The sequence below is a fragment of the Anopheles arabiensis genome, chromosome 3 (genome assembly GCF_016920715.1).
Source record: "Anopheles arabiensis isolate DONGOLA chromosome 3, AaraD3, whole genome shotgun sequence".
Lineage (NCBI taxonomy): Eukaryota > Metazoa > Arthropoda > Insecta > Diptera > Culicidae > Anopheles > Anopheles arabiensis.
Window position 1 is genome coordinate 67,526,079 of NC_053518.1, and position 72,089 is coordinate 67,598,167.

General features: G+C 42.4%; 1 protein-coding gene across 1 annotated transcript; it reads left to right on the forward strand.

Annotated features, from left to right (window-relative positions):
• Nucleotides 1-9,074: 9,074 nt before the first annotated feature.
• On the forward strand, nucleotides 9,075-24,577 carry LOC120904323 (zinc finger protein sens-like). Its single transcript, XM_040314237.1, has 6 exons — nucleotides 9,075-9,589; nucleotides 12,912-13,079; nucleotides 13,157-13,315; nucleotides 13,406-14,202; nucleotides 16,244-16,394; nucleotides 22,257-24,577. Exons 2-6 carry the CDS (start codon nucleotides 12,926-12,928, stop codon nucleotides 22,622-22,624), a joined length of 1,629 nt encoding a protein of 542 aa, XP_040170171.1. The 5' UTR covers nucleotides 9,075-9,589; nucleotides 12,912-12,925; the 3' UTR covers nucleotides 22,625-24,577.
• The last annotated feature ends 47,512 nt before the right edge of the window (nucleotides 24,578-72,089 follow it).

Sequence of the window (72,089 nt, forward strand, 5' to 3'; positions counted from 1 at the left end):
TCAGAAGTTGATGTAGAAGATGAGTACTCTACCAACGCTTTCATCGAAAAAAATAAGCATAGGTTATTTCAAGAAATAGTATGGTTTTCCTGGTATAGTTCATGAGGGTTAGAATCATTAGCCCTTTCTTTTATCTCTCTGATGATGTGTAAAAGACATCAAGCAAGCCAATTGTCTAGAATTTTGTAATACCGTACGGCATTAGAAGAAGAAATTAAGCGCAATTGACATTTCCTGCAGGATGACCATAGGATGATTGATGATTTGATCACTTTAGGATAGATAATACTAACTATTCGCAGAATTGAAATCCGGATTTCAGAAAAATCGTGTCTAGTACGGTCTTCATTATCTGAAATAATGCTGATTTTCTAATTTCTTATTTCGTCTACTAAAATTGTCCTCTTAGTATCTTTCACAATCTTTATTAGCTATTTATCTTCAACTTGTTAGATTTCTTTTGTAACTTTTTTGTTAATAAACCGTTTTTATGAATGAAATACTCAAACACTCAATTTTTGTGTCGAACACGACAAATTAAACCTTAAAGTGTGGTAAGTGATATTTCATAGTCATATTCATCGTTCTTATTTGCCATCTAATCGTCATCCTGAAACTCGTTCTGGATATTCCAAGGAAACATGTCTGGATTTTCCCTTTTTCTTTCACATTATCAATTCAAAACTTAAAATGTTGGAACCATCACAAGCAGCAGCAACGTTTGGTCACTTGTTTGGTGCATCTTTTCAGCATTTTTTCATGATTTTTGTTGCTTCTCCACACTTATAACAAAACAAGCTCCTGCTAACGACGAGCGCTTCATCATCAGTGCACGATTTATGATCCACCATCGTCACGATTTACAACAGCTCTTTGATGGGTTAAAAATCTTGCGCCGTACGCGTGCCTTGCTCGTTGTAATTGAATCCTTTCATTCCATTTCTGCATTACAGCAAACATGCTGTAATTGGATGGAAGAGAAAAATAAAAACAGGTACAAGGCAACTCCCTCCAGCACTGATAATATGTTGCTTGTTCTAATTAATTTCCGATCACGGTGGAATGCTGCAGGGCTGACTTTTTGGTAGTCAAAAAGTATAGGGGAACCTTCCAGCTGGATCCTCTTTTGTGATGATGAATCTGCGATCGGGATTCTGCTGCCGCCTTTGGTGCTTCGTGCACATCGGAAGCTTCCTTCACATAGCTTTATAGTTTAATTGTTTGACGCCTCGCAACAAACGCACTGCAGAAACACTCGACGCATGCTGTTGCACCGTGGGTCGTTCAACTGTTCGAACTGTTGTGCCAACAACTGTTGCCCTGATGATCAAGAAAGTGAACGAAGTCAAGGGGGAAAGCACAAAAACGTCAAAAGATTTCCTAATTGTGCCCCTGACAATGGATTGAGAGTGTGCCGGCAGAAGTTCGGCGCGAACCTTTTGTACCGGGTGTTGATCTTTTGCGAAAGATTCGAAGGCTTCGAAGGGTCGTCCATTCCGGTGCCATCCCAAAAAACGGTGTCACATGGAGGGCAAAACTACCGCGCGGCTCTGCTGGTGCTGCTACCGTAAACCAACTGGCATTGGTCTCGAGCGGCAGACAAACTAATCTTAAATTCGCCGACCTGTTACGGTGGGCTTGCCCCGCTTAAAATCCCAAAAACAGTGCAGGCACGAGACAGCAAGGAGAAGGGCTCCGAAACGCATTTCGATCATCCGGATGCATGCGTTGATCGCGTCGCGCACGATCGCAAAAGGTCGTAGAACGGAAAGGAAGCCATCCCGAATTGGGAAAAAAAGAACGAAAACAAAACACAACCGATCATAAATTTCCCAACTGCTGCCCCCAGAGTTGATTCCTCAGCGTGCAGATACGTATCAGTGGAAGGAAGGAAACTATCCGACAATGAGGAGCAAAGCTAAAGTTTGAACAGGCGGGACGACGGGAAAATGCCAAATCGACGCCGAAAGCAGCGCAGACGGAAGGGAGGATCGAGAAGAACAGAGCCCACGGGTCTGATCGCTCGCAGGGAAGGTGCATTGGCATGCGTGCTTCGGCCTGCCAATAAAGACGGGACCGATCATCTTTTCCCGATCCTCAATCGCGCAATTTGAAAAATGTGTTTACCAAAGTGCAGCGATCCTGTCGGGTGTGTTTTTATTTAGCTTTTTTTGTTTTTGCGCCGGAATTACTTCACCCAAATGGTTCTCGTACGAAATGAGGTTAAAATGATTACCGATGGTGGCAAAGGTGAGCGCGGTTATTCACATTTTTGACTTTATTTTACTGCCCATTTTTTTGCGGTTCGTTTATTATTATTTCGCGTACACGCCGAATGCGTTTGCGTATCGCACGCTGCGGCCCATTTCCTTTTGGCACGCGCGCACCCTTGTTGCACTCGGTACGGTGGATGCACGAGGTGGAACGTGGAAAATAGGTAGTTCGCTTCCTGTGTTGAGCAATTTGTTCTACCTCGATTGGTTAAATGTCCTATTACTTAAAAAATTTAAAAAACAGTTAATTGTAGATAAATTCTACAAGAATTGAAAGTAAGCATATAAATGAAGAATAATGTTCCAAATTGATAAAATATAAATCGAATTGCCAAAAATTATTTAAATACAACAAAAACAATCGTTGAAAACCCCACGCGTAGTTCAACAAGTACAATTGAAAGTAACACAAAGCGAATATTAAAAGGAATAATAAAAAGCTGTCATGCGCGTATCATCAATACACAAATAAAACATTTTAAGTTATTTGACAAAATGCGAATTATATTCCGAAATGTTCAAGAGCTTTAAATGCGTCCTACAAAATTTATTAATTATCCAATTGGTCATATCATTTTATGTTGGTTTTGCAAGTATTCCTATATTATTTATTCCTCTTCTTTACATAACGCATCAGATAATATTTGTTTATGTTTTTCACTTCAAAAATGTTTACATTTTATATAAAGCTCTTCATTATTTTTTATCTGTTACAGGATTGCTGGTTACAGGACACGAATACATGGTTTTTATTTAATTTTTCCATCATTCACTTTTCAGCATTTGCTGTAAACCTCGTCCATTGTGCAAGCGTTGCCTTACTTCAAGTGTTTCTGGAAAAGGGGAGGAGCTAATGCACACGAAGCGAAGAAGACAGTACCGCCAAGTAAGTATAAAAACAAGAAAAAGCACGAACACGCTTCAACCGTTGGGGAAGCTTTTGTTTGCTGCAACAATTTCCGAAATTATTGTTTAAATAAATAAGTAGTAAGTTACTACAATTATGAACCATTCCATTGTTTTCTAAACAAAATCAGGTTAAATGTTTGAAATAACTGATTTTACAGTGAAAATAAACACACTTCTTTGCTCCCATTCCCCATGTACTTAACTCGGCTTCGTTGGTGTCAATGGTGCCGTTTGCTTTTGAATAGCTAATTAGATAAGCGGTAAACATACGTAGAGCTGTAAAAAAAGCACAGCTTGGATAAGATTTCTACACAGCTAAAACTATGCTGGCTTCGTCCGGTCACGCGGTTAGGGAGTGCGTTTGTACCTCGTACCTGTACCTGGTAAGAGGTGTGGCATGATGATCTAGTAGTTGTTAGGTCAACAATCTTCAGACGATAGCTAAGCTGAGTCAAAGCTGAGAGTCAAAGGTCAAAGGAACAGATTGCGAAATCGTGAAAAAGAATGCATAGGTGTAAATGTAACAATAATATTGTCGTTTAGTAAGAACATGATGTTAAATCCTTTACCTTGTCACTTTTTAAGCAATAAGTTTAATAATTACTTTAAAAATCATGGAAAGCTAAGGAAAATATTTTTTTATTACTACCAGACTTCACGAATGAAACTCTTGATAGTAGTAATAAGCTTGTAACGTTTTGATGGCAGATGTCGCCACTTGTTTTGTAAAGTTTGTTTCATCAGGCAACAACTCTTATTTTTATGTTCAGGATTTCTTTCCTGACACTTTGCTATCTACCAAATGTCATTTGAATCCAGTGGATTCAACATTGTATATAATTCAACATTGTAAATACAAAATTACCAGCTTTGCAACAAAAAATGTGTCTTTATAAGGATTTCTATTTCATTATTGACATTATGTAGATTACTTCTGCCGAAAGTCATCGTATTATATGGGTATCATTTTTATTCCACATTATCGTCATTTTTAGTTTATGATACCATGCTCTAGCTACAATAACGCATCTGAAGTAGTTTTAAGGGTTTGAAAGAGGTAATTTTGAACTAGACGACCATGATCATTTTCAATCACGCCGCGAAAATTTGAGAATGGATAACTATGGGCAATGCTCGACATAAATCCTGTACAAACTCGCCAAGAACTTGGACATACGCTTGCAATATATCATTTCCATTTGTACGGTAAATTGTTGGTTTGCTCCGAGCTTTCATATGTCAATGTTATGTTCGATTTCTATTTAAATGTATAATTGTACAATTGTATTTGTTATGTTGGCAGGAACTTGCCAGATAACCTAAACCTAAATGAATAAATAAATAAAGACAGTTGCCATAGTTTCAAATAAATGGAAAAAGTGAAAATATGAATATATGAACTAAAGCCGGTAGACGACGAACCTCGTTTATTCACTTATGAGCAATTTCTGACAAGGAACCTGTAAAAACGTCCTTAGAAATTCTGCGAAATAAGAAGCTCTACCCCATCTGATGTATATTTTAGTCACATCCAAAGTACAAACTTTTTGAAATACAATACAAACAAACATGTTGTTACTCTTACTATTTAAAAGTATATACAATTTTTGGGATAGGGAAAAACGAGAAAACTAATCTGAAGAGCCCTTGAAATCAGCACCACGAAATCGTCGATCATAAAGGAAAGATTCAAATCAAACTAGTTTAATTGGACCGAATGACTCGTCCTATTTACGATGGACCCTAGGAAACGAAACAAAAACCACACATTTTCATCCCTTAAATCTTTCACTCGGATGAATCCGATGAAAATCATCCCTCACTATATCCTGGCAGCCAAACCAAATGGCAGAGGCATGACGGGAGAGCGCCTCGAAACGGAAAAGGGGGCTCCCTTTTTTGTGCCTGCCACACGCACACACTTAAGTGCTTCACACAGTTGGTTTAGTGTGCCCTCGCGCTGCATCACTCGCCCTCTTCTGACCTTTCCCCAACAAGACCTTTCCCCAGCTTTTGCGTGTGCACCCAGCGCCACAGCAATTGGGCGCACGCGTCCTGTAAAATAACGTTGCAGCACCAGCAGCAGCAGCATTATGCAGCCATGCCGCAGCATGAAGGGCAGGAAAGGGAAGAAGATGTAATAACAGTTTTCCTTCCCATTCGGAGCCAGCTGGCAGCAACGCGTGTGTGTCTCGTAAAGCTCGTATTTTACGATCGAGAAAGGGGCGTCCATGTGTGTGTAGGTAAGTGTACTGTACAAAGAAGCACCAAGGAAGGATGAGCGATCCTTTTTGGCTCGTCCAGCCACGTTTTGCCCACCAAAAAGGGTCCGCCCGATCGCGCCCTTACGCGAGGGGTGGTCAAGCCGAGCGTCAAGCCGAGGTCCCACAAATAGGTTGGTTTTGCGCTGCCAACAACCCGAGCACAGCGGTTAGATCGGCTAGCGAAGCGTAAAACACGGGGCACGTGACTTTCCGTTACTAATTCTCGTGCCCGCAACGAAACAACAGCGCCTTTTTGCGCCAAATCGCGGGGAGAACCCGGAAACGCACTCGAACGGAACCGGGCGTTTTGGTTCAAGCTCTCTTTCTCTCTCTCTCTCTCTCTCTCTCTCTCTCTCTCTCTCTCTCTCTCTCTTTCGCTCGCTGCTGGCGTGCTCTCACACATGCGGCATAGGGCGCCTTCTCATGGCAATTCCTCACGGTCAGGGGTCGAGGTTTCACAAGGAAGCTCCGGCGAGAGAAGCGGCCCGCGTCGTTTCAATCGTTATCACTGTACTGAGGTGACGGTCTTCTTCCCATCCAATCGGAAGGGCAACGCGTGGATCATGGGGTACCGGAAGCTATTTTTGATTTCAAAATGTCTTTGTTTTCCCGGTTTACTACCACAACACATGCCTGTTGCACGTAGTGCCCCTGGGAAACTTCAGGGCAAATAGAGAGGGGACAGGGGGGACACACAGAACAGTGGGGGGAATAACAAATTCCTACCTTTTTGCTACAATTCGTCGATTATGTGGGCACCGCCATTTAGATGATGGCGGTAATCTGAACGCATCTGTGCGTTTGCGTTTGCTGGGGAACGATGCCGGGCCGTAACGGATTTCCAGCATGGCGCGCATGGCGTGTGACAGTTGATTGCACACTCGGTTGCGATTAGACGCAAGGAGGGACGGTACGATGAGAAGGAATGCAAGGTAATGTGTGTGTGCCGACTGTCAAGATGGTAGGTGGTAATTATATTTTATTGTTTTGGATTGCAAATGAGCTGCGCTCGGGTGTGATGACACTCGCGAGTGAGTTGTGCTAAAAGGTGCACGAAAGCGGACTTGAAACGATTCTTTTTCTGTTGCTCTAGAGGCGGTTGATCTTTATGGTTTTTTTTATTTGCTGCTTAAAATGAAACATCTGTTTTTAATATGAAGAAGCGGGAAAATTAATAAAAAATGTGTTTTAAGTTAACCGGTACATTCTATTTGAGACTTTAATATTATTTTATGAAAGAATACCAGTTATCATCTTATTGACATATACTGTCTGATTTATGTGTTAAGTAGGTATAAATACAGTAGGTATCATAGTAAAACTCGTACGACTTGACAACATGACCGTCATGGGTTCAAACCCCAAATGGAGCGTTCTGCCATACGTAGGACTGACTAACCTGCTATGGGGGAGGAGGGGGTAATCCAAAAGCCCCTAAAAGCCAAGCCCACAAGTGGTACAGGCAGGACTTCATCGACAACGGTTGTTGGCCAAAAGAAGAAGATGCTATAAATATAGTTGAAATCCTAATAAACACAAAACAATTCTGAAGAAAAGTGCAGAAATGGAGGTTTCAATCAATGAACTTAAGATATTAATCAATGGGAAGCTCATCGTCTCAGAGTTTACAACTATTACGTGAATTGCTTTTACCTTAAAGGTTACATAAGTTCAAACGAACCACAACTCTCTGTTTCAAAATAAGTAACAAGAAATACAATAATTCAATTGAAATTTAATACATTACAACATTAATTTTTAAGTTTTTCTCCTAAAACGCTCTCAATTTGAAGAGCATTTTTTTTACTTTTCTTGATTTAACGACTAATTTAAAATAACAAGTTATTCATGTCCAAAAACCAGACAATGCATGTTATAATGTAACCATCGAATGTAACTTTAAATCAAATCCAAAAGATAAATCTTGAAATCGAAAAAAAACTAATAGTAAGACAATTATATCACTATATAAAACAAAAATTCTATTCTAAATCAGCAACCATATATATTACATTAATCTCAATGACCTGTAACAGAGATTTTGTGGAATTGTAAAAAAATGTCTTATTAGAAATTAGAAATTATTATTAGAAATTTTTTAAAGAAATGTTAGATCTATGCAACTATTTGTGTGTCTATAACTATTTTGTACAAAATTCCTTCCTTTGTACAAAAAATCTTAGCTAAAGGTACAAATAAATACAAATTGAGAAGGAAATTATTGTTTTCTACCATTTATAAAACAAAACGAACATGCTTCCGTCACTTGTAAGTACAAACCCTCACCCACTTTTTGTAAGGCTTCTCAGATGCTTCCTTTCCTAGCTTACCATTTTAAAAATGTACCGGTTATTCTGACATTAATCCGTACCCCGTCTGTCTCGTTCTTCATACAAGCAGCAGCGCTTCCATGAATACTAAACATCAAACCTCAAACGCCCAAAATCCAACCATTTTGTCGCCCGTTTGTTTTCCCAAATGACCCTCAAACCGAACGTTGATCGGGCATGGCGGACGCAATCTGGTGTGTGCGCTCATCACACATCGCACGTTACGACCGTTGACTTATCCAAACACACACACACATACACACACACACACACACACACAGCCACACACAAACATAGTAGTAAATGAGCGCGGGCTTTTCTGCGTGCGTGATACCTCCCGGGCAAAAGGTGACACTGAAAGGCACTGAAGAGTTTGACGCCGCTTTGCTTCCAATTCTGATGGCACCCTCATGAATTGCAACCGACACCTATCTCTCGGTTTGAAAAAGTAAACTCTAACCCTCCCCACACCGCGATACACAAACGCGCAAACAAAGCTCACCAACTGCCCACCGATTGGAGGAAAATGTAGAGTGCAGGAGGAGCTGTCCTCGCTTCCCTTCTGGTACGTGCATTAAAAATTCAATCCATCCAACCAACGAACCCATCCCCAGTCCATGGGGTTGATGTGCTCGGTGCGCGGTACGATTTGAAGGCATTATCCTCGAGCAAAACAGAGACACCGATGACCCTTAGATCAAACTCCATTGCCTCACAAAATTGGTGGAAAAATAAAATCCATCCCCTATCTCTGCAAACGGGCCCTCTCTATTGCTCTTGCTCTGTTATGTGTAGGGAAAGGTTTCATTTATCTAAAGTCCCCCCAAAAACAAGGACACCTTGATAAACTTGTGCAACGATCGAAAATGTGTGAATTGTGTCCACTTTCTCTCTCTTTCTCCCTCGCACTCACCAAAGAGGTCCTTCATTTCCCGCCTGAGCGCATCCTTTGCGAGTGGAAAGTCAAACAGAGGTGGGGGGAGCGCAATTATGTTCTTCCACTAACTACCACCGGGACATCAAACCGCGCCAAACCCCATTCAGCTGCAGTCCGTGTGTGTTTACCTTTTGCTCACCTGAAGCTCGCGAGCTCGCATTCACTCGTACACACGCTCTCGCGACCGGAGAATCGCTCTCTGTCGCACTGTCTCTCTGTCTGCGCTGCTCTGCCAGGGGCGCTGCCGCACATATGGGGTCTCCTTTCGGACCAGATGATGATGATGAGGGTTTCGCGTCGGGTCTTTGATTGCGCTGCGGTTCCTTCGCAAGATCGTGCGCAGCGTCGAGATCAGTCAGGTGCCGGGCACCAAGCCGAACGGACGTGCTTGTTTTCGTTTCCGAAGTCGCTCAGCGCAACAGGAGAAGCAGCAGCAGCAGCAGGAGAGAAACCAACGTGTCCTCCAGTTGCAAGCGAAGCGAAGTGTTTGTTTGACCGTTGTGCCGGCAAGATCGTGCAAAAGGGATGCACCGGATTTAGTGATAGATGTAAGGATTGTTTCAAGTTTTGGCAGAGCAAAGCAGTGTCCAACAACGGAACAGTGAAAAGAAAAGGCGATTTTACCGGTCTACAAAGTGTGTTCTGGTGTGCTGATTACATTGTGGCCTATTTTGATAAGGCATTGTGAGTGTTTTACGGTAGCAATTTTGAGACCCCATTTTACCCGGCAACTCGAAGGAGAAAACATTGGAACGATCGTGTGCATAGTGATCAGAGGGTGAAAAATTGCACATTAAAAGCAGCAGTGTGAAAGCAGCCGTACGCCGGGTCGCATCTTTAAAAGCGAGTTTTCATCCAATCGCCAGAAAACGGAAGGTGAGCGACGAACCCCGTTTCGTAACTGATAATTTTCCCGCACTGGGTTTTTGTTGTTGTGGGGATTGCTTTCGCACCAGAGTTGGTGCAAAAGCGATCATTTCGATCATTAAATCGATGCAAGCTGTTGAAGCTAAGAGCCCAATCGGCAAGGATCAACTCTCTCTCTCTCTCTCGCTCTATGTGATTATTTTGTTGCTGTTCGGATTTTGGTCTGTACCAAAAGCTAAATAAAAAGTATCGAAGCCGATCGATTTGGCTCTTGATTTAGACCCAGACCCAACCTTCCACTACCTGTTTGATGCTCGTGAAGCAAATCCAGCTGAAACAGAAGGCAACCAGATATCCAAACAGAGCACCAAAAAAACAGGCAAAAAACAAAAGAAAAATTGATGATGATCAGTGAGGATCGGTCGCTTCTTTTTTTGGGACTGCTGCAACATATCAAGACGAAGAGGCATACAGAAAAAAACCGGGTGAAACACCTGCCGCCGCGTGCCATCGTGCAGCATAAGTGTGTGCTTGGTGTGTAGTTTTTTTTACCGTGGAGTAAAAAATCCCTGATTCATGTACATATATCTGTGTAGAGAGAAGGTTGTGCGTAAAATTTGGACCGGGTGGCGGCTTTGTATTGAGTTTGATTTTGAGCGCGTCTCTGCTTTTCTTGTAGAACTTAGTTTTTTGTCCTTTTTAAAGCCTGTTTTTACATTCGAATCAATATGTACACACTGCGACGCCTTAATCCTTGACAAACAGACTGATGGGTCAATAAATAATTTGCCCGCAATTGGCTGATGTTGATGTCAGTTCCAGCGATCCAAACGTTGCGTTGTCTTTCTCTCTCTATGTAATCAAAACCACATTGGAACAAGGGTATCATTTGCTATCTAAATAAATCCTGCTAAAATCAATATCCCTTGGCACACCTCTCGCTGGCCACCTTGATGGAAACGAGTGTCACCTGCGCTGCACAAAGAAACACTCCAAGCACTGTAATGGAAAATAGAAATAATCACAGTATCAATTAAAAAACAATTTGCTCATCGTTCCTTTTACCACCCCGGCGGTAGGGCGCGCGTGTGTTGGCGCATGTCACCTTTCTGCCCCACGATTTTCCTCCATCCTCCTCCTCCTCCAGGTGGTTTGCATTTCCGGTTGCACCCTCGTACGCTTGCAGGACGGCAATCGATCATCATTCACGAGGAGGCAGGGAGAGATTTCTGATGCCGCCCAGGGTTGGATTTTTATCGGCCCGCTCGTACTCTCCTGTTCTCCTCCAGAGCTTCTTCTGCTACTACTACTGCTGCTGCTGCTGCTGCTGCTGATGGTTGGTAGAATGGCAGGATAATTGTAGGCTTTTAGTAAATCCAGACCGAAAGCAAACATAAACTACCTCCCGGGGGGTGACTTCTGGAAGAGCACTTGGGCTGAAAACATGAAGCTTCCGATGTGCTTTTACATTTAACCTTGAGAGTGTGTGTGTGTGCTTTTTTATTTGTACAGTGGTATGACAATTTTACTACACAAACAGCGTAATGGATCATCTTGAGTTGTTTGCATTGGAGCCCCGAAGGACGAAATTGATCGGTACGAAATCAATGAAAATGATGAAAATAATGAAATCTCTATTTACATTGTAACTGACAGCACTGCGGTTTGCAAGCTTTTGGAATAGGAAATGGGACTTTCTGGATAATTTATACATTTTAGTAACGCTGTTCACTTTGTGATACAATTTAGCGATGTCGTATTGATTTATATTGGGGTTAGTTGCATCGTCTAGGGGAGGCGTCAAATGGCGCTGTTGGTAAGCGTTGTGCTTTTGAGACAAGGTAGTAATAATATCAATTCTAAACAGAATCCAGTTGCAAAAATAAAAACATTACTTCTTTATATTTAACATTGAACATCTCTTGAGAATTACGAAAAGGTTCTCTAGAAGATGTAATTCAATGGTGTTTTCGTGTATCTCCTTCTAGCAAGACCTAAAAGAAGGGTATTGTTCATTATATGCTTCTTAGCGGAAAAGTACTTTAAATTACAAAGCGGTTGGTGGTCGTTTGTTTAGTTTTTTAGATTTAAATTGAATGATTCAATGCTTAATTTGAAGAAATCGTTAATGCATTTTGTCTTAAAAGCATTCCATGATCTCCAAGGTGTGGCTTGGTCTAAATACAGAAACAAAATTCAACAGCAATTTTAGCAATAAAAATGAATGTGAAATTAAAAATGAAATTGTTTTAACTCATTTTTAATTCTTTTCATGGAAAAAGATAAGTATAATTATGATAATATATGCTCCTTGAAACACTTTAATATCAAAGAAAATCAAATAAATTACACGCCACCATCATGAGCTCCGTACTCCACCAATAAGTTCCTCTCCATTTTATGCAAACAAGCGCCGTACACTGTATCCATTCCATTGATTTGCTTTGGTCAATAATATTGCTTCACAATTCAACGAGCTGCCACGGCATTGGTCGAGCCCGTGGTGTACATTCCGATCGCATTTATCACACCCAGTGTACCCCCATCCGATCGTATTAATCGGTTAAGCGGGCGCTCCTAGAGTCTACTAACCTTCTCTCTAGCGGGCAAATACACTACCACCAGCACCAGCAACCCAAGCCCATTGCTCTCGAGCACACTGATTGGACCGGGTACCTACGGAGCACTGTGACTTTATTTATCTATCAATCAAGTCCCCCTGATCTGCTATCAGTGTTATTTATTCACAAACATTTGCTCAACCACACGATAGCCACATTTGCCTCATTTGAACCGAGAGCTAGAGAGTATTCCCACTGGAGGGGTTGTTGAGTGTGGCAACACACGGCTACAGACCATACAGACCTTTATACATAAAGCGTCACAAGTGCTGCGCGAAGGATTAATCAAATTGTTTGTCCTTTCAAACATCGAACGAGAGAGAGAGTGAGCGAGGGAGAGCCTGTTTGCCTGATGGTGTCACATGAGACATAATAAGCCATCGTTTGCTAAAGTAAGTTCTCCACAATGGAGCACCCATACGAGCCCTACGAGTGTTTGCGTTTTAGTCGTAATTGAAAAGCATTAACAAATTAGATGATACTATCGATGGTGCGGTGGGCTAGTTCCCTATTTTCCCCCCAGCAGCAACAAATCGTGCTCAACAAAGGGGAACGAAGTATTTTCCCTTCGCTTCCGCAGTCTGCGTGCGTTTGTTCACACGTTTTTCCTCGTACCGGAGGAAATGATTTTGTTTACAACCGCACTTAACACCAGGACCTGTTCCACTGACGGATTTTTGGACGCTTGTTTTTTTTTTTCTCACACACAGACAAAGACACAGACATGGCACACTTATCGCCTCCACCTTCGCCACCGGTCGGCCAAACGCCTCCGGCCGTGAGTGCCCTGAACGCACTCAATGCCTCAGCTTCAGCCAACCTAATCCAGCGTGCCTCAGCCTTTAGCTCCGTACTGGGGCAGAAATGGAACCCACGTGGTGAGTACCAGGAAATTAGGAACATTTACGGAAATAGGATTAGAGCTGATTTTGGATAACATTTGCTGTGCCGTTAGATCTTCTGCTACTGTACAACCCGCTGTTCTACTCGGGTGCAGCCGCCTTTCCCTGGCCACAGTTTCTACTACCTCAGCAACCGATCACACCGGTGTCGCCCAACCTGAACGCCTCTAGTCGTGACTATACGCTTACGCCCGAGAAGGAGGAGATTGTTGGTGAGTGTTTTACCAGATTGTCCTCAAAAATGTCCACATCGCCTTTATTTTCTAAGGACATTCCCATTATATTTCCCTTTATGCAATCAGACGAAGATATGCCTCTGAACCTTTCGATGAAGCCTTCCACCTCGACGCCCAATGCACGGCACGTGGCCCTAACCCACTCGATCAACATCTGGTCACCGGCCAGCATGTGCGAGAAGGAAACGATCGACGGCGACAACCAAAGCAACATCGACATCGAGAACGACGACGACTCGAGCGGTGATCTGCAGATCGATGAGTCGTTTGACTCGCAACACCACCACCATCATCATCATCACCATCATCAACCTCACCAGCACCAGGAGCGCCAGGACCGTCAGCGGGAAACGGCACGCATCCTGACCGAGTACAACAGCTTGCTGCTGAACGGGCGACAGTCGGGCGGTGGCGGTTCACGCTCCTCCCAGGACTACTTCAACTACAGCAAGATCAGCAAAGGCTACTTCACGCACCTCCAGCAGCAGCAGAAAAATCTGGAAATTCTGCGCCAAAACCGTACCGATCTGTTCGTGCTGAACGGGGGAAACGACAACAACAACAAGGAGGGCGTCAAGAACCAAAACCAAACGGGACAGGAGCGTAGTGGTGGTGCTGGCAGTGTACGATTGGGTGGTAGTGTTGGGGTGGGAACTAGTGAGAGTGATACGATCGGTGATCAGTACGGGTACGGAAAGATGGACGTAGGGGGCAGTTCCTCAACGCGACCCGACTCAACGCAACCGCATCACGCGGACAGTCCGTACGGAAGTTCGAACGATTCTTCGTCCCATGGTCATTCGCATTCGATCGTGAGCACACCGACGGGCGAGGGCGGCAAGAAGAGCGTCAAACTGTATCAGGTGAGTGTCTTTAGATGACTTCTTTCTAATATATAAGAGTTGAGAAGCATATGGAAAACCCCCGAAAGCAACCCTTTTCCCAACTCCCAACCATTGGATGCTCCAAAGAATGATCTCGACTGTGTTGCGGCTATGTTTGCGCAAGTGTTGGAATCTTCCCTGCGCTGCGGACTCGGAGCGGATGTTTTTGCTTGACACATCAACCGGTAGCATTCATCGTATGTGTGTGTTTGTCGCTTCGATTTTGATGGTTTGTTTGCAGTTGCATCCGTCACCATTATGTTACCTTGTTATGTTTCTCTCCCGGTGAAATCCGTGACAACTCCCTCGGCGGCGGCTATTTGGAATCGCGGTTCCGGCACAGGGGTAAGCGGGGGACGCTTTTGTAACAAATGGTTTTCCTTTTTTTTCCTGTTGTGTGTCACACCCGCGAAGATGAGCCATTTTGTTCGACGAAGGGTTGTCAATCTTGCAGGCGCTCTCGGTTGCGGCAAGCTACAAAGGGATCGAACGGCGCAACACTACCCGGGGAGTTCGTTACGCTGCTGCTGCTGTGTATGTTTGCGCAAGTGTCCGCTGCGGCAGTGGTTGCCCAGTCCGTCATCTTCGACGCGGGCCTCGGCGGCTTCATCTTGCTCCTGGGAGGTTCATAAATTATCTGTCGTCGTACTCCCGGGGTCGGAAGAAGTTATGCTAATGTAATCAGGTCACGTTGAGCTGGCTCGACCGTATGTGTGTGTGTGTGTGCGTGTGTATTTGCCTTGCGAAGGTGGTCGAAGGTGGTGCAATTGTCAGATGCCACAGTCCGGCGACGCCACAACGGCGTCAGTTGTAAACAGAACCCGCTTCACCGTGCCGCCGTAGTCATGGTCTAATTCCCAAACCCCCCAAAAAAAAAATGGGAAGAATAAGGCATCTAACAGTGCTCCTTCTTCTTCAACGTCACCTCCCCCGAAAAAAAGAAACAAAACTGGGACAGGAAGTTGTTCGGAATCAGCCATCCGGTTGAAAGGAAGATTCCATTTGATGACCACGCTTCCCCCCAAAAAAAATGCCAGGAAGGTTACACCAGGTAAACAACAAAAGCGCAAGTTATGCTGGCCTGGCTGGTGGGTCAAATGGGAACTCACATACGCGCACTTGCGGCCTCTGGTATTGATTTATAATCAAGGCGTAAAACTTCTGCCCCTCGCTCACACGCTCACAACATTTGGTCGTTTACATTCATAATTTAGGTACGCGAGGGCTTCATGAATATGTAATTCCCCCCCAGGTTTCTGTGCCAGCCCTTTTTGGAGGACTGTTTTTCACTTACTGTTTGCTACCGTGTTGGATCATGAAGCACCGGGTAGTGATATTATTAGTGTGTAATTAAATTAAAGGTTCGAGACAGATTGCGTGGCCTCCAGCCCTTAATCTAGCATAATGGTGGTTGCTTTTTTGTGGTTGCTGCATGGGAAATGATACTTGTTGCTTACAGGAAGAGGATGTCACTCATCCCCAGAAAGGGTTGCGGGGTTGTTCGCCTGTGCGCCTTCATAAATCAAAATACCGATTAAAACCCGCAGCGCATGGAGCGCGATGGACACAAATTGAATTGGAAATAAATAAATGATTCCCTTTAGGTTTTCCGTGAGTTCGTATTCTCTGGAGAATATGTATATTAATAGACATTTTGAGAGGAATGGGAAAACTTTTCCCATTTGAAATACTCAATTGAAAGGGCAAGTATCATTTTCACAAGTTCGCTTGCTCTAGAACTTCAATGTGCGTCGTAAAACTTTGCCCACCTATTAACAACAATGCCGTCAATCTATTGATCTCCCGTTCGTGTCGTGGCTCAATTATTGTCCTTCCAAGCAAAGCGAAAAACGCCACTGCAACAAGAGGAGAGCTGAAAAAAGCAACCCATGTTGGAGCACAATTATTATTGAATCATTTTAATCCTTCTTCGCTCGCTTCATTCACCATTTTCACCCTGCACATCTCTTGATATTAACGATCTTCCCTTCCCTCCTATCGCCCTCTCTCTCCGCAACAGTGCAAGCAGTGTGGCAAAACGTTCAAACGGTCCAGCACGCTCTCGACTCATCTGCTGATCCACAGCGACACCCGGCCGTACCCGTGCCAGTACTGCGGCAAGCGGTTCCACCAGAAGTCCGACATGAAGAAGCACACGTACATCCACACCGGTAAGTCGAGCACAAATTGAATCTCCTTCCTTTTCAGCTTGATGGCAATTCTAGGGCTTTCTTGCCAAACAAACACACACACAGAGAGACAGGACACTTTTTGGGTTTTTTATTCCCCAGTTTTCTTCTGGTGACCATTAAACATTGTCACTCCACTTTTTGTTGCCTTTAAAGTGGCCTTGTTGGGCCCTCATCCTTGCACACTCGACCAGACACGGGCGAGGCACGCGCCAGCAACAGGGGCGTACAGGGCGCTATCGATTTACATCAGCTGTAGGGAGAGCATGGTTTTGGCATCGTCATCATCATCGTTTGGCTGTGGCTGTGCAGCATGTGCGCAGCAGACACTATGGGGCGAGATTGTGATGGGGTTGCGCAGGCAGGCAAGCAGCAGGATTTTGTGGTCTCGTGCCACATGCTGGCACACTTGTGGCTCGTTTCAAGGCGAGTTTTGTGGTTTTGTTTTCACGCCCGCAGGATGAGCTGATTCATCCTGTGTCCCTCTGGCTCTCGAGGGATCGTCTGCAGCATCTGTGGCTAGGAGAGCATAATCGGACCAATTGTGTCGAAAAGAAATCGTGAAAGATTGTCTGTCTTTTTCCCAAAAAAAAAACAAGATCCTTCAAGGTTGCTTTATAAACTCGTTTCTAGTCGAAAAAAAAGCTCAACCTTAAGCAGTGCCCGGGGAAGATTCTGGAGCACCCAGATAGACGCAGCTTTGTGCTGCGGCTCTCTTCCGCCCAATGAATCGATCGCTTTGTGGCCGGATCTTTCGCAACCCAGTAAGCAGTTAGTAGCAGTAAATCAGGCAAATATTTTACAACGGCACTACGCGCGCGTACGTGTTTCATTTCGTACGGGTAAATCCGTCCCAATTTCGGTCCCATCCCCTTTGGGACTACACTTGAAACGATTGTGCCGTTCGGCTTTGTTTGACACGAAGTAACTTCAATATTTTTCTTTACTTTGCCATCAACGCAAGCAACGGTAGCAGCCACTTTCGGTAGCGTTTTTTTTTTGAGACCGCATTCTCGTTCTTTGCGCGTCCCCGCATATACCTCACTTGTGTTTGATGTTGCATGAGTAATGAAAGGCAATGGTTGTGTAGTGCAATGATCACTTTTTTTTCTTTCTAAAGAAAATGTTTGCGTGAGTTTCTGAGAAGGGTTGTGCATATTTTAAGCCATATTGACGCGCAGGTTTCAAACTGCAAACTCCGTATCTTTTTTGTGTGGCTTTGGTTTGTGTTCCGATCTATTTTACCGATGAATTGGTGGCATTCTTGGTCCATTTTTAAATATATCTCACAAGATGGGTTGCGTGGAAAAGGTTTCATTTGAATAAAAGCCATAAAGTAATGGGAAAACGTGGTTTGGTGGTTTTAGGATGGATGATATTCTTCCAAGTTTTTGGTTAATATTTATATTTGAAACTTTGGTTTAATAAATTAAGCACACCATTAGGATAGTAAAATATATTTTATTTCCTCTTTTTTTATTTTAATTTTCATTATCATCAAACCGTGTAGGTCAAAATTGTTGCCAGACTATTTTGTTGGATTCTATAAACGATCTTAAGAGTCGTCAATATTCAATTGTTTCCTTTTTTGCAATTTATATTAGAATTTTTAATGCTAGACGATCGCTCTTTCAACCTTTTCCCATGCATGATATTTGTTTGAATAAATTTTAAAACGACTACAATATTTAGTCTTGCATAATATGAAGTTCTAGCATCAACTGCAACTAGCTTGTAAATAAATTTTCACGAATAAAATAAGCCCAACACTCCAAAAACACCAATATCGCCAACAACACCGCACAACGCCCTAAATCAAAATCGCCACAACGCGCCCAAGCGCAACCAGCAAAACAATTTGTTATCGTGCTTGTTATGTGCATGTTCAACACCGTTCGTAACGGAACGGTCCAACGACACCAAACACCACAACTTTGCACACCGCAAAGCATAACTGCAACCGTGTCAACAGCCAAACAGCAGAAGCGAACACAAAAATTAATACACCTCAGCGTTTAATGGGACTTTTGTTAAACATGAACTCAACAGGAACTGGGGTGGGGCACGCTTCTCGGCCACGCGGAAAGCAATCGCACCGGAGAGAACGGAAGATTGCATTTTGCACCTAATCCCGACACCCATTTTGAGAAGGGTGGAAGGGCGGCAAACAGGTAAAGGAGGGCCTATTTCCCCTTTTATCCGTTCACCACACGATCCCTTTGGCTTTGTTGTTTGCATTTTCATTCAGTTCTACCGTTGCAGGAGCAACACACGCGAGAGAGAGAAAGAGACACAGTGAGAAGCATTAATCTTCACTCCAGGACGTCTTTTGTGGAGCCCTCCGGGGTTTGGGAATACATAACAGTGAGACAATTCGATGGCACTAAGCATAAAAAAGAAAACCCCCTCAAAGCACGAAGCCTTGGTTGTAAATTTTTGATTTCAAGAGACAATTAAAAGCATATTACTACAACCCCTTTCGCTTGGTTGGTTACTGCTGCCCCCGGATGGGTTGTAATTTGTTATGTAAACACATTTCCTAAATTGAAAATCTCGTACCCATGTTCGATTCCTTCTCACACCCACCCACGGGCCGTACGTATGACTCATTTGTAAGGCAGGAGGTCAAATATGGAAAGCCCCGTTTTGCCCGACTCCCACTGTGCGAGGTGAAGTTGACGCCGATAATGACCCCAAACCCGTTGGGGATAGATAAGCGTAGCATTAAAAGCCTGCCGTATCCTTGTTGGGCTTATATCTTGATTTAATTAAATTAATTGATGTTTCTATGTGTATGTTGGAGAGCTTACTCCTGCTCCCTTCCCTTCTAAAAACAGTGCTCCCCTACCCAATTGGATTGGAGGGCATTTAAGGGTAATATTGCCATGGCAAACTGCTTCCAATTGTCCGCTCACGATGGGACAAGCATGGGGTGGGAATGGGGGAGTGATAAATATGTTGCCCCTATGCATATGATCGGCGTACGATCGGCGTACGATCGCAGCATTTGCTGCAAACGTACAACAAGCTGCTCGCTATGTTACGCGCCGTGTGCGGGCCGCCCCAACCTCGAGCTGCTGGTGGACGCCGGGAGTAGCAGGAGGAGCGATATCCTTATTTAGGCAATCGGACAATTTCACCGATCGCAAATTGTGCCGCTGAAAGTAACCACACAAAGGCGGAGTGCGTCCCGGGCGGGAGGGGTTGGGAGCTTGGGTGGGTGTCGCTTGCGCTCTCCTGTTTTATGCGCACCGCGATCTGCCCTGGTGAGCATGATTTTTACCGTAACATCGGCGGCCGGTACACACCAAAACACAAGGGGGCACAAGGAGTTAAAGACAATGTGTATAAACTCTTTCCTTCGCTCTCGCTCTCGTTCTCTCTATCTATCCTTTTGCTTTTTGGCTGCCCTTTTTATGTTACGCTTCGGTTGCACTCGGTACAAATCGATGGGAAAACAGAATTTATGCACACTGGCGCTTTTAAGCGCGAAAGGAAACCACAACTGATAATAATAAAGGCCCAGTCAGGCGAGAAAGGGGGCAGACTGGAGACAAACTAGCATCTCGCAGGGTCTTGTTCTGTCTCTTTTGCTCTATATCAGTACAAGGAAACAGAAGGCAATTTGAATTTTATGAAAAGATATCTTAAATTAAACAAAAATAGTTAACAAATTTTATGTTTTTTAATAAGACATCTGTGCTTCATGCTTTTATAAAAATACTTTAATGTAAATGAAAAACAAAATAAAAGGAAACGACCAATGTGACATCGAGTGATGAAGTTTCTAGGAAAAATCGATAACCAAATTGGCCTGCATCCCCAGCTAGAAATTCGTTTCGTGGAAAGTGAAACCCTTCATTTGGGTTTGTCACCCTCCGCCGATTGTTTTACCATTATCCCACCATCAATCCTCCCCCCCTCTCCCCCTTCCCTTCTTAGATCCACTTTCCACACGGTCCCAGCAGGGCGGCGGAGCATTAGAAGCGATCAAAGAAGCGAACAAAGACAAAGCGCCAACTACCGGCGGAATCGGTTGTAAACAAATTTGAACAAATTTATTACCTCATTTCGTAAATAGTAACCCCCCTTTGCTTGCTATGTTTAGCTAACTAGAGGAAGGGGTTGCGTATACTAGCCCGTAACTGGCCTGAGATGGTTCGGTCCCTTACACGCACAAAGCGGTACGGGATTGATGGTGAGCATGAACGTAGAGTAATGTTTCAATGAGGATATTTCTTTCTCCATCATTTTTTTTTTACTTGAAAAAGAGCTATCAAATTGAGGGCAAAACTAAAAACGGTGATGGTAGGAGTGGGTGAGGGAGACCAATCGACCGCACACACACACTCACACTGTGTTCGGGAGCACAGGAACTGGTTTAATGTTTATTTTAGATTCGCGTGTCAGTAGGATTCGTTTGCTGTGTTGCTTTTTTAATGAGTATGCTTTTACCGACCAACGCTCATCGCACCTTTTTGTTGTTGTTGTTGCGCCGCGTGTACCTTTGCACCTTTTCATTTCTTCGAATCCCATCTGCTTTTGTGCAGGAAGATGACACTCCGGGGGGCGGTGCGAAGGGGTTTGTTCGCACCCCAACGGTCACGTAAAGTGGCAATAACAATCACAATTTATTGATATTATGACAGTGAATTGGCTGATTGCTGTACAGTGGGATTGGATTGGGGTGGTTAGAAAGGGAAACACTTGAACAGGACACGTTTGCCTGATTGAATGTAGCTGGTAGCTTCCTTTTTTTATTAGATTGAAGGTGATTTGAAGAACGATTTCATTAGCAGGAGTGCCGATAGCGACGTTCGATGAAGTTAGATTATCAGTTGCTTAATTGCTGCGTGTTAAGACAAAACAGAAACGGGGTCACAACAAAAATCCTACACGTTTTTTTATTAACAGGGTCTGTTTATGGAAATTGTTTTATCCTTCGCACAACAGCATAAAACACGTGTCAATGAACGTGATTAAATGGCACTGTTTATACAACCGGCTACACATTTAATAATAACACCACCAGAGGGTACATGCTTAAACAAACATACAAACGAAGCATAGCCTGCTGTGATGCTTTCGCGTTGCCCGTAGCTTCCACCCTAAAGACACCCCTTTTCGCTAAAACGATTGAAACGGCTTGAAAGCATTAATTTAAAGCTACTTTAGCCCCAAATCTGGCCACGAGCGAGCGAAACACAGCACAGCGGCCGCTGCTGCTGCTGCTGCTATGCGTGGTGGTGGTACTAGTGTTGTTGAAATTAATTATCATCGCCAAAGGCTTTAATATGCTTTTAATTTGTGGCAGCACCCGTGACTGCAGCAGAGAAAAGAATGTGCAATTCTTCGTTGCGTTTTCACGCCATTTTGCCTTCCGTTGTAAGAGACTTGACGGGCTTCATGCTGCAAAAAAATGGATTCCACAGCAGATTATGGATACTTCGCTTGCTTTTTTTTTTGCTGCGCATGCCACACAGTACCCGTGACCCGTGCGAAAGGCGCGTGTTTGTAATATTTTATCGCAACCGATTTGCAGGCCCAGACACTCCCTTTTTGAGATGGAGGCAAACAGTGGGAAAGCAGGCAAGATAAATGTTTTCTTTATCGCTTGCATTGTAATGATAAACGGAATAGTGGGTTAATTTGTACGATTTGTTCGCTTAAAACGGGGTTCGTCGCTTGTCATTCGCCCACCGCGCGTTGAAGTCTTTTGATCAATTTAATGCCGAATCGTACCGAATTCGTTGCCAATCACTTTGTAAATGATTTTTATTGTCCTTTTTACCATTTTACTCATCTATTTCTTCCGCTCTTCTTCTCTCCTCTCCCCTCGGATAGGTGAAAAGCCCCACAAGTGTGTCGTCTGCCTGAAGGCGTTCAGCCAAAGCTCGAACCTCATCACGCACATGCGCAAACACTCCGGCTACAAGCCGTTCTCATGCGGGCTGTGCGATAAGGCGTTCCAGCGCAAGGTGGACCTGCGAAGGCACCGGGAGGGCCAGCACAACGAGCCGGCGACGGCCGGCAGCCCGATCGATATGGTCAAGTACGAGCCGAAGCTAAACCACACCAGCAGCGAAACGGACGACACGATGATGGATGAGGTGGGTGCGGTGCATGGACAGCACACCATCGAATTCCAGCACACCACCGCCGCCGCCCCCGCCGACATCAAGATGGAGCAGGTCAGCAGCAGTTGCTCCTGATTTCCGATCCCGCCGAATCGGGTGGAATGTTTCGCGAGGTAAATGTAGGAGAAGATGAAGAGAGAGGCGCAGTGAGAGTGAGAAAAGATCAGCAAAAACGTACCAAATGTTCCTTCAACTTCAAAACCGTGTTGTGCTGAGATGACTTCCCTTCCGGAGGGAGCGCAGTGTAAAAGCGAAAGCGGATTGCGTGCTTTCGGCGCGTCGTCTAATTCCGGACTGAACCGTTTGTGGATTCTGTGCAGGCAGCCGTTGACTGTGTATGTGTATGTGTGTGAACGCCTTTGTGTGAGTTTATACGGCAAAAGAGCTCACTGACCCGAGAAAAACAGCCTAAACAAGAGCAGATGGTACACCACGAGTTGCACAACTGGTGTGATTGTTAGTTTCCTTCGTTCAAGCGAAAAAGGATGCATCCAATACTAAATCAGTTCAGCCCGTTTTTTGGGGAGCGCCTTTTGTACACCATACGTGCGTTGCTCAGAAGATGCTTTGTGGAAGTGTTTTCTTATAGATTCACCTTCTTATGTGGTAACAATAATAACGACAAAAAACCCTCCGTCCTTTTGTTTAGATGTTAGCTGTACCATAAGTAAGGCTAGTTTGTGAACCTGTAGTACCAGTAGTGGCAGTGGGTCCTTCACAAGATATTTATTTTTTTATGTGTATTTAATTATTACCAATCGAAAGCCACCGTAAGAGGGAAACACCACCTAAGTGTAATGTAGTGAATTTTTTTTAATTATTTTTGAAACTAGATATACCAAAGTTAATGCCGGAGTTCAATGATATGGGATGATGAGCGAAAGAGAAGGGTTATTTTCTATGACATTTTCATCAATATGAGGTCAATCGATCTAAAAACCTAAGACACATTTTCCCGATTGATCGTTTTTGAATTAGTAAACAAGAATGTAAATACGTTCCTTCGTTACTCATTTTCGGCCTAACAGATCATTGTTGTTTTTCAAAATGATTTAGAGCATCTAGTCTCCAACATCTGGACTGTAAAATGTCATCGAATGGAAATAACCCTTTTCTAAACCCTTTTTTCCCCTATGCATTGCTCAACCGACATTACATCAAAATTAAAGAGGCAAAGTCCAAACGACTAGAGTGGATCGTTACCGCGTACTAAGAATTCGTCGTATTCTAAATTCTGCTGCATTTTTTTTTTCTTCTCTGCCGAGGTAAAACAAGGGAATTCTCTACTGTAAACGAGCAGTTTAGATTTAGATTCCGTACATATAACCAAGTTTACAAGTATCAAATTGTGTCTTGTAAACAAGCGAACACCTCCCCGTGTCTTTAGTCATGAACTAGTGTGTAATCAGCCGTCAGTGTTAGTGTCTACACACATGTTGCCCAAGGGCAGCGTGTTGAACCCTTTTTCCGTCTTTAGTCATGAATTAGTATGCCACTTATTCTCATATCAGCTACATGACCAAAGAGAAGTGTTTAATTCAAAGACGAAAGCCCAAACGCTAGCCATCGTTTGTGTCCGGATAGTCTCCTATCCGCTTGTGTCTTAGTCGATACAATTGCTGGAGATCATTCCGGTACATTGCAGGCAAGGTTTGCGCGGGCTTTCATCCTTTCCCATTATACTCTCTTTTGATTTCAATCGAGACCGATCCCGATCTAACTACCCATTAGTGTACGTACAGTCGAGCTAGAACGGTGTCTGTTATCTAGTGTCTAGATATGTTATGTGTCGAGTGTCGAGTGTTGCGAATCAGACGCGATCGTTGGGATCGAAACCGTCCATCCAGATTCCGGAAGGGATTGTTAGGATTAAGGGTGTACTGTATAGTCTGCTAGTAAGCTATGGTCTTCTAAGTAGCTAAGTTCGTTTAGTTATATTTAGGTAGTATTAGTGAGTTAGGGAGAAAAGCTAGGAATCAGATAAATAAATTAAAATGTATACATACTACACCGTACGGGAAAACAATAAAAGCTATGAAAATATTTAAAATGTAACAATACCGTTGTACGTCTATTACATGAGTTGATATTATTATTGAGAAAAAGTATTAGTATATAAATAAGGATGGTTTGTGGCATTTTTATGACTACTTCGACCAATTTCAAGATGATCCAGGTAATGTATTATTCAATGTTCAATTGCATATTTCAAACTGAATGAAATATTTGCCGGATACTTTCACATAGTTTCTAAGAAGATATTTAAATAGCTATCGATTAGTGAGTGGATAAAACCTACAGTAAGTAGTCTAATAAGGACTGACCATATAGAGTCAAACAACATGAAATTATCATTGATGTATCTGGTACAATCCTTGTAAAGCATATCATTTGTAACTTATATGATGATTTGATTAAAGCCCATTTTGGAGAGATTTTTCAACAGGAAACAGTGAAGTCATTCAGCCACTTTCCTAAACTGGATCGAATTCGGTAAAATTTTCTCGATTAACGATTGTCAATATTACCTAAAATGATGGTTTACTAGGATGTTTTTCGAACATTTTACCATATTTTACGCATAACTTAGTAGGATACTTATTAAATAAACTAAAGCAACCTTTGTATCTAGGCAATTCGTTTCTCTTCGATCGAGTTTGGGAAAGTGGCTGATTATGTTGATGTTTGTTTTGCTTTTAGAGAATTACACAACGTTTGAGTCACATTCGCCTCTATTCTGTTATAAACGACAAGGTAATGTATGTTTTAAATCTCACTATAACGGCCAGTTGTATGTAGATATGAGCACTTTTTCTTCTTGCTTTTTTGTGGTGCTAGTACTAACTAGATTTTGTTTGAAGTCATTAAAATTGTTAGTAATAATTGTTTATTTCCGTATATTGCTAAACATTCATTTATTTACGAATTATCACATTCAATCGATAAGAGACCATCCCTCGTATGTGCATAATGACAATAAAATAACGGCTACAACATTCGGCTTCGACTAGAATTGTAGTTTTATCTTCGATCTGCAAACTCCAATAAATAAATAAATAAATAAAGTAAATGCTGTAAGGTTCACTACTTCGTAGTTCTCACTTATGACCAGTAAATTGCATTAATTCTTCATTTGCTCAATTAACTTACAGATTGCTGTCTTTAGCATCGAATTTCAATTGAAGTTCATATATTTTTGACGAAACATTAATTATTTTGATCATTTCTCAAACACTTGCTTTTATGACATTAAAAAAAAAACACATCAAAACAGACTTCTTCTGCATAGTTAGGATCAACTAAATACATGTTAAATAAAACTGATGCATAGTAACCCTATTGATAAGTCGTCTAGGCTTGAAGAAGCGTCACTTTTAGTCTAACTGCTCTAACTACTTTGTTTCTAAAAACCCTTCAAGTCTTCCAATGAATCAGCATGCTTCCTTTGAACGTGACAAAAATAACATCAATTGAACTTGATTTTTTACCGACTTACCCTCAACAAAACAAACCCTACACATTCTCATTTTATGTCCCTTTTCATTGTTCCGCGTAAGTGTGTGTGTGTGTGTGTGATGAACACCAGTAGCGGCAAGGTGTTTGCGCAATCGGATACATACCACAAATGCACTTATTGATGATCAAACACGGTGCCGCAAATCATCTCGTGCCGCCTGATGACAACCGGATGAGTCGACCGTCCCTCCGAACCTCAGTATCGGTATGTACCGATTCCTGCAGGCTGCAATTGATGAATTGCACTTCCCTGTCGTGCGCACTTCAAATGGCCGAAAAATTGAGCTTTGAAATCTGGTTAGGAATCGGGATCGTATCGAGAACGCCGCTGCAAGTCAAACGGCAAAGGGAATCATTACGACGGTCGTGTAGATCAGAACAGCATATTTGCCACTCGGTGGATGCACTCGTCGAGCTTCGGGCTACTCGTTAAGACATTGATACGAGGAGCCAAGTAGGGCGGAGGAAGCCACAGGAAATTGGCCAGGAAATTGATCATTCAGAGCACCCGATCGAACAGCAATTGGGGATTGGACGAACGTACTGGCAAAGCAGGACTTCTGCCAAAACAGTGGCACGCAGATTCAATTGTGACCGGGTCTACAAAGGAAAAGCCGACCGGGCAGGATCAAAGCCGGCGGCGGCCGATTGCACAAACAGCATGCGTGTGGCGGCAGAATGTTTTAATTTGTCGATTTATGATTTTTGCATCAGGTGCGTAAGGTGTAAAGGTGGACATTTGAGTTTTGCAATCGATGTCGCCGATCGGTGCCGCCAAGTACACACTGAGCAATGAGCCGATCGTTCAAAGCGTACGCACTTCGGATCGGATCGGAAAAAGGAAGGAAATGCTGAGGATGCTTCCGACCTCGCAGGAACTCTAGTTGGGAAGGGAACATTTTTCGGGAGTTCGGTCACTTTGACTTATTATTGTGATGAAGATAGCAGAGGGGTGAGGGGAAAGCACCCGCAGGGAAAAAGAATTCCCAATGAACAATGTTCAATCTTTAATTTAGTTTCCTGCTATTTTGTGGAGACAAAAAAACCCCAATGTGCTTCAATGTGCTTCCGTCTTACTCCCCAAGGCGGAAGAGTGCGCTGAAGATGAATAAGAGCTGCCGCTCGTTTTCCGCTCATTAGAAGCGTAGTTATTGGGGCTCTTTTTGGGGTGCCGCAGGCATTTAGTAAACCTGTGCCAACGGCATTCCATCAAACTAACGCTTGATGATGACATGCCATCGATGGGGATTGATTTATCGATGTTTTTTTGTTGTATTCTTCAAGAGTTCATTGACACCAAACAAGCAAGATTCGAGAATTTTAGACAGATTATATTCTACTTGGCGCATTATCGGAAGGTCGAAGTATGGAACATTCTTCCCAATACGGAATCCAATCGTTCCAATAGAAGTATAAAGATAAAAATAAGGCTATACCCACATTTTTGCTACAACTTCTTTGTATTTTGAAGGAGATGCCTAACGTTAACCGGTAATGGAATGAATCCGCTTCGGATTTTTCAGCTGATGTCGTTGTTCGAAGATACAACCGTTTTAATATAACAGAGAGGTTTATTTCACTAAGTGACAGCTTATCCAACTGGAACAATTTCTGGAACAATCCTGTTATAGGATGAGACGTCATCGAGCAGTTATGTTGTCCTAGTAGCATTGATTAATAATCCAATCCAATCCAATTCTTAGAAAATATCTACTACTGCTACTCTTTGGATCAAAGGTTCCGTTACCAAGTACTTATTCATCATGCTGCTCAAGAACATATGTTTTGAAAAATAAGGATTTTAAATCATCTTACTCAGAGGTTTTCCACAAGTGTCAATTCTACATTGACCATACCAAGCCTGCATTACATCGTACATTACACCATGTCATACCTGCCATGTAGCTTTGCAGCTTCATGGTTATATGCAGCGTGACCCAACACGATCAGCATAAAACAAGCCCTGCACATACATAAATCGATTGTCACAAGGAGGTCACGCCAGGCAAGCAGCAGCTCATGTTTTTCTTTCACCCAACAATGAACAAACCTTTAAAAAAAACAGACCATTTCCCCTGACGTTTACACGATAGCTTACAATGTCACCATCCCGGTGGTCACGTCGATCAGCCAGAACGTCCTAGCGTGTATGGCGCCTCGCTTAGCGAACCTGGCAGCCAGAACATTTACTATCGCTGCTGGTGATGCATGCCTGCCACCGATACGCCTATTCCCGGTCTTGCTATGACCCTCGTGGCGATGAATAATTCAGCAAACCCACTGGTCAAAAATCGTGCGTCCGCAGCGCAGCGCATCTGTCAAAATTCGATATTATCATTTTCCGCCTAACGGAACTCCACAGGAGCTTCTTCGAGGGTTTTCAGCAAAGGGGTCCTCGAGCCGCCTCTCAATCAACGCAACATCACATTATCGAATCTACCGGGCCATACCACAGGAACGGATGGATTTTAAGGACATCTCTGAGGGGGGGGGAGGTACAATGGCACAAACACGCCCTGACGCTTCCACGAATCGATCGAACGCGCGCGCTCGTGATTGTGAAAGTTTGGCAATTAAATACTTTACGCGACTAATTAATGCAACGCTCGAGCGAAAGGGGGCCCCGGGTGTTGATGGTCGTTGCACCGATACACCATTTCACCATTTATCAGCACGGTCATTCGTCAAAAAATCACGTACAGATGAGTATGTGTGTATGTTTGTGTGTTTCGTAATCAACGCGCGATTTCAATGATAAATATTCATTCGGCCAGTGCGAAACGATGGCGCACAAAACGGAGGCGCAAAAAGGACACGCTGGCATTACATTGTATGGTCCGGGAGGGGCGTTCCGGGACCTGCAACCGGTACGCAGGCACGTCATATCGATGCATGCAACCGAAGCAAAATTGATCTACTGGGGATAGCAGGGCACCAAAACACACAGAGAGCGCGAGAACGTCAGTGTCATGGTCAGAAGCGTAATTGTGTGCCGCGAAAGGAACGGATGAATGAAGGTATGATTTATTCCAAGGCTCGAAAGCAGAAACATCGCTAGACATGAATGAAAACGGAATCTTCCTTTACCTCCCCCCCCCCGCCGCTTCCTCCACTCCCACTCCACTGCGGTGTATGGTTACGCTTAGTGAAGCTCATACTTCAATCTGTTTCTGGCTTTTCATTCGAGTTTTTCGGTTTTTCTGATTATGTACCGTTGTACGATTGCCGGAGCCTGCGCCCCGAAAGCCGGGCAGTTTGCTTCCGTATGATCCTGGCCAGAGAATGCTGGCGAGAAATTTATGCGAAATGACAGGAGCAGGTTTCTGTGTTTCTTTGCCCCCGTTTGCTGGCCTCCATGTTCCCTTTGCGCGCTATTTCATGCAAGCTCTTGTAGCAGCAGCAAACCCCAAAACCAGAAATTAATTAAAATCCCATTATGTGCAACGGAATCGTTGGTAAAGCGCTTACTGCTGCTGCTGCTGCTGCTGCTCCTGCTTATTGTTTGTGCACACTCGAATATCTTTCACTAGGTTGTCAAGCCAGTCAGTCCCGGGTCTCCGTGCGCTTGTGCGCCAGAACATTAATTTGGGGTAGCGAAAGGTATGATTGATTTATGCGTTGACTGGTGCGCCCTGCTCGTAGTGCGCCTGCTAGTTGAAATCAATTGGCAAATAACGATTCAGTATCCGCAGGGTTGGTAAGCTTTTATTGTTGCGAACGTGCAATTAAGCGATTTGGTTGCAGAAGAGGCACCAATCGAGTGTACACACGAGAAAAAGTAAATGCATCATCATTCATCCATACGATTATGAGCGAAAGCGATAAGATATACCTTATCTGCTGAGAATCTGTTCTATGTTGCCGTTCCATATCATCTACGATCGATCTATAGTTTGCAGTCACGGTTTGCAAAGGACTAAATTGCTTTGGATATTAGAATCCTATAGAGCCTCAAAATTATGAGATTAATTCATAGTTTTCCTTGGTGTTTGGTTGTATCCCGATATTAATTCGACTCGTGTTACATATTATTCCGAACATAACATTATCTCAACAACACACTATCTTCCTAGAGGACGCAGTAGCGGATCTAACGGTGGGCGGACTAGTCAGTTGCCTTGAAGGCCTCGTGGATAGACGTTAGAGCACCGTGGATGGACGTTAGAGCCCTGTGACCGATGTACCTGTAGCCCTCCCCAAGCATAGCCCAATGATTAAGCTAGTTGGCTCTAGTAAGGTAGTTGGCATCACTCTAGTTGGCCGTTTCTATGTTCAAACTCTTAGAGTTCTTGAAAATAAATCCTCTTATTTTGAGGTATTACAGTAACTAGTTTATATTTCTTCATTACTTATTAAAGTAACTTTTTTATACTCTACTACATATCGTGCTTGCCTTTTTGATATAACATGCTAACTACATGCCAATTTCATAACAAACTCCTCGTCACGATGATCAGATAAAAGCCTCCTTCTCTCCACCGTTTTCTTCTCCGTCATACTTATATTCTATTTATTCTTCATAGTTCCTAATGGATTTTTCTTCTAATCATTATGTTCCTAGTATCATCCTTTTTCTTCTTCTTGTCATTTTTTATTGTTTAATTATTATTTTTCTAGTTATTATAGTTACTAATGTTTTGTTTATTATTACTTTTTATTTCTTTCATCATTATTATTATTATTATTATTATTATTATTATTATTATTATTATTATTATTATTATTATTATTATTATTATTATTATTATTATTATTATTATTGCTATTATTATTATTATTATTTTTATTATTATTATTATTATTATTATTATTATTATTATTATTATTATTATTATTATTATTATTATTATTATTATTATTATTATTATTATTATTATTATTATTATTATCATTATTTTATGCATTTAGTATTATTATTATGTAATGCCTTTAATATTATTGTCATTATTTTTATTATTATTTTATCATTTTTCACATTATTAACGTTTATCTTTCCGTTCTTGCTTTTATTGTTGCGAATGTTGCGAAAGCCTGGATACACGGACGAACCAGGAGGGTGGTGGGCACCCCAGGAAATGGTGCCCATCCTGGAGGCTGCAAGAATCTTCAAGTTTCATAACCGAAAACTGTATGCTAATTACATTCGCCGTGTCCAGATATCCATTCGGGCATGTCCAAAATCATTTTGGAACTTTATGGACCGTAAGATGAAACGTACTTTCCTCCCATCATGCATGACACTTGATGGTCGATTGTTTACTGACACGCGAGAAATATGTAATGGTTTTGCTGAGCTGTTTGCGCGTAGCTGCACGAGCTTTCCCGAACAAAACCAGAAGGTAGAGGAAGCGTTACGTTTCGTGGCACAAGACTCCGTTGACATTTCATTGCCTTCTTTTACTATCGATGATGTTCGTTCAATGGCTTCAAAGCTGAAACCCTCCTTAGCCTCTGGACCCGATAACATTCCGGGAATAGTTATCGTATCATGCATCGATGAATTGGCTTCACCACTAGCATCCATTTTTAATAATTCACTTCGCACTGGTTTCTTCCCTGACCTATGGAAAAAGTCATGGATATTTCCCGTTTACAAAAAGGCGACAGAACTTCCATCTCAAATTATCGAGCTATTTCGATGCTATGTGCTCCCAGTAAGCTGTTCGAATTATTAGTCCATAAACATATAATGCATGGTGCTATTAACATATTTACACCTTTGCAACATGGCTTCCTACCTGGACGCTCCACCGTCACAAACCTAGTGCATTTCTTGCATTTTACTTACAAGCAGCTAGACAAAGGGTTCCAAGTAGATACTGTTTACACTGATTTTCACTCTGCTTTCGATAGCGTCAATATCCATACCTTGACTAGCAAACTTTTAAAACTTGGTTTTCATATCAGCATAGTTAGGTGGCTGAATTCGTATCTGTCGCGTCGTTCAGTACGTATTAAGATTGGAGATTGCATCTCTAGTGAATTTAGCAGGGTCTCTGGTGTTCCTCAAGGCAGCATTTTAGGGCCTCTATTATTTAATCTCTTTATTAATGACATTGTTTACGCTATACCTGACTGCCCGGTGCTACTGTACGCAGATGACCTTAAAATGTACTTTCCTGTGCGTAGTTCTATTGACTGTCTCCGATTACAAGGCTTTCTTTCTGTTTTTAACCTTTGGTGTTCCTTAAACTGTTTGTCACTCAATGTTAGTAGAGTGCTCGGTCATTTCGTTTACTCGTGCGAGAACTCCATTATGTTTTAATTATATTCTTTCTGACACTTTATTGCCTCGATCTGAAACTGTTAGGGACTTAGGCATTATATTAGACACGAAACTTGTTTTAGACAAACAATTTGACGACGTAATTGCTAGGGCTAACAGGACTCTTGGACACATAATTAGAAGTAGCAAAATGTTTCATGACCCTCTCTGTTTAAAAATCACTTTACTGTTGCCTTGTTCGTCCTTTGATTGAGTACGCTTCAGTTGCTTGGTTTCCGGAGCAAGTCACTAGAATTGAGAGGCTTGAGAGGATCCAGCGAAAATTTACCCGGGTAGCTATTAAGCGGCTTCCGTGGAGACATAACGACGTGCTACCAGCTTATCATACGAGGTGTCAGTTGTTAGGGCTTGAAACTTTGGAAAAGAGAAGAATGGTTGCCCAAGGAATTTTTATGTTCAAACTATTAACTGGAAGAATCGATGCACCTCTATTGCTAAGTCATGTAAATTTGTATGTCCCTACTAGACCTTTAAGAACTCGACAATTTTTAATAACTGAATTTCGTTATCGTCTTTTCTGTGCTAGGGATCCGTTGTTATTAATGTCCAAGAATTTTAATTTATTTTCAAATTTTGTAGACCTGTCCTTTAGTGTACCGAAATGTATTAGCGTCATTCGAGATTGCATTACGTCTAATTTTAGGAACACATAGTTTATAAGACATTAGTTTTAATTGTGTATGTAGGCCATGGAGGCTCGATACTCTATAATAAATAAATAAAAACTGGGTGGATGAATGACAGGGGGGGAGCAACCCTACGCTAAACAAAATGGTCAAGTCGGCGCGGGGTCAGTCACCCAGTTTCATGTATCAACCGACTACGTAAAGCAACAGGAATTTGCGAAGTAAATTAGCTTTAGACCACCTTGACATTCCTGTCGCAGTATATCATTACAAGACCTTCGTTCTGATATCTCAAAATTACGAGTATGTATAAGATTCTAAATATAACTGAGTGTCTTTTTTGACTTCATAAAGAGTTTTAACATTTAAAACATTTGGTCATCCGAATTACCAGATATTACTGGAATGGGAATCACTTGTAAACAAGAAAACATGGTTAAAAGAAACGCATATCTTAAGCCTTTGAAACTCTCCCAAAAATTCTTCTTTTATGAACAATAATCCATAATTAAAATAATAACTATTCTAAAATCATAACATAACCAAAACATCAATCAGTGCAACAGCATCTTAAAGTTCAACTTTTATTATTACTTCGTGCACCTCGCCGTAGTTGAACATCTTGCAGCACATTCCAGATTTTAAGGATGCTTTCAGCTTTTATCGTTCGAGTTTCCTTTTATAATTATCCGGATTCGGCTTTTCGGACCGATTTAATAGTCCGGCGTAAAGTGCGCCTCTGCACGCTTCCCGTTTGTTTTTATTGATGGATTGGCTTGCCAAAGCTCAAATAGCTGCGAGCAGGAATCAAATGCGTTTCTCACCCATCGTCAGAACGCTCAGTGAAGTTCGATGTAAGTGCGCCATAAAAAAGGCGCCCCTCAAACGCAACCCGCAGAAGACGCCGGGCCCGGAGTGCTTTCAATCGTGCAAGATTTATCTTGCAGCTTCAACAAATTTATGTTTCTGTTCGAGTGTTGATGGAGCCATAATTTTGGGAAAAAGGAGCAAATTAACGGAACCCAACCAAAAAAAAAGCTGAACCAAACAGTTGTAAGCAAGTAGGCAGACACTCCGAAAACTTCATCACCACCGCTGCTCGGGTACGGAAGCATTGCAGCTGCATTCATACAGTGCCGGCCCGTCGATCAGTCATTGCGGGCACGTTTTCGCGTGGACCACGCACCCGTCGATGCAATAAAAATCGGTTGAATGATATTTATTTAATTGATTTCCTGGAGCGAGCGAGGACACTGCGTGTCGCTTCTTATCAATCCCGACCAATGGGATGGGAGAACATGCGGATCCGCGCTCGTACCGTGTCGCGCAAAAGTGTCGCAAGATGTCGGGATCGGCGTTGGCGACGGGGCGAACACACCGTCCAACCAGAAGCAGCCGGCGCAGCAGCTCAATCAAAAAGCAATGAAATCAATGTTGGGCAAGTGTATGTAACCTCAGCTGCGATACCTGGAAGGTAATGCGGAATCCATGAAACGCAATGCGCCCAATGCCTGAAGAGCAGTAATAAAGGGGAGAGGGAAAAAACACCAATCTCGTGGTGAAATGGGTGCAAAAGTTTTTCGTTTTAATTTATCAATTATTTTATGGCGATGTATGTTTCTGCTTTTTTTCGGGCGATTTTGCGGAGACGGGGCAGGGTAACGAAAGCTGTGTGGGAAATATGAAAAACCCAGAGCTGCAGTAACGATCGTCTGCGATCGGCTTCCAGCAACAGCAGCAGCAGGCTGGAGAAGGAAATGATTTGAAATGTTTCGCATGTGACCAAAATACTTCTGCACCTGCCCCGGAACAACTTAATCTTATAAGCAGGTATTGACGCTGGAATGAGAGCAGGAACCGTTCGAAGACCGGGCGGGCGGACGCTGTGAGACAAAAGGAAGGGGACGATCTCAACAAAATAACATCCCAACGTGTGGTGTTGTATCTTCATGTGATTGGCATGATTGGGTTCGTGATCTTGGTTTTTCTGTTTTGTTTCGGGAGGCCTCCGGTTTCCGGTTCGACACAGGCTCGGTGTGCATTGATAAATTGACTGTCAGTGGCGTTTCGAGCCACGAGGCTGTCCTTGCCTTATATGGGATTGCCGCCGCCAAAACAAGAGCCAAGGGGAGCAAAGGAAATGATTTAACGGCTGCTGCTGCTGCTGCTCCGGGAAAAGGGAGTTGTAAGTTGATAAATTTCAAACATAATTGGCTTTTCGCGTTCCCGTGGTACAGCGAGCTGATAAGGAATGTTTTTGCTGTAGTTGCCGTTTGTTTGATTGATTAAAGAACACACGGGCACGGCGTTAGAAAGAAGACTACGAACCCGTGCGAGAACATATGATGCTCCTGATTGATTGCTCACCGAAATGTTAAGGATGCATTGAGCGCTGCTGTAACGCGTTCATCGAGCTCGAGCTATTGATCGCCGACGAAGCGCCACATTTCTTTAGCCATTCTATTGCATATGGCTCGCCGTTTCAAAGCCGGAAACCAACAACCCCGACACCACTATTAGCAGAGGCGACATCCGAAACGAATTTGCATGCATAAAATTTGATCCCCTTTCGAAACCTAAACGCTCCCCTGTCTCCCCAACTGTGCATCGAAGACACCTTGTTTGTGGCGGCGCTGCATGCGTGCAACAGACTTGACACGAGCCACACTTTTATGGATTTGTCTGACCGACCGACAGACAGACAGACGGCTGCGGCTGCACAGGAGTGTTGAATATTAATATTTTTATTAGTAATCCACTTTGATGCAGTCGAATGGTTTGAGCCGTTTTTTTTTCGTTATAAATTAGCTAAAGAGAAAAACAGAACATATGTGTGCTTTTTTGTCATCAACATAAAGGTTTGATTTCAATATACGTTTTTTTTTAATGTTGGACATTATGATTTCTGATGAATAAAAGAGTAATGAAATTCAGCAGTTCTTGCCTTTACCCATGAATGCATGCGAATTAATTTGTCTCTTTAGAACAATAATGTCTAGAAATGAAGTCTATTCATTTTCTAGAAATAAAATATAAACCTCCATTTCTATCATTACTGTTGGAAATTTAAAAGCAGTTTTATCTAACGCAGCTGTCGGCAAAGTCCAGCCCGCAGGCCAAATGCGGCCCACCGCAACATCAAATCTGGCACGCGAGTGAATTTCTTTGATTTTGAAAAAACGAGAAGAAACTATTTGTATGAAAATCATTGAACATATTTCAGCATGACATGCCATCATTCAGCAAACCGTCGTACTTTTCCAACTTTCATCATCGTAATGTGGATTGACGGACTAATGTCATTACACGGGATTTTGGGAGTTCTCACAATTTTCGGACATTTTCTTAACTCTTTACAAGATCATCTGATAGCTAATGAAATAAGGCAAATTATTCTTACGCCACTCTTGAACGATTGAAACCTAATGAGCTGGAGCTGAATCCTGTTGAAAGCAAAAACTGTCTTTTCCAAAAAGCCATTTTAGCGTAAGGTTACAATTTTTATATCGTTCGACTGCGTGTGTATCATTAAGCCGTTAAATTATTCTGCTTGTTCAAAGATACCTCCAGAGAGATCAGTTTGTTTTCCGAAAAATTGCTTATTGCTTACTATTGCTTATCTTATAGCTGAATCTTTATGCTCCTAAACGACCTCTCTGGATACGTGAGCTGTTAAGACCTACGTTCTCAAGATCTGCACATTCCTACAATGCGCCTATTAACCAAATGATACATAGCTTCAACAAATACCAAAGATTCTTCGACTTCAATATTAGTATAGCTCAGTTTAAAACCAATTGTCTCTCGTTTCCTTATTGATAGCGCTGTAGCTAAGTTTGTAGATGAATTCAGGATTTATTATATAAGTACGTGCCAGCAAATCTATGCAAGATACTAAATTAGAAATAAATAAATAAATAAATAAATAATATCATAAAAAATATTTTTTTTAAATGAAACAATTTATGTGCAATACTAACTGGCCCGCGGAATAAACTCTCGATCATTTATTATATTTGGCCCTTTACCTGAAAAGTTTGCCGGTAATTTAAATTTAGGCTCATTGGTGGTTGCTCAATAAATTATCATTTTTTGATGGCTTTTCACTAAGAACTCGGAGGCATGGGAAAGAAAGGGCCTTAATAAATAGATCTAATCCAACAATCAGCTCATTGAGGGCTTTTCAGACTTTTAAGTCGCCTGAAACAGTAGGTATGTGCTACATTTGTAGACCGGTCTTAACACTTAAGTCCAGACGAATTGCATCATGTCAGTAACAAATCGCCAGACAAATCTGTAACAGATAACATCATCAACGTTAATCAATACAGCCTATTAGGACCGTTCTTCCTGAATTAAAAAAACACATCATCAACCTACCCCAGAGATGTCTGAAACCTAAGAATGGTTAAAGGTACATCGGGGACATCTGAAGAACTGAAAACATTAGCCTGATAAAAAACTATTTACCCTTTTTGGTGAGCAAAAATAGAGGTGAGGTCAAGAACTTAACATCTCTTTCACATATCAATTAGAGATATGATCTAAACATCCTCAAAAGAGAACAATTTGAAAAATATTCCTTGGAGAAAAAAGAATATCTTGATGCCGTTGAGAGAAGACAAAATCTTCACAAAAAAGTAAGTACAATGAAGTAATACCAACGAATGGCTGTATTCGTTTGTAAATTACCAATTTTACACGAATATTAAACAGGTAATTCTTTTCCTCATTATAATTTGTTTGGCTTAATGCAATGAAGCGAAAAAACTTTAATCAAGAGAAAGTGACGACACTGCCACGAGCCTAGCTTTCGCTCACGAAAGAACGTAATTACCTCTGGTTTTTATGTAGGTACACATCTCCTTCTTCAACCCCATCTCAACCATACAACAACCACCTCCAGAAACGTTTCGCAGCATTCGAAAACGAACCAGCAAACCAATTTACCAGACCGGATCAGACTCCGCTTATCAGCAGCGCGAGCGGGTTTAAAAAATTCTGATTGCCGATTCTCGCTCGAAGTTCTCCACCGGTCTTGGTGAAAGCGTCCCCCTCGATCCGATCCCGCGTGCCGATGAATCCTGGTGTATTTATTTTTTCAGCCTGCAACACAGCCGACAGGAGAGCGTTCGATGCGTGCTGGCCTGCTCCGCAACGAGCTAATAACTCGCCAAGCATAATGTTTGCATAGCCATTTACCGGTGGGCTGTGTGGTATCTATAACGTAAAGCAAACCCCGAAAGTAGGATGTTTTCATTAACGATATATTAATGGGATGTACGGTATATCTCCTTCCCGGCTTCTTCTTCCCGCCTCCCGCTACCAGGATTCGCGTCAGCCGATCTCAATCATCTTACGGGCACCGTTTCCATGATGGACAGTTATCCCTCTGGCGGCTGGTCTGGTCCTGTCCAGTTGGTCTTTGCGCAAAAGTTCGCGAGCGTATGTAGGTCACAACGGCAAGGGCCGAGTCCCGATGCCGGGTATGATATGGCGAATGATGATCGATAATATTTGCCAAAAGGCTTCCGAAACAACTGTTGCTGCTGCTGCTACTACTGCCACGGGCAAGAAGCAGCACAACGAAGCCGACCGTACCAAAACATCGGGAATTATGTTCGCTGCGCATTAGGATGCCGCTGCGCTTGCTCAGCGATGCGCGAACGCACGTGTCGCGCAAAGGATCGCGCGCGTGCTTGCGTTTCACCCCGCCGTTTCGTGCGCGTACCTGCTTGCGCACGTTTACATAAGTGAAATTGATGGTTGGATGGTGCTCGCGAGACACGCGACCTGGGCGAGAGCAGTTGGTCACTGCAAATTGCATCTGTCATAAATTGGCACTCCCGGGGAAGCGAGCTGCGGCAGTTAGCTGTCACACTTTTGCCAGCGCCGTTTTTTTTTAGCGCAACGCATTCATTGTACTAATCGGTTCGACGGAAGGATTTAAGGTTAATTACCATTTTTCACTCGAGCGCGCTTGCGATGACGGGTTGGGGCTGCGTTAAGAGAGCGTTAAGCGTAGTTGGATCAATTGATGCGCATCCAAGCTTTCACCGGGGAGGTTGATAGAAGTGGTAATAAAGATATCCTTTTGCGAAACCTCGCACGGTTTTTGGGGTGCATTACTGGCTTTACAGCGCATTTTAAGGGTCCTTGTTTCGAAAGGCGAGACACTTCCACCCTGCAAATTGAATGTGAATGAACTTCGTGGGTTTCGTTTACACCATTTGGTGCCACTCTGCCCACATGTTACCTGTCTTAGCTTACGCAAAATCGCAAACGGACACCGGCCAAATCGGACCAACAACCAAAGTACATTGCGAAGCGTGCACACAATGGATCACAAGTCCCTCGTCGTTATTTTTTGTTTTGTTTCTGGGGCAGGATTTTATTTTCCCGATGCGCTACACATCCGCCCGCCACTTGCGATCGGCCAGAAAAGGTCCTTTCGATTGTTCCGAGCGCCCCTCGAAAAGGCTCGCTCGAGCGAAAGGATTGACTTAATGATTTCATTGGCTGGCTGTAACCATTTGTTCGCTGAAGGTGGCATATGTAGACACTCGGATGTTGCGATGAGTGGTGGCCGCACATGCAAATGCCTCAATACCCATGCACGATGCACGGCTGGAGAAACGATTTTCGGTACAACAATTATCGTCTCGCGCACTTAAAAATCCTTTCCCGCAGACACCGCAGACCGTTGCCGAAATAAAGGAGGGGGAGGGGGGTGCACCAGCAGATCTATTGATCGTTTTCTTCCGTTCGATTGAAAATCGACTATCAGCTGGCGGACACGGGCGAAAAGGATGTGCCACGCCACCGCCGAACCGTTTGCGGCTTGATTCGGATGTCCGGTTTATTGAACTTGCATCGGCCAGTTGGGGAACACTGGGAAACGTTGTGCTGGGTGTATTTAGCAGTTGGCATTAGTTCTGTATTCCCTCTCTATCTCTTGTGTTAGACGTGTGAACAAAACGTGGAATGTGCTGCACCTCATTATGGTATCAATGGTACGGATTTAAACGAGTTGTTTTAGAAGATAGTTCTCCGTGTTAAATGGAGCAGTAATGGTGTTTTTTTTATATTATTGAATAAACAAATGTAGAGTATGCCCATCTTGATCGTGAAACTTGATACTTGATGTGTTTTATTTTTCATTACTTTTGATAAGCAAGAAACAGATAGACAAATAAAAATCATCTAATTAAGTCCATTTGAATATATTTGATGTGCCAAGCTCACTTGGGTAATTTTTTAATTTTTAAATGTTGTAATTCGGAAGAACTATTTGATGTTTTAAATAGGTTAAAATGCTATTTGAAACAAGAGGTCCTCCAACGTTGACTCAACGTTAAATTGCAACAAACATATTGAAGAAATAAATTGAGGAAAAGCTAGATAATTAACATATATAAATTTCTAGATGTATCTTTGTCGATATTACCCTCGTTCCGAAGCAGTCTAAATTAATTAAAGATAATCAAAAGTTGTCACAGGACACAATGATATAAACCAAATGATATGATCTTCCAGTATTTAAGCCATATTGAAACTTTCATCACTTCAAATCTTCAAAATATCTTCAACTTTCTTCAAAATTCAAGATTTGAACCATATTATTATGGTTAAACTATTAGTAACTCTCCGGAATGCTACTCCAGAAAAAGGTCAATAATTTAATCAATATTATCAAGCTGATCGAATTCTCATAAACCTAACCTATTCCTCTGTTTAAACCATTTAGTGAGCCATCTTAACCATCGTTTTGCATATCGTGTAGTTAGTGCCAACTTTCTAGAAGTTCATTTCTGATTCGTTTTCTTGATAAACATTCAACGATTCTATTTGAATTATTCCAATACCTCAGCAAATCAAAGTTATGCTAACTCAAAACATCCTAAATATCATTTTCAGTGTATTTAGTATTCAGCTGTAATGCTATTCCCTTCCTAATTGCTAACAAATGCTTTTCATGGAACTATTTTAGGCTTTCTCAACATCAATCTATGTTTGAAAGATAGATCTGTTCTAAATGTTTATTTTTCTGGTCACTACGCTACCTATAACAAGCAAGTTGAACATGAAGATTTGTGCGAAAGAATCTTTACGTGCGTAAAATATTCAATTCCAGCAGGACTCAGCATGAACGATTATTTTCTGATCTTTCAACAATGTATGTTTCTTCGTGTCACCTTTTTCATGATATCGATCATCTCTTCTGACCACAATCTCTCGATCAGAAGCTGTTGAAGCAAATTTTGAATGAACTCTTAAATTCTGTCGCTATTACCCGACGATCTAATTACCAAACCCACTGGTGAACACGACACCAGGCCCACCTGCACAGTGCGTTTGCTGATCGAAACTGTGACAAATGCATCCAGTCACGTACACGCCAAAAGATTCGGCGAGCGAAAACACAACACGCACAATGGTGCGATGATAAATTGGGCTGCAACTTTGTCGCCTGCTGAAGAAGCTCTTGCTCGCACCGTTTCACAGTTTTAATTACTGCCGTACAATTAAGCAATGTCAACTGGAGAACCACCCCACACCTAAAGTAAAAGGGTGGTGCCTGCCACGATTTCATCGATTCCTCATTTCCCGTTCACAGTTCGACAGCTTTTCCTTCCTTTGCCTCTTCCCTCGAGTGCTTAACCCGGTCGGACGACTTTCATATCCATGCAGGGGGCAGAGGCGTCACCGGGACAGCGAACATGTGCGCGAAAGTCTTGTCATGCCATTGCGCAGGATTATGGATGCACTTTTTCGGTTTTGCGAAAGGTGTAGCAGAAGCACGTGTTCAAATGTTCAACTACACACACAAAAACACGCTCAATATGAGAAGCATTATCAGACAGACAAACACGGCGAGCGCCGAAGAAGAACGGGGTAGTAGTCTGCCAGCCACCGATAACAAGCAATTCGGTTGTCGCGGCTTGTGTTTTGCCGATCACATGTGGCATGTAAATGGATTGGAAGTGCATTCGTCAGTTGCAGCACAGCAACCTGTTATCAAACACGCACCATACCAATAAGTGCCAACCGGCTGCCAACGATCTTTTTTTGTTTTCCTTACCGACGCGCGATCTACGCGATCGGTCTAGGCTCTTTCCTCTGTTTATGTAACGCTCTAGCCGCGTGCTGTAATGGACCCCAGAAGTCGGAAGTCTTTAACGGATATAGGCGCGCACGCGCGTGTGGTCACCGCGGCTGGCAGGTGATCGATCGAGGCTTCGGGATCGGTCATAATTGCCAACAGCCTAGGCACAAAACATGGAATGCAAGGTCGGATGATACTGCGAAGGAAAGTGAACAATAGTGTGCCTGCCGCGCACACACACACACGCCTGTCCTGCATCTGTTCGTCAGCGTAATGCGCCCGGTAAGTGCAGCAGCATGGGAGGCACTAGCTAATGGCCGATCGTGCTTAAATTGATAGCTTGCGATGCGACAGATCGTGTAGCTGCCGGTGTTTTATCCTGAATGCGCGGATGCGCGCGCCGAAACTGGGTCAAATGTGTTCCGGGCGTTGTAAAGAAAGTGAGTATTATCATGTACTGTTGAGCTCGGAAAAGCTGCTACGATCATATGGTGCGTGCCGCTGTGCGTGTTTTAATCATACTGCTTCTGTTATCGCTTCATACTGATAAACCATGTCTTGTGACCATGTGTTTTTGGTTCTGTTTTCGTATGTTGTGTGAGCTGCGATATACATTTAAAACAGGAAAAATAATAATCGGCCTCATTCATGTTTTTCACATTTCAATTAACAATTTGTCTGAGCAAATTGCAAAAAGTGATATAAATAAATAAGAATAAATGATGAATTTAAGATAAAATTATAACATTACCTAAGACAGACAAAAAGCAATAAAATATGAAATTACAAGAATACCACACAACTAAAAATGCAAAACATGAAAAATTCTCAAACATCTAAAATGATAACAAAGTAAAACTTATAAAAATCAAAAATATGTTATAACTGTATTGTATGAAATGAAACTGTAATACAACAACTAAAAACAAAAGCTCACCAATAAACCATTCGTAACCATTCCTGAACGTTCTGCCATTTCTTTTTGTTGATCTCTCAATCCAATACGTTTTGGCTTTATATGTAATAATGACTGTCTGCAAAGGGTATCGTCAGTAAAAGACCAGGAGTTTGGATAGACGATAAGCTGCTTTGCTCTGCACGAAGACAAAGTAATTAGCAAGGCATATGGAACTTTGGGTTGTCTTCGCCGCATCGGGTCCGAGTTTTCGGACCCAACGTTCTTGAAGGCTTTGTATTGCAGTCTAGTCAGACGGCCAATATTAGAGTTCGGGCGCATAGTGTTGTCAACTTCCTCTCCCTCCTCCATCCTCAGACTCGAACGGGTGCAAAAAGCGTTCACACGTTTTGCTATTCGGAGGATCCTTGGTCCTGGTCACGAACTCTCTCCGTATGCTGTCTGTCTTCAATTTCTTGGGCTTGAGTCAATCGAATCACGACGTACTCAAGCCCAATCCTTATTTATCACCTCCATCCTATTCCATGCAGTCGACACCCCTCCTCTCCTTTTCTCTATCGACTTTTATGTCCCTGCCCGTCTACTAAGACATTGTCCTCCTTTAGCCATCCCTTGACGTCGAACCCAATTTGGTATGAGCGATCCGTTTCTGAACAGCATCAGACGCTTCAACGATTCTTTCCACTTATTCGATCATGACATTTCTTCGGCGTCATTTAGATCTAGGCTTCGGACTGCTGCCAGTTCCAGCTAGTGTTCTCCTTCTCCTTCTTTAGTTTCCGTTATAAATTACCTTTTCCATCCTCTCTATTTCTATCCATATTTCACCTACTACCATAGTTTATGTTAGCTATAAGCAACTTATATTTTTGTTAAATAATTAGGTACACAAAATAATTGAAATGAAATGAAACAACATGATCGTGTTCTAAAACATCGATACGAATATAATCAGAGACAACAACTTCCATCAGAATAATCCCATACGAACATTCCAAAAACTGCTGCTGCTTTCCATCGTCTACGAAACGTTCTAATTCCACCCGGAAGCTACCTTGAAAGATAAGCCCGAAAGGATATGCTGCCCTGACCCGCAGACCCGATCGAACCGAAAATTCCGACAAAGCAAAAACAATAGGAAACTCGCGCCTCGGACGAACCACGCACCCAGCAACTGCTCCGGACCGACGCGTTGGTACCGCCGCTGGGGCTTATCGTGCCCCGAATCTGGCTTTCATCTGCCATTTCCTCTTTCCGGGCAAGATTAGATTCGACGAAACAGTTTATAATCGATTTCCGTCACTTCCTTCGCGGCAAAGGTCGTCCTTTTTTTTCGCCGCGCGCAGACAGCCACAACACGGTCCGGTCCCGGTCGGCTGTGCTGGATTTGGCGTTCCCGGTTTGGCGTTCATCGATCAGCTGTTACGCGGGACTGTGCTGTTCGGGATTGGTTGGCCGATTCGATGCCGGCTGACGAGGCAATTAAAATAACATATTTATCTTCGATGAGAGATTCTGGTTCACAGTTCAATGGAAAGCAAAATACACACACAAAAAGTAAAACGTGTCGCGGACTGACTGCTAGGAACGGATTTTGGGATTTCCTTTTTCGTGGTTGTAGCGCTTTCAAGATGGATGGGATGATAAAAAAGAAAGCTTTTACTGCTGCTATGATGACTCATTATAAGGCAATAGTTGAGAATTTATGTGAGATTTATAGCTCAAATTAAAAGTCTAAGGATAGGAGCTACGAGCGCACTATTCTGGCGAGCAAAACGTTCAGTAAATACGCATTTTTTAATAGATAATTTTCCATTGCGATCGTTGCTTTCTTTTCGAATGTTTAAATTTTATTTTTTTACCATAAAAAAAGCTTAACCGCTAAATAGATCTTATTATATTTTTGATATTGTGATTTTAGTAAAACTTAAAAACAAATTCTATACCAAACCATGTACGCAATTCACATAAAAATCGTACTTTTAAAAGGAAAAGCTAATGTTTCTCACGTCATAAATTGGAAGCATAGAGAATTAATGGTAACTGAGGCAATAGAGAAATAATAGTAAAATGAAAATGTTGCTACAAAAACTGTAAATTCTGCAAAAACAACATCGGTTTTCCGAGGTCTATACAAGCTCTATACTAACACACAATACATTCACCTAAAATGTGAAATTTTACTCAAAATAAACCATGAAAATATAATATTGCACGAGAATTGTATGTTTTGCGGCATCAATCCTTAAGGGTGCATCCATGAATTACGTAATCCATGAAGACATATAAGCTTGAGAGATCAAGGGGATTTCAAACTGTGTTAAGTTACATTTAATAACTTCATAAGTTGGATAACAGAACTTATAACTTTAAAGACAAATCTATAATTTGTTTAACCATAATTCTATAAGTAAAACATTATATTCTTAACTATTCTCAAACCAACGTCTCAAAACACCACTTTAAAGGCTTTAAACGTCATGGAACGCTCTACAAATGATTCTTTCAGATGTTAGTAAGTCAAAAACACACAAAATTTTAATTATTGCGACAAGAACCACATTTTAAAACACATAAAAATATGAGATAAAAAAACACTCTGTCCATACCCAACCGCACTTGCCCGCAAACCAGTTACGTAAGCTAATTGCTCCCAAAAAAATATAACATGACGTTTGAAAGCCAAGTTCATTGACTCTGGTTTTATAATCGTAGCCATGGCTCATCCTCCGCCACCTTCCGGTTCCATCCGCTCCTTCTAATGCGCCTGCCCGGGCGCAAATGCAATGCAGATTACAAATTGGAAACAAGGCAGAAAAAGCAAAAAAAAAACTGCCTTACGCAGTAACGCAAAAATGCAATTGCAACCAGCCAAATTGGACGCACGGAGCCAAAGGAAACGCCCGATGGAAACGGATGGTAGCACCGCGCTTCAAACGTGCACAGTGCACAGGCAGTGATTTAAGATAATAAACAATAATTATGCTCATCCTCGGAAGCATCCGTAACAGTGTGCAAGAGCAAGCAAAAGAACGTGGAGCAAAAAAGCAACACCACCAGCAGCAGCCCCATTACACCGATCCCGAAAGGGCCGAGCGCCGAAAACACATACGGTATGCGTATACGCCTCGAAAAATGCACTCGTTTCTGGGGAGGATCGGAGGAAATAAAAGCAAACGAACAACCCGAAAAACAAAACACAAAAACTTGCTCCGATTTGCTCGCTGGCAGCAAATGCTATTGACTTCTTGTCCGCTCGTCAATGAAGCATGTGCGTTTGTTACGCTCCTCAAAGAGCAGAAAAAGAGATGCAATTCCCCCGCCGCGGCGAGCATCTTTGGAGCGTTCCCTCCCAATTCCAAAGGATAAGCGGTTAGACGTTACAGACGCTTGGCCCCTCGAGAAATGGTGGTACAAAATTAGTATACAACCTCGGGCGCTAAAACCTTCCGGAGACTTCAGAAGGCCCAAGGCTGCGGTGGGCAGTGCGTCGGGCTGCTCATTTTGTTACGAAATGGTTTATGGCTGGTTTTGCAAGGGCAAATATTATCCACTGTCCATGGCACATGCGTAAACATTTTCTCTCCCCGCTCAACAGGGTTTTTTTTTTTTCTGCCCGCTACCTATCGGCTTACGACGCTGTTTGATGACTGATATTCTACTTCAGCCTCTCAACGGAAGGCATGTTTTAACTGGCGCAGCACCGTGCAATTCGTTCGTCGGTAGCTAAAGTGTGCCAAAAATTTCGCCATCAGATCAGCGGAGAATCCAAGCTGCTTTGGGTCTCGCGTTCCCCTTGCACAAGATCCACGCAGGCACGCTGGATAATAATCGATTTGTGCGGATTGAACACCGCCGATGCACTAAGATGAGGTTAAAGCACCCGCGGGATCCGACCCGGGCCGGGGCTGTTATTGTTATTAAATCGCCAAATTTAATAGGTATCATTAAGCAGCAATGCACCTCGGCTTGGGACGGCTACTGCGGACGGGTTTTTTTTCGGTGGAAGGATTCGGTTCTTTTGCGGTTTTGGTGTGCCGCACCAAGGCGAGAATACGCAGCAAATGAAGAAGCTCATCAAAAGGTACTTCTAGGTACGATGAGGAGGCACCAGAAGGTAAAAAAGGCTTGTTCATTAGACTTTAAACTGGAGGGCATTAAAAACCTAAGGCAATAGAGGAAGTTCGATCCAGGATGGTGTTGTTATACATTTTAATGAACATTTTGATTTCAAAGTTTTTGCAAAGGTTATGAACTTAACTGTGTTTCAGTCTGTTCTGAAAATTAGAAGTCAATCAGTTTACCTGAATCAAGAAGATATGTATGATAAATCAGTCTGATCAGTTAGGCAAACGCATCCGTAAGTGGATCAAAGTAATCATACTACTGCAACAAGAATAACTGTGACGGATCTCACGATGTAACATAGTATGACTCTCTTAATTCGCATCTCAAGAAAACCTAAAAGGTCTGCATTTGGAGTGTTTTGAGTTGAGCCTGTTTTATTGGATTAAGTTAATCTACAAGCCGTTCGATCGATTAAAAACTGTACTACCTTACATGTTAATTCTCGTATAGGCACTCACAGCTAAAAGTGTGAACTTACAAATTTTGACTATTTTGTGCTAATTGTTGGATGTATTAATGAAGCACAACGCAACTAGTGGATTGAATGACTTATTAAGCATTGTTAGGTAAGCATCAGCGACATCAGATGCAAAATCCGATAACGCATACTATAATCATGCGTAACAGGTTGGCTGATAAGTCCCCGGTCTAACAAAGAAAAACACATTTTTTTGTCAAAATTCGTTTTTATTATTCAACATAGTTCCCTTCAAGAGCGATACAACGATTATAACGACCTTCCAATTTTTTGATACCATTTTGGTAGTACTCCTTCGGTTTTGCCTCAAAATAGGCCTCAGTTTCGGCGACCACCTCTTCATTGCAGCCAACTTTTTTCCCTGCGAGCATCCTTTTGAGGTCTGAGACCAAGAAAAAGTCGCTGGGGGCCAGATCTGGAGAATACGGAGGGTGGGGAAGCAATTCGAAGCCCAATTCATGAATTTTTGCCATCGTTCTCAATGACTTGTGGCACGGTGCGTTGTCTTGGTGGAACAACAAAATAACAAAAGTTGCTTGACAAAAGACGCTCTGTCTCACAAACTAATTGACATACAGACGTCAAATTTTGACACGAATCATATAAAGATGGGTACTATATAAAAAAATATGCATTTAATACTATTACGATTAAGCAGTCAGTTAGATCTTGAGCCCATGACATGCTGTATTTGACGTCTGTATCTAGGTCAACAAGACCAACCTCACAAAATACAACTCAAATCTCCAATTTTTACATTTTTTTATTGTAGCTCTATTTTGCAGTCGTGTTACTTTTTACTACCTATACTTCATTTCCAAATTAGCCTAACAGAAAATTAAATTTAATAAACAACACGTACCACAAGGCAGTATTCTGGGGCCGCTTCTATATTTGCTGTTTCCGGCTGAGTTCTTCCTGTTCTTCCGAACAGCTGAGTTGTTTCTGTTCCCAGACGACACGGCTATTGCATCAAAAGGCAGAACACCAGCCGAACTTAGGCGTATTGCGCAACGATCCTTGGATATCTTGCAAGGCAATGCTTCGGAATGGAAGATCCGAGTTAATAATACCAAGACACAAGCCATGATTGTCCCCCATCGCCTAAGACATAATCAAGTGAAACCCACTACTCATCAACTAATTGTGGATGGAATATGAATCTTTTGGCTTCAGAAGGTGAAATATCTGGGCCACATCATAGATAACAAGCTCCTATATAACCATAACGCTAAGGAGCTTTCAACTCAAATGATTACTTTACTAAAAAAAAAAACATTACCCTTTGCTGAATCGTAATTCTCTTCAGTGTCCAAAAAACACATTTGCTGTATAGAAGTAGATTAGCTTACCAGCCACAACGTACGGCATCCATGTATGGCAACGTAGTACTTACACAAACATCCGCCAAGTACAGGTAGGATCTTATAATTATATAAAATATTTAAAATAAACAAATTTAATAGCAATATAACCAACAACAGAATAATATTTTCAATAACATAGTCTTCCTTAAGCTGATTTTTCAGGAACATACCCCTCCGTCGAGGTTAGCTACCCGATGATATGTTGAAAATCTCTGCAGATTCTTCCAGTGTCTTCTTAATTACAGTCGTCGTGCCAAACCTTTTCCCACTGACAAGAGGTCTTGAAACTAAGGCTTGCGGGCCGTATTTGTGAAGCAATACGGCCCGCCAATAGAAATGTTTGGAGATCCCTGGCTTGGACTTATATTTTTTTCACTTAGGTACTATTTTCTTTGTCTAAATTTTTTAGAATGTCGCTGATTCAAACAGCATATTTGATAGGTTTCTTTTAGGTATCATTTACTGACAACCATCAAACAACTAGCTAAGTAATGAGAAAACAGCTGTGAACCTCCTGTTTTAACTCTATTTGATATTTAAATCATGTTTCTAAATTTATACAAGAGTGCAAAATGATACCAAATGCACCCAATTAACTCTTTCCTTTAGCAAAAAAAAAAATGAATTATTCAACGTGCATTGAAACAATCTCAATTACAATTCAAGTTGTCAAGGGGTCAAACATTAACATTATTATTGCACGCCCTTATCATCAGCCGGCCGGCCAACCAGACCGACGACAGACGGACGGACGGACACAGGCATGAGTTAATTTTCCAAACTTTTCACCAAGAATCAAGTTTATGACCGATAAGAATCCAATAAACCCAGCAGCAGAAGCAGAACCCAGCACCGGACCAACAAGCAGGCGAAACCGTGGAGTTGTATAATCATCAACCATTCTTTCTCTTCTCTCCACTCGGTCAGCACGGCCGAGGACGGATCGAATGCAACAATGTTGCAATAAACCTGGCACCCGGCCACCGGTGTCCACATTCCACGGCGCAGTCGGTTGATAAGATTGAAGCAGGAAATACGAGAAGCCTTGACCATCAGCTGGCAGATGCCACAACTAAAACGTATGCCTCTTTAACACTGTCGTACGAGCGGGTGTGTGTGTGTGTATGTGCGTATATTTTTGAAGGTTTTTCTTTATGTCTTACAACATACCACGTCCAGCGAACAAAAAGCTGGACGTGGTATGATCTGTGTGTCTGCTGCTTTGGGGGAACCTCAGCCAAAAGGGGAGGTAAAACTTTCTTCTCGCGGGGGGTTTGCATTTTTAATCGAAACGTACAGCTTGATCGAGTTGAACTGTGTATAATTATCACGGGTACTGATACGTGTCCTACGAATTAATCGGCCACCAAACCGTCCAGATGGTCGTCGCAGGAAAAAAAACGTGCTCCTTCCCCCCGAGAACCGTTTACGCGGTAGACGCCGCCAATCAGTCCTGTTTTGTGCCTTCCTCTTCCTTGCGCTTGTTTTAAGTTTAAGCAGCCGGCTTATAAGCAAAATCTATACCGAGGTCAACGTAGTCAGTCTGGGTTTGTTTGTAAGATTTGCTTTCGTTCGGCTTCGTCTAATCCGAACGAGTAGACGGTTTAGAACCTAGAGCTGCGTTTTAATTGAATTAGAACCCAGTCAGTGCAAGAGATATTATGTGCCACGCTATTTTTTGCCCCAGAGTGGCTCTAAGAAATCTGTTGTAAGGAAATAGGAGAGCCCTTTTTTCTAAAGCCGTTTAACGGTTTAGTTAAAGAACGGAACGTTGCTGTGGCATGGAGTTGCAAAATCCATTAGAAATCCGTTACATTTCATGTCCGACGTTGGGTAACTGAACAGTTTTTCCAATGGACATATTCCAATGTTCGAGTTGGCAAACAATTCTTTAGCATTCTCGGTCGATAGAGATAGTTTATCGTCCACTCGATCCCTCCCGATATTTGACAATTTATAAATTTACTTATTATTCTCCTGAGGATCCCCAAGAACACTGAGCTTTTCGCCTTGTTATGCAGGTTGCTGGAAAACATCTCCCAGACATCCTGAAGGTGTATCCAAGCATATAGCCATTTGTCATACACCCTGGTCTAATCGATCTCCTAATTGGGGCCGGTCTCGTGGCACAGTCATCAACTCGTACGACTTAATAACATGCCCGTCATGGGTTCAAGTCCCGAATAGACCGTGCCCCCATACGTAGGACTGACTATTCTGCTATGGTAACAATAAGTCACTGAAAGCCAAGCTCACTTCACTAGTGTGGGTACAGGCAGGCCTTGACCGACAACGGTTGTTGTGCCAAAGAAAAAGAAGAATCATCAAATTAAATTAAATCTAATTAAATCTCAACATGTGTAACAATTTTATGATGAAACATTAATCTAATTATTTCAACGAGATGTACTTGGATCCCAAATAGTAGAACGTTAAACGAATATGTTCATTATAGTGGACTCAATAGTTTTAGCCTGAATAGCCTGAATAGGAGTTGAATCCGGAATCGATTCTGGAATCAGAATCGGCTCCGTAAACGGAGTCGACCTGGGAATCGCAATCCGATTTCGAAGCCGATTTTGATTCCGGAGCCAATTTCGGACCCGATTCCCGAATCGATTCCGGAAACTGATTCCAAACATACTATCCGCAATCGATTACAGAAAACTTCGGAGCTAGTCGGAATCGATTCCGACGAAATCTTCATTATTCCCATCACTACTCACGAGGTCATACAAAAATCGAAAAAAGTCGGGACGGACGGTAGACGGGTCCACTCTACGTCCAGATAACTCTTTCTAGATCAGATAGCGGAACTGAGAGTTGTATTTTCAGTTTAATTGCTCTATTTCCAGCGTTCTTATTTGACAATATTAGAGGCTCTCGTCGACTTCGGCCGTGGAAGTGGATTTTGGACGTGGATTTTAGTGTGTAGTGCACCTCGCTAACGGCGAACCGAGCATCCTAACGGTGGCGAAGGCTGGCAGGATACGATGGCAGGACTCATGCCCCACCAGGTGTTCGACAGCGATTGCCAGTTCGGCATAAGGCGCAGGGGAGCACAGCTAACTCGATGGCTGGACCAGGTGAAGCGAGACCTGTCGGAAATCGGATGTCTGCATGGATCTGCCATAGGCCGAGCATCCTGGAGAATAATTGTTGACCGGGCCATGTCACATAGACGTGCTCTATCGTGAGCAGACCAACGAGAGAGAGAGAGAGAGAGAGAGAGAGAGAAAAAAAGAGTACCTCTCTAAAAAGCGTGTGATTCACAAGTGTGAGGTGTATTGATGAGTGTGTTCTTGCATGCATTCTTGATTTACTTGCTCGTGAAGACGAGTATTTCGATACTGAGAATTGATCAACGCATTACTGTTGCCACTTGGAGGCATTCTATATGTTTGTGATGCATATAATTGCTATATACCTGTACTTTACTTGACCTGTAAACAATTATTTCAGTTTTCATACAAATTGTGTGAAAAAGTATTTCCCGCATAACGAGTGAGTCATTGCAACGGATTAAACTCGTTTTCGGGTTCCACTGTATTTATAAATTCTCTATATTTCAGGGTTTCGACAAAACTGGGATACATTTCGATCTATCCTTGGCAAATACGGTTAATGAGTTAGAAGTGGCCTTATTTATAATGATCCATTCCTAGATCCCGATTTATCATTCGCCTGAATGAAAGTGTTTTTTATCATAGGTTTAAATTAACTCTTTTAAGAAAAGTTCCAAAATTTTGGACAGTTTAACAAACAATACAAATCAATAATAAATGGAAAATTACTGTGAAAGATTCATATGCCTTCATTCCTTTACATTTTTAATGTTTTTTTTTTGCAATGGTTGTTTTAGAAAAAAAAAAACAAAATAAAATAGCAAATTCTCATGTAGAAGCAGATGTATCGGGGATATTCATGTAAAACATTATTTTTTAGCTCTTCTTCTATGATGAATACCATAAAAAGTATAACTTTTTGTCTGCAAAAACTGGCCCGCAGGGTGAACGAATTTATGCAATCCCTATTCTTGAAAAGTTAACAAATTACTCTTAATCAATCATCAGGTAATTTTTAAATGATTTTTATGGATTAATTTTCGTCCTAATGATTACATCTGAACGATAAGGTTAGATTGAAATGTTATGATCCTTCATGACGAGCACCTATCCCACCGTTATATCGCGTGTATTTGAAGAGACAGAGTTTTTTTTCCAGCACAAAAATAAAACTAAATTCCCAACGATGAAAGTTAACTCAGCCCTGTTCAATGTTAATTCTCCTGCAAAGCTTGTCCGTCCAACTCCTTACAATAAAAACAAAATTATCCCGCATGACCCACTATCGACTGTCGGTGCCCCCGTCAGGTGCAAAGGAATGTCACTAATTATGTTACCGCCAAATAATTGTTCGTGATCGAAGAGCGAGTGATTGAAAACTAATTTTCAGCTCTCTCTCCCAAAAAAAAAAATAACCAGGAGCAACCTCGCTCGTCGGCTTATAACACAAAACGCTTTCGGAACCCATTCCCTTTACGCAAATTGTCACGCCACGTCCCGTGCGTACGTGATGCCGACGAGGACGACAACGACACAGCAAATCCTTCAACTCCGGTACCGGTGCACGCTCATTATCGTGCCGGCACGGCACCAGTTCGAGCCGCAAGCGGGCTTCAATCACTTGTCGATATTTCGGCTGGACGTGTGATAATGTGACGATTCAATTAGGCTCCACCACACTCGCAGCACCAAGGAACGGGACACAGTACACTGCGGTGGGGACAGTATTGGTTTGTGCAGGCATGCAGGACAGCATCAAAATCATGCCATATGCAACGGGTTTAATGGTTTCATCACCAGCTTGGCAGCTAATTATTGCTGGCCGTCCGTTCGGGGGCCGGAGTGTCCACCAGGCACACTACCACTAATTGATGCGCGGTTGCGCTTTTGTATTCCCGCAACCAGAAAGGCGGGCTGAGACTTATGCGGTTCGGTTACGGCACTCTTTGACGCGGAAGCCGGTGAAAACTGGGAAGCTGCGCTTTTCATCTTCAGCCAGCCGAAGGATGCCGATCCGACACGTACCGTGTATGTGAGTGGCGCGAAGGAATGCATATACACACACCGGCAGTCGGCACATATTGATGATCGAAAAACTGTGAGGGGGGAAAACTCAGCCAAGCCCCTTGTGTCCTCGACGAAAGCTCATAATTTTCGGGTGGCAGGCAGGTTGTGCTTCATTTGGTATGACGCTCAGGCAACATTGTTGTCGCACATGTAATAATTGTTTTGACAGCGCGCACCAGCAATCCGCAATCAATGCTCCTCCAGTGTGTGTGTGCGCGCTAAAAGGTGCGTGTGCATGTGCGTGCATTTGTGCCTTAAATTATAACCCTTTGCGCATCGTTGTACTCCCTGACGCTTTCTTGCTTTATCGATTAGCTCGAAGCACAGCTCGGACTGCCTGCTGGGCGTAAAGTTTTATGGAGAAAACAACGACAAAAAAAAACAAAGAGAGCAGGTGACAGCAGGACATAACAGAGAGCTTGTTCAGGTGAAGCTGCCGTGTGGTCCCGGTAGCTTCCGTTCACCACATCAAACGTACTCACCGCTCCACCGCATTGCACTAGGAAACCTGCCGTTGTTTCTCTCGGAGGCAAATGCAATTAGAGAGTGCATTTGTAATGCGCTGCGAATTGATTTTAAATTTCGTTTAATGTGCAGTTGCTTAGCGTGTAACGTCTCAATAAAATGTACACTTCGGTGTGTCGATCGGGCCCCGTTTATTTATGACATTAGCCGAGAGACTAGCCATTACGGTTGGGGGGATGATTTTAGTTATGCTAAAACGTGAGCAGATGCTCTTTGGGGTGCGTTTGTGTGCAGTCTCATATGTTTTGCAAATGGTTATCATTTGAGATCGTTTAGGCAATGGTATGAATTAAATTTGATTTGAAAATTATCGTTGCTTTTGAGCTGGAGTTTTCAAACTTTCAATAGTCAATTGACGGTTAATAGTTTCATAAATCATAACGGAAGTGTTTTTAATCCTAACTTGTTTTAACTTGTTTGATTGATTTTAAAGAAACGGTAGCATTGAAATTAACTGTCCAATGTATTTTTGGCGGTAAAATCAATGAAAGCCATGCAGTCATTGATTTCACTTTCATACCAAACGATCAATTTGATCAGATAATTGAATATTCTCTGATTGAAAAAACCCTAATGCAGCAAATTTAACAATTATAATCGAAAAAAGTAAAGAAGTGTTCAATGATAATTATTCGTACGAAAATCACACTGGGGATTCTAGCTCAGGTATTACTATTAAATTGCAAGGAATACTAATAGAAAATTGCATCGTACTTCTTGATGATTTTCCATTTAGTGAAGTGGTTCCTTTCAGCAATATATTTGGTTCTATTAAGGGCGAGGAGCCGGTCTCGTAGTACAGTCGTCAATTCGTACGACTTAACAACATGCCCGTCATGGGTTCAATCCCCAAATAGACCGCGCTGCCATATGTAGGACTGACTATCCTGCTATGGGGGGGAATCAATTAGTCACTGAAAGCCAAAAGCCCACAAGTGGGGGTACAGGCAGGCCTTGACCGACATCGGTTGTTGAGCCAAAGAAGAAGAAGAAGAAGGGCGGGAGTGTCCAAAAAATGCCTTCTTGCGTTAAGTGATTGATGAACTATGCTTAAGATTATGTTTAAATAAATTATAATTATATATATTATGATCATTAGTTCATTCATCAACCTGTAGAGTTCGCTGGGTTTGTTCTAGTGATGTACTCCCTGAAGCGCACCCACGACTCTGATCCGATTCCGGCTATTGTTAGTCCTATTCCGATTCCGGCAAAAATCCGAACCACTACTTCCGCCCGGAGTCGTCCAGAATCGTCCAGAGCCGTTCGAAGTCGAAAGAACCGTAGTCAGTCGGAGTCAATAATTAACCGACAATTAACAATTAACCGTTCAGCGCAATGTGCTTGTAATCAGGCATTTCAACTCGTTGTATACAAACTATTATTCCGCAGGCCGACTCCGGACGACTCTTAATGACGTAGGGCGACTTCGGACGACTCCGGACGATTCAGAACGATTCCGAAAGACTCTTGACGACTTTGCATGACTTCGGACGACTTTGGATGACTCTGGACTGCTCCGGTCCACTCCGGATAATTCCGAACAGCTCCGGATAACTCTGGACTCTGGATGACTCCGAACTTCTCCGGATGTCTTACAATCTGGGCGACTCCGGACGATTCAGAACGATTCCGAAAGACTCTTGACGACTTTGCATGACTTCGGACGACTTTGGATGACTCTGGACTGCTCCGGTCCACTCCGGACAGCTCTGGATAACTCCGGATAGCTCCGGACAGCTCCGGATAACTCTGGATGACTCCGAACTTCTCCGGATGTCTCCAAATCTGGGCGACTCCGGACGACTCCAGACGATAACAAACGACTCCGAATAATGCTGAGTGGACCTACCTTTCGGAGTCGGTTCCGAAATCATCGGAGTAGCATCGGAATCGACTCCGGATTTTTGCCTTTCTTTTCTCATCATTAGTTTGTACGACGTCTTCAACGTTTTACAACGTTTTACAATTCAGCTAAATCATTGAAGTGCCAGCTTCTTTAAAATAATGGAAATTTTAAATCTAAAGTCAAACAATTCATAAATCAACAATTTGTATATTAATTAAAAGGATTTAATAAAAAGAAAACAAAAGATAATAAAATAAATAAATAAAAATAAATAAAAATAAAAAGATAAAAAGAAAAGAAACGGATAGTGATCCTCAGACTAATTTTACTTAAACCATTTAGTAAGATGTGACTTCATCCTTTTTAGTAAAGGAAGAAACATAAAACATTTATAGTAAATGTTAAGCAATTTTAAACTATGATATTATTTTTTAAATCAATCTGCAATGAAACTTTTGATGACTACTCAATTAAAGGGCATTTTGATCGGATAGTAAAACTAAAAATGAAGCATTTCACATGTCATGTTGTTTACATTGTGTATTAAATTTCCTACAACTTTTGCTTGCAGAAGAAACTATAGTTTATTGTGTTAAATTGCCACACACAAAAAAATCATGAAACCGATGTACCCCTGCAATACGTCACGTAAAGGCCGCTGCAATCTTTTGCAGTCGTAAAGTTTATGATCAGCCAAACTATTAAACTATAAATTTAATTTACCCAACACAACCTACAGTGGTGAACCACATACGTTCTCTCTGACAAGTGAACGACCAACAACGACCAGGCAACCCTTTGATTGCGCTGCTGCTGCTGCACTACGAACTGATAGAATAACGGGCAGACATTTTGCATCCTTTGCACCTTGAACCGTTTTACACCTTTCGCAGAAAATGCATCAACAAAAAACCCCTCCTTTCACCGGTGCTTCTCGCTTTAATCGATCGCTGCCGGTCACTTAAGTAGATCGGTCCCATCTTCATCATCATTACTATCAGCGTGTGTGTGATGTGACAAACGCGAAGCGCGCGATACGGATTGCTTTCACTTTAAAGCGTTCCTCTTTCGGGGCCCCTCTCCATCAGTCTCCGAGAACGAGAAAAGGGGAACCGTTTTTCCTAAGGCAACAATATTTTCCAACGCTCATCATCCCCGATTCCTGCCGCCACCGGTTCAATGATCGATAAGTTTTCAATTAAACGGTGCACCCGAAAGACCTCTGAGCGTCCCCAAGGTGCGTCCCCAAAGTGCGTCCCCTGTGCGCCGAAGCTATCGTCAGGTTATTATTTATCAATGTTTCGTCAGCGTCAGACAAGCACTTACCAGCAGCAACGGAGCATAAAATAAACATTTTCACCCCCTCCCCAACCCATCTTCGCGCAACGAGGTCAGTGCCATCAGTGTCCTTCCTTCCTCGGGGAAGTCGTCACAGGAGTGTTGGCTTTTTCGGCCAAAACCAAACGCGCTGATTACAGCTTGCACAGGAGAAAGCCCCCTGCCTGTTCGCCGAGGCTTTCACGTGACCCGTGGTCCTTTCCCGCAGAGGTTCACTTTGATGCGCTGATTCTGCGCAAAGGACGATCGTGCGATCGCTTTCAAAAGTGGGGCGATGAGGGGGTGAGCAGCCGCACTTGATTGAGATACGTTCCAGCGCGTCCAGCGCGCCTCCGAAGGTTGATTATGCTCGATGATCGATGTCCACACAACACGCGGCGACGGTCATGCCGTGTCATGTGAGTGTGAGGATGTTACCGTGCCGAAAAGAAAGTCTGCAGAGTCTTTGCCGGGCTGCTGCTGCTGCTGCGGCGACTGGACAGAGATTATGCATAAAAGGTGGTAAATTAGCGTCCAACACGCCCGTCGGCCATTTATTATACACAAGCAATCCTTCACAAGCTGATGAAAAATTGGAAAAAGCTACATGCCCGGAAAACAAATTCCAGTCAGTCAAGGGCTGTACTTTTTGTTTTGTTAAATAAATCCAAACATTCCATCTGTGTGACAGTTTTTGTTTTTAAAAAAATTAAAACGTACAAAGAACAACAGTAAAAAAATCCCTTCCACAGAGGGAAAACAACCAAAAGCTATCAAAAAATAAGCCCAAAAATTTAAAGCGCAACACATTCTCCGTGTCGCAATGACAATCACGGTGCGTACATTATCTCTCCCTCTCTCTCTCTCACACAAACTGTCTCTCCGGCCGTCCCTTTTAATGATGAAATGATCGAGCCCCGTTAACCGGGAGCCCGTTCGACGAGTTTCCCGAAAATCGATCACCCGGCTCCGTGTTTGTGGCAAGTTCGGGAAGGCAGGAATCGGGAAAGGACGACCACGACCACGACGTCGACGAGATTGAGTGCATTCCCGAATTAATGACAATATAAGCATGGTAATTGTTGCCAGTGGTTTCATGGCCCGGTCAGCCTTTTTTTCCGCCCCGATGAAAGTTTGACATTGCACTGCAGCGGGCTTTGGCGTTTTTACGTGTCCTTGTGCGTGCAACGGCTTTCTTGAGGGCCGTCGGGGCAACCACCTCCTGCTGCACGGATTGCAGCAGCAGCAAGTACGGCCAAGAATGTGTAGCATAACATAAATTATGTGTACGCTGAAGCGCTTTTTTTGTTGCACGCTGGTTTAGTTGTCCTTTCTTCCTGAATATCTTTTGATTGGTTTTCGATGCAAATTAAGCATTTACTACCAGTTTCCCACCGCACTCTGTCTCGTTCGCTGTGTCCTAGGTTGGGATGGTTTTGGGCAAGTCTTTATGGTATTCCGAACGTATAAAAGTCGGATGGAAGCTGCCAAGGATTCTGATCGCTCACTGTACGCGCTCTCCTTCTCTCCGGGGGGAGTTGCGCTCTTCCCCGAACGTGTGCGCAGACAAGCGACGAATCTTAAGAAAAGGACCGGTTTTTACGCCTCAAAACCGTACAGCATGGCCTACTAACACTTAAAACTTTGGTGTCTGTGTGGTGGTGACTAAAAATACCCTACAATTAGTTACTGTTATGACAATGTAGGCAGGAGTGCTTGCGTCTCCTAACGGAACACAGGAGGGCGCATTGGTACGTGATTTAAATACACCCTCCACCCTGTACTTGCCCTCGTTCTCTGTGTGTGTATATGTGTGTGTGTTCGGTTCCTTGAATGGCCTAATTTATGGTTATCACGCGTACGCACCAAAAAAGCAACAAGCACGAAAGCACTTCTGTGATGCTCGGGAAAAATTGAAGATCACACAGAGCTGCACAAGAAGCTGCCAGCAGGCCCCACCCTAAAGCAGGCGGCACGGGGCACACGGCACCGGTCAAAGAACAATTTAATGTAAGTCTCGGGATGTTGCGCCCCGTTGTGTACGTCCAAAATGGGGGAAGAATGAATCGAAACGACACGGCAGCTCTAGTCACCGTACCGAACCCGGCGTTCTTGCACCGGGCGATGCTGTTGCTGCTGCTGCTGCTCGGGCCACCCTTTTGTTAATATCATTTAATGAATATTAATGTTGCATTATGACATACGCTTCGTTCGGTTGGTCCAGCTCCGATTCTGTGGCGAGGAGGGAAAGGAGGGGATGGGGAGCAAGCTATTGAAATAGCCCGGACAGTCTCGGCAAAATGTTAATAATGAGATGAAATTGATATTAATTTGTGTTTTGAAACATAGAATGTTTGATTTATCATGGCAACGAAGGGAAAGGAGCGGAGCGGATTGCTGGGCCCTGGGCGGCCAGAGTGATACTGGAGCGGCCTGCTGTACGCCGTCGACGTGTACGCCATTGTGTGGGTCAATATGGGAGCATGGCGGGCGTGCTGTGTGGGCCGCGCTAGTCATCGTATGACTAAAAGTCAAATGACTCGTGCGAACGAGGTGCTGATCGGAGCGCTTGGGAAGCTTCTTGCTTTCGACAGCCGGGACTGCAAGGCTAGAAGTTTGCTTGCCAGAGAACTTTTGCCTTTGGTTTACGCGTCCGTATGTGGTGGTGATAGTGGGCTTTTTCCATTTTGCTGCTGATTGAAACGGCACATTGTTACGCAATGGGAAGGAGATTTTTCATTCCCTAAATAGCGTATGACTCACAGGAGTATGGTAAGGGAAAGGAGTTGAAAGTATGAGTCAAGACGATCATCATATCGTACTGTGATGTTTTTTTTTGCATTTTATTTGCATAATTTGTGATATGTTTATGCGTTCCGATATTTTAAATGAAATTAAAACAGTTTTTTCCTAAATACAGAAACACCATATTTGTCCATCCGGTTCGAGGGACCAAAAATTGACGCTATTTGTGAGCATTCAACAAACAAGCAATAACGTATAGTATTTTGAGGAGTGGTTTAAAGAATTAAATGACACATTAATTTTCATAATTGCAAGGATATTATTACATAATTGAACATGTATCGCTTTGTCATCCGGTTTGAAGGACCAAAAATATATTTATTTGTTATAGCTCTTTACTTGAAGATACATTAGAAAGATGTTTAGTACAATGTTTAGATTTTTATTACTTGATTTTATCTTTTCATTGATTATTTTATTCGTTTTAGATCCCTTTTATAATTAAAGCCTTCTCAACCGATCTGAAGGAACAAACTTTTGTCTTATATTGATATATTTTTTAATATTTTTAACTTACATTCTCGTTTTCAGATTTAACGAAAACAGTGATACTTATTGTTTGCTTTTAATTAAGTAAAATAAAAGTATAAATAAAGCCACAAAACAATAAATCAATGAACACAAACTCAATATTCAAGTCTTTCAATTGAAATCATCATTAAAAAAAAACTCATTAAAAAGATTATGCTGCGTGTTAATCTATATTACTCATTTCTGCAGGTGGCAAACATAAAAATAAAACACCAAATGCCTCCATCTCGAAAATCATAACCCAATTCTATCAATATCATTCCGTCACCGAAAGCACCGTGCTTCCAATTTCCGAACGATTAATATCATCAGGCCTAAAACAATGTGTAGAAAGAGCACTGAATAAAAAAGCAATTGAGAGCTAAGAGAGGAAGAGAAAAAAAAACACATACTACCTCGCCACGAAAAAAAACCCAAACGCCAGTTTCGAGATAAAAACAAAAGATTTCAACGACGGTGAAGCGACGAAGACGACGACCCTGTTGTTGCCGAGAGAGAGAGAGCGTGCGCGCGCACGCCCGTAGCCTTCGCAATCACCGGCGGTACAAAATCACGGAGGCAAATCAGCTGCTCCTTTGCGTAGCGACCGGGCACCGGGCGGCTTCTCTTCCCGACGACCACGTATCGCCAGAAGGCCCCGGCGCACACGCCGCACTCATTTGCGCAGTGTGCGTGCGAACGAGAAGCCCCGATTATGATGATGCCGCGGTTGTGCGCTGATGATAGGGAAGCGGCAGCAGAAGCAGAGTGGCTGATCGCGCGAGACCGCCAAGGACCTTCTCCAGCCCGTCCGCTCGCCCGCCTCGGAAACACACGGAGACAGGGCAGGTGTATCCATAAATCGACCACAGCCGGCTACTCGGGCTAGCCGTCGTCGACTGCCTCTGCTTCTGCCACGTTCCGCCGCAAAAGATGCCAAAAACGCATACCAAGCAATACATACGCACGCATACGATACGGTCACCACACGGGTTTTTCTTCGCCGGCCACCCCGAGTACGATAAAGATGTCGACAGAGAGAACGGGGAGGCACGGCAAACGAAGAGACCCATATAAACGGTTTCAATAACCGACTCGATCAAAAAGGCAACGGCCACAGTAGTCGAGGCGGCAGCAGAAGCACCAGCAGCAGCCGCTAAAAAAAAGTTCCATCAACCATCAAGATAGGGTACGAGGGTACCAAAACAATCCAACCGGCAAACTGTTCGTTCGGGTGCACAACACACACACACCGCATTGCGAAAGAAAAGGTAAATCAGTTTGCAGCGTCTTGATTTTTCGCTGCTGCATTCATGCGCAAGACGGTTTGAATCGCACACCAAACGCACTACCGATAGCCCTGCTGAGTGCATAGCGTGCTTTGATTGGAAAAGCGCCAGATTTATAGGAAGTGCGGTCTTGTTTGGCTTCGCGTAGGTGAAAAGCCCTTTTTCGGATGGCTAAACGACGAATTCTACAAAGTAAACCATTCGCAACCAACACAACAAATTGAAGAACACAAGAGATTTACACGTGTGTACCATGTTACGATGTGTTTAATCTGCTTTTATTGAAATAGTTATCGAGAATGGTAATTGCTACTTTTGCAATTTTTATGTTCTAATTAAACATTAAATCATAGAAAATCATTGAATACCACAGCCGTTCCAGCAAAATAAATAAATTGAATGTTTCCTTTTAGATAAAAACAAAGAAATGTCAAACTAAACTCACACAGAGAAAAAATAAAAAGAAGCATCAAAAATATAATAAATAAATAAAATAATTACTGAAAGAAGATAAAGAAAACCCTGACCAACAGAAGCTAAACTTATGTGTTAAATTTATGAAATAAAATATAGAATAAGAAAAAAAATCAAATAAATGATTAAATTACAATGCTGAAACGACTGAACACTAAAACAAAATACAAAAGAAGAATAATAAAATCAACTATGATTATAACAAGATAAGTAGCCTTCAACAATGAAACAACTGATCAACAAAAGCTAAAATAAAGTGTTAGTTATAAAAATTAAAATATTTAAATAGATAAAATGAATTAAATTAATGAATGAATTACAATAGTGAAAGCAAACATTGAAACAAAATAAAAAAGGATAATAATAAAATCAACCATAATTATAACAAGATAAGTATAATCCAACAATGAAATAACTGACCAATAGAAACTAAAATAAAGTGTTAGTTATAAAAAGTAAAATATTGAAATAGATAAAAAGAATCAATGAAATAATAATGAAACTAAATATTAAAACCAAATAAAAAAGAGAATAATCAACCATGAAACAAACTTCAAATGAAAGGAATAAATTATGTAGTATTATTTAATTTTTCGATGAACCGTTAAGCAGGAAATGCAACAAAAGCTATCCATTAAACAGCAAATTGTTTCAATTTATAGTTTTTATATCCAAGGTCAATTACACTGTCTGCTCCCGTTACACTTTGTTACAAATATCAAGTGCAAGTCTACAAAAAATATTCATAGCCTTGTTTTTCCTACCCCTTCAAAACTCCTTTCATCATTTTTTTAAACACACCTAGAACGTGCAATGAAAAACTACACCTCTAATTATTATTTACACCAATCATGCTGCTTCATCTAACGGGACTCGCCGCCTCAACTACAACAACAAAAAAATGCCAAAACCTGATCATCGTAAATGAAGGGAAACATAATAATTAGACGAATCCTGACGATTGCCGTGCGCACAGTGCCGCCTGGCAACAGTGCGTACGGCCCCCAAAAACGGTACTTAGCATATGGTTTGCTTATTTTCCCTTTTGTTTCAGAAATCCGGCCTCTCCAGCCATCCATGCTCCATCCAGGTCTGAACATATTGGTAGGTGTTTTGGAAATTTGCCAGGCTTCCGGGGGATGCAATGTTGCGTATTTATATCCGATTTTGCTTCCAGCCGATCGGTTTGAGGAATGCATGTTTTGGGGATGTGCAGTCGAGCAGGAAAAAAACGGGCATAAAAACCCGGACCAGTGTCCTGATGGCTTCAAGAAGTCCCCTGATTCGTTTCACAGCGACAAAAAGCCAAGAGGAGTCTTCAGGATTCAACTGAACACTTTTGGGATGCACTTCGATTTTAGTTTCAGCTTCGCTCAGGTCAGCAGGTGAATTTCCGAACCCGCTTCTTACACCGAACGGGGCCCGGCGGCATCGCCGTGGAGAAATAAATGTCTACCGACTGGCTGGTGATTCGAGATTCGAGGGTGTCCAGGGGTCGTGTTTCCCAGTTTGCTTTTCACTCTCTTGTTCGCTTACGCTGCACCGTAGCCGAGTCGTTTGCTCTCACTCTCGGGTGGAGGTCAATTTACTTCCTCTATAAACCCTACGTAAGGTAAGGTTAATGTATCGTTATCGTTTTGTACATATGGCTGTATGTGTGTGTTTGTATCCTTTCTACCTGTATCTGGACGAATTAAATAAAGAAGAAAAAACACACCCTTCGGAAGCTTCCATGTCCTGGTGTCCACACAGAAACCCCTGAAGAACGCTGACCCTCATGGGGAGAAATGCGTCCGTTACGATGCAATCGAGGACCTCGCTCTCGCTCTCGATCGGCACTCTAATACCCGGGGAAGGATATAAATTAAGGATTTGATACTGATACGAATCAGGTGAATTTTCAAACGAAAATCGTGCCTCGCAAGTGAACAAATGGACAAACGTAACAGCGCTTCCTTTGTGTTGTTTGCGTGGTAAATAAAACAGCGGTTCCTTTACACTGAGGAACCGACTGAGACGATAGATGGTAGAGAAAGAACAATGTGCTTTCCACGTGTGAACGGGAATGTTACAATGAAAACGAAAAATGTCCACGATACTGTGGTCGGCAGAAAGGATTCGCCTTTTATTGAGTGAAAATGATAGATTTAGCCATAAGTTCCGTGCAATCGAAATGAAAGGATTTGGGAATGCTGAACAACCTGTGTCTAAATTGGTTGAGTTAATAGAGAAATAGAAAAAAGGATCGCCAAGCAACACAAAGACATGCGTCGAGTAGAATTTTCCCACATTTTTTTTACTCAGAAGGTACAGTCCAAAAACGGCCGTGTTGCTTCTATTTTTTTTTCCATAAATGAGAATCTTGCTTTTTTACAATGTATCTCGAAAAAAACAGTTAAAAAGGTTTTGAAGCTTTTGAACAGGCTTAATCTTTTTTACCAGATTTTCTACATAATCTGAAACCATCATACACACTTTCTCCAGATAGTAGATGACATGAAAGTATATGCCATAAAATATCAACATACAGTTTATCCTAGTTTACAGTAAAGTTGTAGTATTTCAAAGAGATTTTATCAGCCTTTTTCACATGAGTATAATTTTCATAATTTTATGACTTATTTAATTGTCAGAAAATTCCATTATAATATGATAACGTGACAAATGCTTTGGTTGGATGATAACGAGACTATAGGCTTCAAGTATCACAAGAAATCTCGGCGTCTGCTAAGTAGAAAGCTAAGAGGCTTACTTGAAGCACATTTAAAAAATATTAATTAAAGTTACTTAAAATCTTTTTTAATTGATCTTTTATTTACCTTTTAATTTACGATTGTATTTTTACTTCAGAAAACCACAAAAGTGTACTAACATAACTAATATTTTGTGAAATAGTACTTTTTATAGCACTCCAAGGGATGCTATAAAGCACTTATTTTTATAGTACACGTAAAAGCACAGTTTGCTCTCTAGTTAAGCGGTTCTCGAGTTACGAGGATTAGGAGATATGCGGTTTTCTAAATTCAACAGTGTGTGTGTGTGTGCCAAATCCGTACAATTTACTCTAAGAATTGACAAATGCACAATGATTTGCTTTTTTTATACATTTTTCAAGACGCTTGAATGTCATAAATATCGTAAAGTTCAAACTAAATTAATATACACAAGACACATACTGATTAAGTGTATAAAAGTTCTAAATATATTTAAAACACCAACTAAATAGAAAAATGGCAACAATACTGGAGTGAAGATGATCTAGGTCGCCATTGTCATTCCATATTACCGAATGTTAACAAACACCCGTGGTTTAGAGGCTTGAAGGTTGGACGTTCTTTTGTCAGGGCTATGTCAAGACTGATTTCAAATCACTATGGGTTAAACGCTCATCTCCAGCGCATCGGCTTGTCTTAAGCAAAAGAGTGTCCGTATGGTATAGGACATCATGACATTGACCACTTACTGTGGTCGTGTCAAACGTACGAAAACACTTGGTATCAACTCCTTGCATCAGTGAAAACTCTAAAAAGACACCATTCATCCCAGTTCAAGACCTATTAGCTATGTTAGATATAGATTATCTTAAAATTATCCACACATTTATGAATTATAATAATATGTCCATATAATCATTGCATTTCACATACTTCCACACAATCAATACAGCTTACAATAGACAGGTTTTTTGTTTTCAAGTTTAACAAAATACCTCCTCGAAAGGGGTTAATACGGCCAAGCCGCAATAATAAAAAAAAAACAAACAGACCAATTAAATACCAATATTTTGCCTGAGAAATATGAAATTCTACTTACGTAGATTACTTTGGGATCACTTAAACGGCGTATCTAGGAAGCGTATCTCTATTACAAATATTCATTCCTATAAAGATGGTGGCACCACTCTAGTCCAATCGTTGAAACGTAAAGTCAATAACAAAACAAAAGGTGAGACTTTTCACATCTAAAAGTCTTATCAATCGAGCATAGATGGCATACTGTTGTCGTTTTCTTTGAAGAGTCTCATTCACTAGCCAGGTATGATATTAAACATACAAAGATCACAATAGATCATAGTAATAAGCTCATCTCTTTCCTTCTTAGACAGGACTTCAAACAGTTGTTGAATTTATTTAGAATCCTTTTACTTGTACTTTTACTTGAAAAATCTTATGTAAAACACCCAGGAAAAAGAGTACAACAAACTGGTACATATTACTGGTTAATAATTCTTTCTTTTTGAATATAATAGCCTAAATTTATTGTAACCATATCGCTACAAAAGCTTTGCAAGTCTTATTCCCAAGCCCATTACACAAAACCAAACGTTTCATATGAAAAATCCCTTTCTTCCCCCTTTCTTTTTTAAACCGAAATAAATTAGCCTTGAAAACAAATAAAACTGATGGTGGTCTGTTTCTTGCATGACAAATATCGCCCTATTTGTCAGGATGTCCTTCTTTACACAGGGCCCGATCCTTTTGCACCCTTTTGCGGTCACCGGCCACCATGACCATCATCATCAACATCGTCCTCTGCCAAGAGAGAACCTGAACCCTCATAGCCCGTGTTCTAACCGTCAAAAAGGCAAGTTCAAGTTCAGACGGCGAAGAGTGTGTGCATCTTGCCGGTTGCGCTGGTGGTGCTGGAAGATGCTGGTATCATTGCCCGACCAATTCTGATGGTGTGACGTCTCCCCAAAGTGTCTCCCCCAGCGCTGTCCTTCAACTTCCCTCCCCTAGGGCTGCGGAGAAAAGAAAGTGAAAAGCTCCGGCTTTGTTATGGTTCGTTGTAGCGCTCGTTATCATGCAGCGCCCGTTCTTCCGATCCCTCCCAACCGAGCTTCGCTTCCGGAAGCTTTAACAAAAAAAAAAACAGTATGCACATCAACAACGGAAGATGAAGGTGCAACGTTTTTTCCCCTCTTCTTGCGAGTGTGATGGGTGCAAGGATTCTCCAATCCATCGGACTGCTGCTGCTGCTGTTGCTGCTGGTACCACGTTTACGGTCAAATCGTTTTGCAGCCTGCGCGACCGACAGGTGTGCGTGGTGTTCGCGCGCGTCATCTTGTAACGCGCAACGGACAAAGTGAGTGTGAGCGAGCGTGAAGCGAGACAGGGACAACCCGGGTGCCCAGCTGGAAACGCGGCCGCTTTGCTGGGTGCGGCGCAAACGGCGAGGAACGAGAAGGAGCGCACACGAGGACGAAGGCTCCCCCCGAAAGGAATCCCGAAGACTTGCATTGCTTGCGCCGAGGAAGCGACATCAGCGACGCTCGGATTCGGGCGAAAGAGAAGGAAAGAAACAACAAACCATCCACAGGAGAAGGAGGAGGAAAAAAGGCCCCTAAAGCAATGGTAGAAGGACAAAAACACCTCTCGCCGGACGCGACGAGGGGCAGCTTAAATTAATGATTTTAATAATATTCACGATCGAAGCGAACGAAGAACGAGAAGCGACGGGTGCCCCTGCTTGGCTCACAGCGAAGGAGGAAAGGAAGAAGGGATGGAAAAGAGAGAGAAGAGAAAAAAAAACCGAAACAGATGAAGACAACCGCTGACACATGGCGCACCGTCCGGATGGCACGAGCTGAACATCAGTCATCGGTTTAGTTTCACCCCGCTTGGTTCGCCGAGGCCGTCGTAAGTGATATTCGAAGTTTTGTGAAGAAACAGGGGGGGGGGGTAATGCACAGAATGGAGGGAAGCGAGGGAAATAAAACAAAAGCTGAAACAAGGAAAGGAAGGAAGGAAGCAAAGCCTACTCTGCTCACGAAAATGCGCGATATGTACCATATTCCGGTGATTGAGCGCGGGGCGCGCTGAGGGAGGAAAAAGGCCCCGAAAATTACTTTCCGGCGAAGGAGGCGACGATTCGGGAAAGTGCGCCCGGGCGATCATCGTATGGAAAGTCAGATGCAGATGGTACTCGTGTGTGCTCGCGCGCGCGCTCGCGTATGCAGACCAATGTGGAGATGGGGATAATTTATGAGCTGGCCGGGCCTGACGAACCTTTTCCCTGGCCGATTGTTTAGCCATGCCAACAGATTAAAGCTCTGCTTTGGGACGGGCAGGTTGCATTGAAGCAAGGGGACTTTCTTTCAGAGCAGCAAACCGGCTGCAACTGATAGCGTGGGCTTTTGGGTGACAGTAAGAGGCTTCTAGTAGCTTGAAGGACATGAGTGTATTAATGAGCAGCTCAGTATATAAATCAGTGAGAAACGGGGTTTAAAACCTGCCAAAGATAATGAGCGAGCAATAAAATTAGCTTGAAATGTGTGTCATCGTTAAACACAACCGCATAAAAAAGATAACGATTCCAGAATAAACTTATCAAATGGAATTTAAATCATTACTGACAATCAGAATCTCATGTCTTTATAAATGTAGGTCACTTAGAAAGAGATTGCAGCCAAGATTCTCTTTTTTGCAATTCTGCCACACGCAATTTCCGTTAAGGAAAGTATTTTTCTGTCAACATACTTTTAACATACATGAAAATCGAACGATAATTTAAGAAACAAAGTATCAGTTATAAACAAAAATTAATTATAGTTTGAAGAAGCAATGGCAGGCAACCGGGCTGGATAAACCAACCAACCAACTGTAAAACATACACCGATGCTGACCCTGTGCTATATTTGTCAAAATATCAACGGTGCTTGAAACGTTTGTCCGTAGTTCATTTTACTACCTTTTCAATAAAATGTATCCTTCTTCTTCTTTTTTCGTTTGGCTCTCGATGAAATATTTTCAACTAATTATTTTCTTAAATTATTTCATAACAAAATATGAGTTTATCATATTATTAATTGAAATATTTAACATAAATCGTGTATTGCATACTTTCAGGCGTTCTGTCTTTAAATTGCATTGAAGTCTTTTGATAGAAACGGACGGATATAAATGTTCGACAGCTTACAGATTCTTGCTCAATGGGTAACTATTTAAGTTTCTTCACTTTAATATCACTCTACGAATACATCTCTTCCGAATATTGCTTGTTTTTTGTATATTTCTTTATGTGTTATAATGTATTAATAAACAGTCACTTTCCCAAACTAGATCGATAGTTGCAGTTGCCTAGATACAACGCTTTCTTTATTTTATTTCATGAGTATCCTGCTCAGTTACGAGTACAATATGATAAAATGTTTAAAAAAAACATCAAAAAAACCACTATTTTATGTCATTTCGACAATCGCTACGATTGTTTCCGAATTCGATCGAGTTTGGGAAAGTGGCTGTAAATTATTTTATTTTGACTAACCGCCCTTAAAAATGAAATTTGTTGTGATGAACTTAACCTTTATTCTGAGCCTATTACTGGACAGAATTTAGACAGAATTGCTAAAAATTTGGAAAATACAACGTACCGACCTTTGGGCAGAATTATCTAACATATCATTGCTCAAAGATGGAGATGAAGTTGGTTTCTACCCAACTCGAACTGAAACAAAGCTTGAAGCTAGAAAAACAACACAATATGAAAGCGCCACTATCTAACCAACCCCGTCTATCAGCACTTGCCATGCCAAATACAGCGAAACCTCTCATATTTACAATTACCCTGTCCGCCCTGAAGACCACTGCACCAAGCAAGCGATAAGCATCGACCATTTCTTCCCTCAATTGCAGTGCTGATCCCGATGAAAAAGGCAATTAGTACAATCGGGGGAGCATGAGGAAGCATGAGGTTACTGCAAGACAACGGGACAACGCATTCGAGATCATGTGTTGGTTCTCGGTCCCCGTCGGTCGATAGGCCAAATTGTTCGTTCGCAAAAGCGATACACACACCGCACACAGTAGCTTTTACAAAACGGCAGCTTTACATTACATTACGTCGCCTTGCTTGCACAGATCAATGCATTCTGATAAGCCCGCGTATCAAAACCAGAGGAGTAGAAAGGGGAGAAGGAGAGGACCTGCATTCAGTTGCATCGAACACACACGCTTACAGTGTATATCGAACATCCCAGCGCTTTATCAATGAAGACGGGTAAATCTGGCATTGACCTCGAGCATGCCCTCTCCCTCTCCGTTCCTTTGATCAATAAATGGATTCAATTCAATTATAATTATGCTTAATAAAATTATTTCCAAATCCCGCAAAGCGTTCCCTCGCTCCATTCACAAACTCGGAGCAGTAGCAGAGGAACAACAGCGAAGAACGCTTCGAAAGACGCCAACAAGATGCAGCCGTGGGATGTGCAGCGGTGTGAGAGGGAAACCAGTGTGAGAGGGAAAGGCTGGAAAATATTGATATTCCAATGAAACAATAAAGCGACTTTTACAAAACACAGCAAAACGGCTTTCAATTGGTTTTGTGTTCGAAGGGAAGTTCCACTTACCTTGCTCTTGTCCCCTTCTTTGTGGGCTTGCGCTTGCGTGTGTATGAGCTTCTAATTCTTGTACTTGCCCATGGCTCTCGGTTGCATATGTTTAGCGGTCGCTTTGTTCCGTAGCCGGTACGCCAAAACTGCAGCACTCTCTCTCCTCCCCTGGTGAGCCATGGCATGGCCATTTCTGTCAGGCGCTCTCGCTCTCCCTCTCTCTCCCTTTCGCTTCCCAGCATCAAACAGTAGCCAAACAGGCAAACAGCTACTGCCCTAATGATGCTAAATCTTGTACGGATCGGGACCACTCACTCGCGGGGTAAGCCGCGGGCACGGTAGCAATAATACAGAAATGAAATTTGTACAAATCTGGCTATCAAATCGTACAATCTGTTCGTTGTTCGCGTCCGATTCCGTTTGGAATTCATTTTTCCCCCCATTCCCGGCTTTGCGCCTGAATGCCTTCATTGCGCGCACGCGAGAAAAAAAACAAGAGACAATGAAAGATAAATAGAGCCCTTGTGTGAGTGTGTGTGTGTGTGTGGGGTGGATGGGAGCTTTCCAATTGGGGGAGCTAAGAAATATGCACCATCGATGACTTGCCCCCTTTCTCCTTTTTCTCCAGCACAGGTTCAATCTGCAGCAACGACATGCTATAAAACGGAGCGGGATCACTTAATGCTTTAAGGCGCACATTGCATAGCAAACAGTGTTGTGCCGGGAGGGGGGGGCAATGGGCTATAAACTGACGCTAAACTGACTTTCATTCCTGAGCAAATTAGGTCCGGGAAAGGATGTGATGGGTCCAGGAGACCCATTTTAAATGGGATTTTAATTTTTAATGTTTTTTTAATTAAATTTCACTTTAAACTATAACTATT

What these genes read in the sequence shown, in the direction of transcription:
- LOC120904323 (XM_040314237.1), top strand. Translation starts at nt 12,926, where the DNA reads ATGGCACACTTATCGCCTCCACCTTCGCCACCGGTCGGCCAAACGCCT. An exon ending in AGAGCGTCAAACTGTATCAG is followed by an intron (nt 14,203 to 16,243) that starts GTGAGTGTCTTT and finishes TCTCCGCAACAG; the next exon opens with TGCAAGCAGTGTGGCAAAAC. An exon ending in GCACACGTACATCCACACCG is followed by an intron (nt 16,395 to 22,256) that starts GTAAGTCGAGCA and finishes CCCCTCGGATAG; the next exon opens with GTGAAAAGCCCCACAAGTGT.